Raw genomic sequence first — 72,089 nt, forward strand, 5'->3', positions numbered from 1 at the left:
TAAATAACCTTCATTAAATATGATATTTCTTGCAATGTATCTCAATTAGATTTATACATATATATATATATATATATATATATATATATATATATATATATATATATATTGTATCTATAATGACATATTTTTTTGTATATTATTTATATAACATTTTTGGTAGTGTCTTATTTGATTGCTCAACTTCTTCCATAAGCCATATCAACAATGGTGGAGTTACTCCCATTGATGATGAGCTCATGTGATTTTGTTGTTTCTTTATCAATCTTTTCTAGTTGATTTTAGGTAGAATCATTGCATCCAAAGAAAATATTAGAAACAATGCCAAATTCATAAACCTAGAATGATAGCGAAACTATTAGAATTAACCTAGTGACCAATCTTTTATTATATCATGACTTTGACATATATAGATATCTTAAAGGCATTTAAGTTATTGTATATGTTAATTATTGTTTATATTTAAAGCATAATAACATTGTTGGAATAACTATCAATTAAAAGATATATAAGGTGTGATTTTTTTTAACAAAGGACATTTATTCTTAAATCATTTATAGTCAAATATTATTGCTAACTAGGATGATAATAATATATTGAGACACCATATTATTTGGTGCTTGGTGATCAAAAGGAGACAAGTTAATCCTTCAACCAACAAGAGGACCTTCCAAGAACGGCATAAAGCATGCTTCAAAGGTAAAACTTTAAACCTTTAGTGTGATTCTTGGTAATGTATGATCTATGGAAAGGGGTTATTCCGCTCATGGGATCATTTTTAAGAAAAATAGTTTTAAAATCTACCCTATGAAACCCCAACAACAACAACAACATTGTCAAAGGAATTCAGAAAGTCATTTTAAAGTTTGAAATGCTTGGAGAATGAAGAAAGATTCTACTGAGGTGATGATATGTGATAGTGAAAAATATTATAGGTGCAACAACCTAACAAGTCACTGCATTTAATACAACTCAGCTATAATGTAGCGAAAAACATAAATGTCATCTAACTTTGGATTGACATGAAAGTAATACCTAGATATTCATGGAATAAATATATGTATAAGGTGCAAAAAAAAAAGTAATGCATGCCTATCAACTGAAAACATAAATGTCTCTTATGGAGTTGTAGTAATCCATGTACATATACATATAAAAATATAAATATCAGTACTAAAAACAAAAATCCTAAGCGTCAATCAAGTGTCTCTATGCAAGACTATATTAGAACAACACCAAAAAAATTCATCTCCAATATGGACATCCAACTATGTTTACCCTCCCACCTAATTCTAACATGCTCTCATACCAAGTATGATCATCACAGTCCAACACATGAAAAAATAAGGGTAAACTTGTAACATAAAACAATATAACATAGAATATATAGATAACTTCATCAACTGAAAACAAAGTGAAACATCTTAAAAATTTCTCAACATGTATCAACATTTTCACAACTTTAATCATCTTAATTACGCTTATTGACCCTTGTAAGGTAATTTTTAAAACTATTTACATAAATAGGTTCTTTTAAAACTATTTACTATTTTTATAAGTGTCGCTATGGGCTATAGTAAAATCAGTGACACGTAATTCTTTTGAGTCATGCAATTTGAATTGCTACAAGTGATAGTGACAAAATATAGTCTTTATCATCTTTAGCGATTTAAGGACGACTATTTTTTTTAATGGGATTGCTACAATCCATATAACAACCGTTTTTTAATGGGGTCATTATAGCTCATGGCACCTCCTATTTTAATTTTTTTAATGGAATCACTATAGTTCATGATGACCATTTTTAAAAATTTTTTAATAGGGTCACTACAACCCATGATGACTCCTTTTTATTTTTTTAATAGGGTCACTGCAACCCATGGAAATACTTATTTTAATTTTTTAATGGGGTTGTTACAACTCATGGCGACCCCTTTTTAAAAAAAAATTTATGTTGCATGGGTTTCTTTTTTAATTTTTTTTTTTTAATATTTAGGTTGTGGAGAAAAGACATACATTAGAAGGGGTTTGAATATTATGTATCAAAAATTCACACTTTTGAGCAACTAAGAGAATAAAAACTTAACAGACGAAGTGTTGGAGAAGAATTGGATGAAACATTAGAATTTTATACTAGTTCGTCTCAAACATTGAGACTATGTCTAGTTCTCAATCCAACTAGATTGAGTTCCACTATCTTTTAGACAAAATACAAGTATTCTTTCAACAAGTGACTTTTGGCTCAATTTTAAGTAGTCTTTGACTTATCTCTTCAAGCAACTATCCAAATTTTTTTGAACAACAAGCCTCTCCAGGCTTAATAACAAGTATTCTTTCAAACAAGCCTCTTTAGACTCAACAAGTATTCTTTCAAACAAGTCTCTTTAGGCTAAACCCTTTCAACAAATGTTACAAAAGATTATGAGGTTGTTTCATCTCTTCTAGACGTGTTGCAGCAAAAAATGAAAGTACAAATTAATTTATAAAGAATTCACAAAGAGTGTTTCTTTGTATGTGAGTGTATGTCACTTCTTTGTTTGAATGCATGATCCTTATTATACAGTAGCTTCAGAAAAGATGACTGTTGCAGTAATTTTTAGTTGAACTCATGAGTTGCTTCATCCGTCTTCACTGTTTATCTTAGAGGAAAGAAATTATCGTTACTTCATTTAACATGAGCATTAAATGTTTTTTAGTAAAACCTGTATCTCTTATCTGATCTAGGTACTTATCATTATTTTTTCTAAAATGGATAAAGCATAAACAATGTCAATGTAGAGTAGTTATGTCAACATAGAGCAGTTCTTGCAAAGCCTTTTTTATTTTTTTCCATGATATCTGAGATTTTTTTTTTTGATTCTGACGAACAATGACTTTTCTTTCCTTAACAGATTTTGATAATTCTAAGACATCTTTTTTGTTCAATTTGTTAAGGAATAACACATTTAATGAAATTTATTATCAATCTCAATTAAACAGTTTACAATAAGACAGATTATATGTTTTGTCTGATTCTCTTCATCTTACAAATGATATAAACTTTATACTTCGTCTGATATGAAATATTTTGTAGATAATGTATTTCCTTTTTTATAATGAAATCTTTCCTTTGTTATCATTAAAACATGAGGGATCCAAAATCGTCTTTTGACTTAACATAGGTCTAGGGTCCTTCCTGACCCTTGTTATATTTATATTCCCAACCATCACATATTGCTCACATTTGAAAGTTTATCAAAAGATTTGGAGCACAAGCATTCAAATCGGTGAGTAAAACATTATTTTACTTGAAATACAAACAATAAAATTTATTTTTTTAAGTCATACGAAGACAAAAACAACTTCCAGCAAGGTTTTGAATGAGACAAATATAATATTTATTGTTACTACTAACAAGTGTGTTAGTGTTTCAGATATAAATATAGGTAAACTGCTGAATAAAGAATATACATCCATACCAAAATCAAGGAGATGTGAGGCAAGCATTGGATAAAGGCTGAGTAAAAATAGGAACTACATCAGACGAAGACACCCACAAACCTAGACACAAAGGAAATAAAGGACAAGAGCACGAGCAACCAAGATGAAGGGCAAAAGCTAACAAGACGACAGATGAGGAGATCAAACGAAATCAAGCCCAGCACAAGAAGTAAAATAATGAAGCCTCAGATGATACAAGACCATGGACGATGGGCAAAACTAAGTTAAAGCACCATAGACAGAGTCAAGTACCTACAACAGCCAATCAGATGGAGACTCAAATACACAGATGAAGATCACGAAAGCTGGATTGCATCTGAAGACACAACGAAACAAATTACCTAACATCCACACTCTCAGAAGAACATATAAAGTCATTAAAATATAAGAAGGAAGATAAGACAAATGGACGAGCGTTTATCCACAAATCAAAACAGCGCGTGTCAGAGCAAGTACACCTATCAGCCAGGAAAAGACAACACCTCTGCAGCAACAGTACCAAGAAAGTACAAAAGATCTCGAGAAGTGCAAATTCAACAAGCAAACATTAAATGCTAAGTCAGAAGCATTAAATGTCACAATTCATGAAGATTATACAAACCAGATGAAAGAATCAGATGATAAGCAATCAAGCATAAAGACGAAGTCTGCTCACAGACGGAAGAGAACTATCATCAAAATGAGACACTGAAATATCAGACGAAGCTTATGAGGAATAATCAAGGCAAGACATGAACCAGACAAGTTGAGACAGATGAAGCAAGTGATGTAGGAAACCTAACATCAAGATATGGATAGTTGGAATACGAATATGTACCAAATGATCACAAAATCTCCATACAAAGTTGTGACAAGTGCAACCACTCTAAAAGCGCAAATCAGACGAGGCATATGTCTAAGATCAAAAGAAAGTAAACCATGCATTAAATGAAGGGCAGCATAGACTGAGAGACACTCCAGATGGAAATAATGTTTGTCTACCCACATTGTTAATTAGACCAAAGAAAAGTTCAAGCATTAAACTCAGACGTTGAGGCAAAAGTCAAGATTGAAATGCACAGGACCAACAGACAAAGATAAAGGCTCCCACACAAGCAAATAAAGAATCACGTCTCAAGAAATAAACCAAGATATCGTCTACACCAAAGCTTTCAATGTAAAACGCGTATGTAGGGAAAAAGGAGAAGAGAAGCACGCAAAAGCAGAGCATGCATGTGTCAGGAAAAGTACATGACTTTTTCAGAAAAGGACAACGGTTGTATCGCTGCACAGCTAGAAAAAGACAAATAATTTCTAGGTCTCAGATAAAGTCAAACACTGCAGCAATAGGACAGAGAAGAATACTCGCAATGTCTAAAAATAGGAAGCAAAATTTAATGCAAGACCAAATGCATTAAATGAAAGGATCAAACTAGTCATGAACGACTATATTAGCTTCAACGAACATATGCAACGGGTAAATTTTACAAGCCTATAAATATAAAAAAAAACATCAAATCGAAAGAGGTAAGGCAAGAAGAAACGAAAGAATGATTATATGCCTTTCCTTGGGCTCGTGGATTGAAAGAAAAAGACTGATATCAAGCCCATGAGACAGAGACCAGATATGAGCATATATAGTCATATGTACAATGTAATATTGTAATTTTATCTCTGTAGACTAAGGTGTTTGAAATGTCAATGATGGGCTAAACCTTAGTGAGTATTGTAAACCTTTGTATCCTCTCCATAAGAGTAACCCAAACACTCAAACACAAGTCTCTGTAAAAATAAGGTAGCAAACCTTAGTGAGTGTAAGAAATATCCCAATCCTCTCTATGAGAGTAACCCAAAACACTTGAACCTGACTATACATCTATCAGTTGTAAAGCCTGAAGAGACTAGGAAAAGAATACTTGTAAAGCCAGAAGGGGCTTGTCAAAGAATACTCACTGCTAGCCAGAAGTGGCTAATAAGAAAATACTAGCATTGGTGAGTGAAGCTGACGGGCCAGAAGTGGTCGAGAATACTTGGATAACCAGAAGTGGTTTAAGAATACTAACGTTGGGGAGTCAAGCCGACGGGCCAAAAGTGATCGAGAATACTTGGAGAACCAGAAGTGGTTTAAGAATACTAGTGTTGGTGAGTGAAGCTGACGGGTCAGGAGTGGTTGAGAATACTCAGGGCCAGGAGTGGTCGAGAATACTCAGGTCCAAGAGTGAACGATAATACTCAATGTACTTCATTTTATATCTAGTGGAACCCTTCAATTTGAAGGAGACTGGACGTAGCTCAGTTGAGTGAACCAATATAAAATTATTGCATTCCTTTACTTACTTAGACGCAAATCTTCCTTATTGATGAAACTTTTGTGAAAGACTTCGTCCAACGTTTATATATCTTTAAAACAACTTTTAGACGAAGACGCTAACTTTGCTTGACAGACTTATTACACTGAAATTTTTATCTGCCACTTATCCTTAAACGAAACCATTTTGAAAAAGAAAATGTAAGAACTTCAATTAATATCTTTACAGAATATTTTCCCTAGTGAACGATAAATCCTTCAGACGCATTGATAGTAAGTTAAGCAAACTCTGGTTAACCGTCTGATATTCAAAAGTGCAGTGGACGAAGAGCACTACTGTTGCGAAAATGTTTTCGTTTTTAAAATACCTTTGTTCACACACACATATTCAACTCCCCCGCCTTCTATGTGTTTTTCTGCTAACATCATATTTGTAATATAATTTTTTTTGGAGATATTATGGATCAAATTCTAGCTTATATTTACACGGGAGGAATATCGAAGGTTCTAAAGGTGTTACATTTGATGGGCTAAAGAAAGGAATATGTATTAAAAACATGGTTTAACTTTGGATGTTTAAAGAAAAAGATTCACAAAAAATTTTCTCTTCAACCAGATCAAGTAGTATCATCTATAACTTACATATTTTTAGTTCCACGCCATCAAGGCAACATATATTCTTCGTTGGAATTGAGAAATAATGATGATATACAATGCATGATAGAAGCATTCCATAGTCCAAATGCTATGTCAATAATGGAATTATATGTTGAAATAGGGATGAAAGATTTTACAAAGTTTGTCAATTCATCCAACAATTCGGCAATAATTTCAACAGTCACCATTGATATCAAGAGATAAAGATGAAGATGACAAGGATGATAAAGACTATCATGATTCATTCACTAGTACATAATACACTTTTTCGTCGACCATTTTGGGGGTTTTTACGTCAGAAAAACTTCCGACGTTGAAGCGGTAGACATAAATTTATGTCAGGGCGCGAAAACTGACGTAAATTTACGTCGGACATGCCAAGGTCCGACGTAAAAAAGTTATAAAAAATTTTAAAAAAAAATTTTGAGTGCAAGCAGAACGAGCCGTTCTGCAAGGAGAACGCGCCGTTCTGCAAGGAGAACGCGCCGTTCTGCTTGGAGAACGGCCCGTTCTACTGCAGATCCACCCAGCGCAAAGCATTTTCTACCTGTGAAGAAACAAGAGGGTGCAAACCCAGCTCCACGCCAACATGCTATTGAAGAAAAGAACAAGTAGTAGTGAAGATGGAAAGTAGACAGGGAAAATGAAATGAAAAATATATATAAAAGGGAACTTGCAAACATACCGTTCTCACAAACATAAGCATTTGACTCGCCGTCGTCGTCGTGGTGGAAGCCAAAGCCGCGCCGCAAGCAAAAGGAGGAGTGGAGCTCCAAAAGGCACAGATCTGCAAAATTTTTCAAAGGCTTCAAGCCCTGTTTCAGCGGAGAGAACCAACGTACCAGCTTTCAAGCTCTCTACCAGCTTAGCACGTTCAAAGAAGCCCTGTTTCAGCAATGAAACTTCCATGGCGTAAATGGATGTTTCACGAATCTGTCTAGAGAGCAAAGAAGGTGTCTATCTCTACATGTCCACAATGAGATCTGCAGAAAAGCAAAGAAGGAGCTTTCTTGGAAAGCCTCTTGGCCTACATTTTAATATAGGAACTTTTTTACGTCGGGTATAATAAAGTCCGACGTAAAATGTAAAATTTACGTCGGATATTAGGTAGTTCCGACGTAGATTCTACATTTTACGTTGGACCTTATTAAGTCCGACGTAAAAAAGTTCAAAAATATTACAAAAATGCCACCGCAATTTTTTTACGTCGGTTTTTGTTTAGACCGACGAGAAAATAGTGACGTAAAAGACTATTTTTCTACTAGTGATTGTCATATCAAAGCTCCGATGAATCAAATGAAGATGAAATAGATGATTGTGTATTGTTTGATATGATGTGGAGTCAAATGCTTTTGTTCGTAATCCAATGGTTGAACCAATTTGTATGTATCTATTTACGAAAGGTAACATTCAAAAATAAATTTTGTGATTAATGTATGATGAATGTTGAAAAAATATACTTAAAATATATTTTATTAAAATATTAATATTCATTATTATAGAAATAAATGGAAGTCAATTTTGGGGTAATTTACCTCACTATTATATAAAGAAGCTTGAAAACTTAGAAAGAGTAGACATAATTGTTGTAAAAAGGTATATTCATTATTTCTATAAAAAAAATTATACTTAATTGATTGTATCATGTCTTAGTAGTAAGACGAAATAACATTATTATTTTTCATCTTTAACTTTGTGTTATTACTTTGAACTTGAAGAGGCTTGATTATAAAAAAAAATATTTGATTGTTGAAATTTGGAGAGGCTTTATGTTGAAAGAATACTTAGGTAGTTGTTTGAAAAGACAAGTCAAAGAATACTTAAAGTGAGCCAAAAGTGCCTTGTGAAAGAATACTTGTATCTTTGTAAAAGATAGTATAGAACTTAATCAAGTTGATCAAGATCTAAACATAATCTTAATGGTTGAGACAAATCAGTATAAAAATATTGTATGTCCTTCTTACTTAAATCTTTGTTTACACTCTTAAAGTCTTGATATTACTTCACTTTTTCGAAAAAGTTTTGAGTTTTTGATTAATACTATTCAACTCCGCTTCTAATGTATGTCTTTTCTCCACATTTCTAATTTCATAACTTTTCCCCCTTCCCTCTCAACCCACATGCACAACCAGTCCTTTCCCACCCTAAAATTTCTGCTCACCTAGGCCCCCATACCCACATTCACAAATACCCCCTTCCCCCTCCATTCTAAAACTTTCGCTCACCCCTCACAATTTTATTTCATTTACATGGGTCCCCCATTTTCACTCATGATTCTCCTCCCTAATGCCAATAACAATTGCACACCCTAAATAGCATCCACACCCCAACACTAGTGCAAAAATGACTTTTGACAATATGATTTTACATCGGATGTTCTACAATTGATATAGAAAAGTAGGCATTGAAATAATGTCCAACTTTTTTACATCAATTGTTGTTTACCTGATGTAGAATAGGACATTCTACATTAGTTCTTGATTGTTAATTTTAAATATATTAGATTATTTATCTAACATGTGAATATCATTCTTTTAAATCATAAATCATCAAAAATTTATAAAATATATTTTAATTTTTAAACAAATTTTCAATATAATTATATTTAGAATGATAATTATTTTTTTTTTCAAAGTCGGGGGGAGGGGAGCTTGAATCCATCACTGAATCCAAATGATATAAACACTGAGAAGAAAAGGAAAAATATTAACAACATTTAACATCAATGTTTCATGTTTTGAACCATGGATGAGGGTTTAAAAACTTAAGGTTGTGAAGTTTTCTAACTTTAATTACATCATGTGTTAATAGTAATGCTAATGCAAATTTGAGGCAATCAAGTAGACTCGCCACACCATGAAATGTTGGATGACATTTTGTTTCTTCTTCTTTATGTATTTAGAATAGTGTGGAGTTTTGCATGTCAAGCATAGCAAGTAATATTGATGCAAATTTGAGACAAGTAGACTTGGTCATGCGATGGAATGTTTTGAAGACATCAACTTCAACAAAATATAGCCTATTAGATAAAAAAAAAATAATTAAAAAAAAAACACCAACAAAATATAGCAATTAAAAAGATGAAATTTTGCATAGTATTTCTTTTTCTTTTTTGGAATGTCAATTACAAATTTTCAAACATTAATTTAGGTGAGTACTTTTGAGATATAATAAGTTTCCAAATGAATTTTAATTATCTTCTCTCAATTAAAATATTTTTTAGGGTGAAAAAAAAAACTCAATTAAAATATCATTTTAATTGCATTGAATCCGTAAAAGTTGTGAAGCAAGCAGTTTCTTTTTTCTCCCAATTTGAAGCAAATAGTTGTTTTACTACATCCAAGAGTCTCGGTTAATATATCTTTTCACCTTTTCTATTATAAATGGACGATAAAAACGGACAATGCAACGAACACATTTCGTTATTTTATTTTATTTTTTAACTTTAGACCTTTACGTGGAAAAACAAAAAGATAATCAACCAAAGAAGTCTGGAAAAGAATGAAATTTATCCATAAATGCAGACAATGATAAAAACAAATTATTAGATTTTATTCTTGTCACTTTTTACATGCTTTTATTTCCTAATTAAAAAGTATGTAAATGAATATTAAAAGTTAGGCCACTATTTCATAGGAAACTATATAGGTTGAGAAAAAAAGAGTGCTGTGGAAGCTAGGACAATCAGCTTCAAAGATGAGGATATGTTATACGCTTCTATGTTCAACTTTAAAGGTAATATTTGGCATAATTTTTTGTTTTCTTTCTCTTTCTAAAAGTGACATCTCATTTTCTTAACTCTTGCAATAGCTCTATTTTTTCCGCTTTTTGAATTAAAAATTATTTTTTAAGGTTTTTTTGACATTGTGTTCCACCTAACTTATTTTTTATTTAAAAAAAACTAGATAAATACTACCTTAAACCTAGTTGCGGATCAGTAATAATATGATTATAAAAACATTCTCATAATTAAGACATAAAAGTAGAATCGTAACCACCTATTCAGCCTATTAAGAAAAAGCACTGTCTTACTATCCCATATTTTTTATTTGTGTTTATTATCAAAAAATACCTTTTCGATTGATAAACATCACCCCCTAATTTTAAATGGCAATTATAATTTCTCATTTTAAATGTGATGACGTAATAAAAAAAGGGAAAACTTTAGTAGGAGGCTTGTCACGCGTTCCTTGAAGTGGGTTTTGATCAAAATCCAAAACCAAAAAGCCATGAAAATGGTAGAGTGATGGGTATATTAGTGAGATCGTGCATGCAAAGTGGAAAATGAAATTAGTTTCAGATGCAAATTTGGCAAACTAATCATGTTTGAATCCGTTCCTATCGAGTTATTGTCTTCCTGATTCCCACTCGCTGTAGTGGCAATGTGTCTCTTTCTGCATTATGCTGATTCATCTTTGTAACACTACGTAACCTTTATAACGTGGCAACCCTTGTTTACCCTTGACCTGGTTTTCACAATCTCTCTCGCACATGGTTTACTGTTTTTCATGATAATGTTTAGTACACAAAGATCCATCACGGTCCCAAGCATCGCAAATATGAAAGTGTTGCTTAACATTACGCAATAGCTGCCTTTTTGCAATTTCAACATCGTGGCCCTTTTTTCTTAAATACATTTTTGCAAGAATAATGGCATCAGCAAAACAAAAGATGAAAGAGTGTTATTCGGGAATCTTAACCAGGAATAATGAATCACGTAACCATGCCCCCATTATCAACAATGATTTTAGTATATCTTTGTGGAAATCGACATCGAGACCTGTCTCTTTCCTGAGATGACCTGCATAAAAAAAACTTGCACTCCCACAAAGGTAAACATAATATAATATTTTCAGTCTTATTTCCAAGATATGTGATTGAGACTCACCACCGAAAGACAAGAATCTTGATCACAAGTGAGGCTAAGCAACTGTTAAAGACATTTCATTGCAAAAAAGAAATGCCGGTCGAAGTTTGAGATGAAAATGTACACAATTTTTGTTCTTCTGATAACAAATATCTGTACTTCAACTGTGTGTTGAACAGCCACCTTAATACTCGACAGCTTTGCAACACAAGTGATTCAATTCAACTAAATGGAAATTTCCTCTAAACAAAAAATGAGAAGGAAATATTGGGGATCCTATACTAGTAACCTATTGTATATATCATCTTTAATCACTATCTATGCCAGCTGCTGTAACTTAAAATAGCAACAGATGCACCTAAAATCTAGTTGGCAGTTTTCCTAGTATATTCACAATGGTTTCCTATCAACTCAAGTAGTTGGGCAGCTTTCCGCTTAGCCCTTTCTGAACCATTTTCTGCCAGGTCCAAGAGAGGATTAATCACCCCAAGTGAACTGACAATTGACAATAGTAGAGGATCTCCGTTACAGAGGAGCACCAACACTGAAGTTGCATTTTCTTTGTTCCTAGGAGGTCCATTACTAATTAATTCCACCAAAGTGGACACAACATTCATAGATCCAATTGCTGCTTTTCCATCAGGATGGCTAACTACTACAGCCATTATTGCCAATGCCTCGTCCCTCATCTCCCCAGCAGGTTCTGTTAGCATTTCTATCAACTTAGGCACAATACCAGCCCTAATTGCCCGTCCTTTGTTCCCTTGAGATAAACATAGATTGAATAGCGCTTTTGCTGCATCCACCTTCCCCCTTTGACTTCCCTCACAGAATAGAGTAACTAATGCCTGGATTGCTCCAGATGCACCAATTGCCGCTCTGTTCTCATCCACCCCAGAGAGGCTGAAAAAGGTGGCTGCTGCATTTTCCCGAGCTTCCATACTACCATTTTCTAGCACGTAGAGGATGCCTGGCACAGCCGAAGAAGCCATGATGCGCTCTTTATTATCTGCAAAGATAGACAAGTTCAGAAGAGCAGTAACTGCATGCTCTTGGGTGCCAGCATCAGCTGCATAGAGGAGAGCAACAAGGTGGGGAATGGCACCAGCTTCAGCAATCAGAATTCGATTTTGACCATTTTGCTTGGCAAGAAGTCGGAGCTCCCCTGCAGTAAAACAAGATCAACATATAACATAGGAAATACATCCATGCAGTAAAACAAGGATAAAGGAAGTCTATCAACATATAACATCATTAGGAAATACAAGGGTGGGGATTTGAGAGATCCTGAAATAAGCATTGTTCTCAAATTAAAACAATGTTAAAAGGCAGAGGAAAATTCCTATAAAAACAAATTTAAGATCCCTTCATTTCTAGGATTGATCTGCATAGACAAAAGGGTTTTGGGTTTGACTGCTAAACCTCATTGGCATATAGACCTTAAAAAGGAAGAACATCCTCTCACCCTACATTTTTATCCGGCACCCCTCCCCCATCCCTTCTCCCCCCACATCATAATTAATCTAACATAGATTCTGTCTATGCATTTTAAACCTACCATAGAGTTCACTAGGCCACCAATTGTAGGTGCCATCATACTAGGAACTATGGTGATTAGCTTAGCAAGTTGGAGAATGGTACATTCTATCATCAAATGACGATTATCAACAAAAGAAGATAAATTCTCTTTAAACAAAATAATCCTCCCCACGCACAAATAATTGTTCTTTGAAGAGCTAAAACCACAGGAAACTATAGAGAAAATGAGGAGGCACAAATATACAAACATGCCAATGGAAGAGAAAAATACAAGAACAAAGATGGAAAAGTTTTATTAACTAAGCAGGATATCAAGGGAAAGTAGAAAAGTTATTTCTATAGTTTATTAAACAAGGAACATACAAGAATGGATTTTGGGTAGTTTTAGCACCAGAAAGGGTTATTGAAATTAAACCTTTCATCACACAAAATTAGAGAACTTCAGGTAAATGAAGCAGTAAAGAAGATGAGAACAGAAGTATAGTCAGACAATATAACAATTGACACAATCAAAGCATGGAAATGCTTTAAGGAAGATGTGTAAAAATTGAAAGTTATTCAATGGAATAGTGGGGCCTGAGAAAATGTAAAATGATACCACTATCAAAGAGAACTTTGGTACCAAAGACAGATAATTACAAAATTTTGCAAACTACCGAGAAGCCAAACTTGTGTTGTGACCCACATTATGAAACAATGGAAAAAGTAAACGACGGTAGATTAACATGTATACCAGCATATCAAGGAATCAATACGGTTTCATGATCATAAAGTTCCTAACCGCTGATAAAACTCAACAGAAAATTGTACCAGACAGCTATAGGACCAGTGGTGCAGTAGTGAATTTTGGGTAATGGAGTGCCAACTAGTGCAAAATAATTAGTGTATTGAAGATAAGAATACCGAAGTAATAAGTGGAAATACAAAAAAGAAAAGATCAGGAACAAATTTATCCAATAGAAAGTTGGACTAATACCTACTGTGAAGAAGAAAATGGAAACTTGCCTAAGGCGGTGCGAGAGATACAGATCAATGGAGGCTCCAATGAGATGGAAAAGAGCAGATGAAATGGATGATGGTCCAACGTGTAAGGGTAAAGGAAGACACAAGAAGACATTACGAGAAACCACTGAAAAATATCTTCCTGTAACCTATGTGATTTTACTAAAAACTTGGTTTTGTATTATAACCCATTACTTCTTTATCCTTCATTTACTTTTACCATTTTAGTAGCTCTTTTGAAACATGTGGATTATTTTCACTACCATACTTTAAAGCAACAGATGGTTCTAAATTGCAGCTGCGGTTGCAAGCATTGAAGCTACTGCAATGCGGATTACAATCGTTATGGCATGAAATTATTAAATATTTGCACAAAATAAAATTAAAAAATTAAAAAAAAAAACTATAATTATTGGTATATCTTTTGTTTATAAGGTTATATACATTTTAAAAATTTTGTATCATTTTAGTGAATAATTTAGAATAGATTTATAGTAAAAATAAAGGTCCAAAGACCAAAGAACAAATTTAAAAAGCAAGAAAAACCCAAAAATAACTGGTCACATAAATTTAGAATAGATTGTCTTATTAACATAAGTAAGAAATATAAAGGTATATAAATCTAAACAAATCTCAAATAGATATGAAAAAAGAAAATGGCCAAACATAGAGGAACATAATGACCTGCAAGTTTGATTGTCTATCAATTATCTAAAATGCAATTCCACCCTTTAGAGATATATTGTCAATGGAAAGAAAAATATGATAAAAACTCAATTAATATTGCAAAATTAAAGAGCATCAAGTTTTTTTTTCACAAATAAAGAATTATATTTAATAGAAGTATAACTCACTTGATACCACATGTTAGAGTGGTGAGGAAGATCATAACCTTCACTTTGGCTATCACCTTGAGTAGCTCCTTGTCAAAAGACATCGAAACACATAATCAAAAAAATTCACCACTTTGTTTTTGATAATAAGGATCATGATTGGTGGTATGAAGAAACTTAATCACTTGTATATTGATTGTATGCATTGAAATAATGACATTGATAAACTAGTGGTGAATAGTATCCCAAACTACTTTAAGAAGAATCATTAATATTTAAGTCACTAAAACTTTGTGCAATATGAGGGGAAGAATTTTCATGTGACACATCTTGATTCTTTTTCCCTCTCCCAATCTATGAACCGCCTCTTCTATTACTTGGAAAGAACTATCAGAAGGAGACATATCTAGTATAAGAATAGTGAAATCAATTACTAGATTTCTGTCATGCCTATTATATGGCATCTCTTAATATCGATCATTTGTCTTTGTTCATCCTCATCAACATTTTCTTCAACTTTCGTCTCATTACCAACATCACCACTATTATTAGTTGGTGGGCTTAAGCCACCTCCATCATCACCGCTATGCTCATCTTCCACATCTTTATCAATTTATGGTAAACATTTTGAATTTTGTACCCCATCTAGAAATGGAGTTTTTCTTTCTTCGATTCATGAAGAATATTGATCATCTTCTCGAAATATGTAGTCAAGATTAATTGGATCGAAACTTAATTCAATTTCTTCTAGATTTTTTGTTATTTGATACCTTATTTTCAACTTCATATTATAATGTGTGAAAACAAGTTTATGTAACTTCCTATTTAGTTTATTCCTTGTCTTTGTATGGATGTAGCTAAATCTGTTTCTATTTCTCACAATATGTGGCTGAAGTTGTTTGACTCAAAACTTTAATAGTCATGCGTTGAAATTTAGAAAAGCATGAACCAATCATCAAACACCAGTCAGCTTTTAAATGTACAAGCAAAATAAAAATTTATTAGTTTTAAAAAAAAGTACATTTATTTATTGAGAAAGGAAGAAACAATATTTACTTGGGTTCATTTTAGACCAAGTTCTTTGAGATTGAGGTGTAACAAATGCATCACTCATCTTTAAACAACATCAACTATATAACATTATATAAGATGTCAATATGTAGATATATAATAAAAATAATAATAATTTATAAGATCAAAATAAAGTTCTTTATTATTAACTGAGTTTAAGGCTTTAATTTGATTGAATCCATATTTCTCTCCAATTTCATAATTACCTTTTTGATCCCTTTAAATGTCTTGATATACATAAGATTTGTTGTCTCTAGATATATATCTAGAGAAAATGAACAATCAAAAGGAACCATAAGTAGTGAAATTAATATTGTTGATATACATCAAGAGACAATGGATTTTATGTATATTAAGAGACATTTGAATGGACCCAAAAGGTCACACTATGAAATTGGAGAGAAATATGGATGATCAAATTAAAGCCTTGAACATTCACAAAAATTAAAAAAAAAAAATTAAAGCCTTGAACTCAATTAGTAATAAATAACTATATTTTGATCTCAAAATGATTATTATAGGCTTAAATATGTTTTTAGTCTCTCAAATTTAAAACAAATTTGTTTTTGGTCCCTCAAATTTAAAACCGTTATTTTTAGTCCCTGTAATTTTCAAAACTCTTATTTTAGTCCCTTATGTTACCAATAACATATTTGAAAGTGACTAATTAAGACAGTTATGCAATATCAACTAGATTTAATGTGATATTTTCACTAATAGGGATACCAATAAGTAGATTTTATGCAATAATATTTGATAAATTTCTTAACAAAATTTGAATATAAGGATTAAAATAAATTTTTTTGAAATTACAAGGACTAAAAACAACAATTTTAAAATTGAGGGGCCAAAAACAAATTTACCCTAAATTTGAGGGACTAAAAATATATTTAAGCCATTATTATATATCTACATATTGACATCTTACATAATGCTATATAGTTGGTGTTGTTTAAAGATGTGGATCAAACATTTGCTACACCTCAAGCTCAAAGATCTTGGTTCAAAATAAATTCAAGAAAATGTTATTTCTTCCTTTCTCAATAAATAAATGTATATTATTTTTAATTACTTTATATAAAAAATAAAATATTTATCTTTCTTGTTCGTTTAAAAAGTTGAATAGTAGTCGATGTTTTGTTCATGCTCACAAACTTTCTATTAAAGTTAAGTCAAACGACTTCAACCACAAATTGTTAGAGAAACTGGAACACATTTAGTTACATTCATACAAAGACAAGGAACAGACTCAAGTATAAAAAGTTACAAAATTTTATCTACATATTAAAATATAAAGTTGAAAAATGAGGTATCAAATAAGAATTAGTCAAGAAGAAATTGAAGCACGTTTCAACCTAGTTAATCTTGACTACATATTTCAAGAAGATAATCAATTATCTACATGGACAGAAGAAAGAGAAATTCATTTCTAGATGGAGTACAAAATTCATAATGATTGCCTCGAATTGATACAAACAATAAAGATGTAGGAGGTGGAGATAGTGGTAATGATGATGAGGATAATGAGAATGAACAAAGACAGAATAATCTATACCAAGAGATGTCATATAACAAGCATGACACAAATATCTAGTAATTAATTTTACTACTTTCATGCCACAAAAATGGTTCCTTTTGATCACTCATTTCTCGATAATAGAAGAGGCAGTTCACAAGTTGGAAAAGGGAAAAAGAAACAAAATGTATAACTTTGAAGATTCTTCTTCATATTACACAAAGTTTTAGTGATTTCAATATTGATATTACTTCTCAAAGTAGTTAGGGTACTATCCACCAATAGTTTATCAGTATCATTATTTCAATGCATATAATCAATATACAAGTGACCAGGCTCTACCGTACCACCAATCATATATAAATTATCATGATCCTTATTAAGCCTTTAGACAAGAAGTTACACAAGGTGATAGCCAATGTGAAAGTCAAGGTTATGATCTTCCTTGCTACTCTACCATGCAATAACACTAACAAGTATCATGTGAGTTATTCTTCTATTACATAATTCTTTATTTGTGAAAAAAAAAATTGATGCTCTTATAGTTTTATGATTTTGAGTTTAAACATATTCTTTTTTGAAGTGACAATATATCTCAAAAGGGTGGCATTGCTTTTCACATAATTGATGGGCAATCAATCTTGTAGGCAGTTATGCTCCTCCATATCAAACCATTTCCTTTTTTAGAGTGCAGTAAGCCATATTTTAATATACTAAGCTTCCAGTCCTCAGGGTATTTTATGAAATTTAATATTTCCTTTATAGCTTCAATGGTAGTAGAGTCAGTCCAAAAAGAATTATGACTTATTCAACTTTTCCTATTTAATGCAGAATAAATTATAGGTCAGTTTTAAGACGTAATTCTTTTCTCAAGGAAGGAATAAGAGCATGAGGCAATCCTATTGATTGTTTGTTTCAATCAAACTCTTAGCCTACATGCAAATCCTATGATTCTAGCTTTGATTTCATGGATTATTTTTATCTTATCTCCTACTTCATGTTTTCATCAAGTTTATCTTTTACAAACATCAAAGATCAAATTTCATTAGATATGCATTATCCAAAAATTGTCCCCTCAAACTTTAGTTGACTTAACCCTGCAAATTTGACCTAAATGAGTCTTTGACCAAAGTAGAGTTCTTGAAACTATTTACCAAAGTCAATGCTGGAAAATGCAGGTCACTGCTGCATTTTTTATGCCATGTGTTTTTTTAACATAAAAAAAGACATGTCTTCCACATGTACATCATGTGAAAGACAGTCACAGGCTGACAAGGCGTCAACTGAAGATGCAACGGCTTGCTGCATTTTCCACATGGCGTACACGAGGAAGACAGGTGTTGCCCACGTGTACAAGACATAGCACAATGCAGTGTCTTCCTTATTATTTATAACCTTGAACAGCAAAGAGCTGCATTTTCATACAAGGCAGTAATGAACAAAAATAAATGAGTATGCGGAAATGTGTATGCAGTCGGAAGGGAGTTGAGAATGGAATGTGACAAATGTATCATCAAGCTTTCTTCCACACGTTGCCAAAATGAAAAGTGATTAAATTAAGCACCTCCAATATCATGATCATTTATCATACGGATTGTTCAACGTGGCAACTTTTTGAGTGAGGTTCTAACATCAAGCATGGTCTTTGTGCCAAGCAAGCAGCTTTTGCAGGACCCGACCCATAATATTTTGTTTTCATTTTTTGTTCATTACTTCCTTGTAACAGAAAACATGGCTCCTTGCTGCATTCAGGTTGAAAAAAGTAAAATAAATATGGAAAATGCAGCTATTTGCTGCATCAATTTTAAAAAATTAATAATAAATAAGGAAGACACAGCAGTGTGTCGCATCTTGTACACATGGGCATGAAAAATGCAGTGTTGACCTGTGTTTTCCAACATTGACTGCTCCAAAGTAGGAATAAGTTTGAAAAAAAGTCCCACTTTGGTAAATAGTTTAAAAAAGAAAACCCACTTTGGTCAAAGAGCTGACATAAACCCACCAATCCCAAAATTACTAATTTCATATGTTCAGTTCATGGCACCCAAACAGCTAGCAACCCTACCCCTTAAACCACAATAATCAATATATTGTTTGCAAATCCCTCCTGTCTTTAAGTTTTTAATAACTACACATGATAACCCTTCCATATACCTATTTTTACCACTAATCAACCAAACAAAATTTGATGTGAATCAATAAAAATTATGAACTGCCTTCCACAATATTGGAAGTACATTCACCTTTTCATGAGAGAGAGAGAGAGAGAGAGAGAGAGGGAGGGAGGTAGGGAGATAGAGAGAAGCAGTGAAAAAATCTGTTTAATAAGCTCACCTGCTGCACATCGTCGATCCTCAGTATCACTGGAAGAAAGTCTGCTCACTAAGATATCGAGATCTACTAATTCAGAAGAGCCATCTGATGTTGTCATACTAAGCCATAAATTTCCTAACCTTTTAGGTGGTTCCACTCCATTTTCCTCACACCAACCTGATATCAAGCCATATAAAGCATGGTTGGGTATGAGGATGGGGCTGGAAAGAATCTGTTGAGTCTTGGGACATGTTCCATGCCCTGCTTCAAGCCATTTCTTTATGCAAGATCGGTCATATGTCTGCAAGAAGAGTCAAGAGAACAGAATTAAGTTTCTAAACTTGGGTGAATTGTAAATAATCTTACATTCTTACTAGTCCATAATCTCTAAACTTTTGGAATTTAAAAGAGTATTGTTATCAACTAGTTTGTAATAAATAACAATCAACGAATAAAGCCAAGAGCTAAACAAATTTTCTATAACAGTATGAAAGCTGCTTTTCAACAACAATTATAAAATACAAAATAATAGCAGATAATCATCAAATATAGATTTCTTTCTTTCTTTTTTTGCAGTTCATTTTAGTCACAGCTCTCAGAGTACATTATTCCTTGATCTAAATAAAGTGCTCGAATTTTCCCATCAATATTTTTCCAAGAGCTATGATCTCCATTCCACTGCCCTTCTAGCAGTTTTGTACAAAGCACTGTTCTTGGTTACTTAAAGCTGTTTTAAAATCTTACATTGCAAACACATAGGGATCACATTATTAAATAATGATATAAAATGAGCAGAACCAGAGTACTCCTAGGTTACCCTTTTGGGAAACTCAAACTAGCAACTAAAAACCATACGATAAACATATGTGAATATGTCATCAAAGGAGCAACTTTGGTTTCTACATTTACACACCAATAAACTAAATATATCAGTTGGTCATAAGTGCTGCTAAACTTTTATCATAAATAAAGACAACTAAAAAAGAAACTGCTGTTAAGTACAAACCTGCCCTGTGCAAATGATAACAGGATCTTTCATTAGCTCTAGAGAGATTGGGCAGCGAAACTCATCGGGTATAACCAGTGATTGTGAACATAGTTTCACATAAGACTCATTAGTATGACAAAAGAAATCCTCATTTAGTGACACAGTATTGTTTCCACATTCCATCACCAAGAAATCTTGGATTTTTTTCAGCACTATTAATGACATATCCCGTATGCTTTTCTGAGAATGACCACCCCTGTCTACAACCATCTTTTGTAGAGCGAGTGACTCTTGCTTGATGTCATCCACATTGAGAAATTGTAGATTTTCACAGATTAACTGAAGCTCAGCAGTTTCAGCATTTACATCATAGCTCTGGTTGTAAACAGACAACAGGTGCTCATAAAGCTGAAGACCCGGTGGATCAAACTGCTCTTTGGCTCTTCTAAACTGAATGGTCACAAGAGCAACCTGAAGATGACAACAGAAGCAAAAAAAAATAAGACCTTAAAATTAAAACAGAATGAAATGACGTAGCAAGAATCAACAGACAAATGAGAAATTAATGAACTCACTACAAGTGAAGACCAAGGCACCAAACAAAACAACATTTCCTTCAGTATATTTGGAAGATCTATTACAGAGCTTATTTAGACTTATCATATAAACACTTAAGCAAGTATATAATTAAGTTAATAAAAGTGGCTCATGACTTTTGTGTGAGATCTCTTCAACTTAGGCCTTATTTGAATAAACTTCTTCATATACACTTATACGAGAAGAAAAGAAAAAAGAAAAATGAAATGAGCTGCTCCCATAAAGCTTATGCATCACATAAGTTAAAAACAGCTTTTGGAAAAGTTAAAATGAAAATACTTCAACAAATTAACTTATACAGAAACTAGTTTTACCCTGCGGAAGAAACTTATTTCATTTTACCATTATATTTTTTTCTCCCATAAATATTCATGGATAAATTAATTTAAAGAGGACCTTATTCAAATAAGTTTGGCTTATCAAATAAGCTACAAGTTCAAATTGAGTAAGCACTTAGTAAGCAAACAAAATCAGTAATCAAGCACAAGTTATTGAAAAGATAATAGCTTATATTTTAAAACCTCTCCCTAAGCTGACACAAGTATGCAAAATAAGTAAAAGTTGACCAAAAGGCTCATTAAACTATTTACCCAAACATGACCTTACATTCTTATCAATCAGCAATTGTTCATAGTATAGTATAAGAAAAAACGAAATGACAACCTTATTTCTAAATATATACTAAAATGCATCATTCTCATTGGTGTATAGAAGTATCAAATTCTCGATACTAAAAAAACAAAAAAAAAAAAAAAAAAAAAAAACAAGTCCTTCACAAATCACAAGCATTCACCTGCTCCTTAATTTCTTCAGAAACATCAAGCTCGTCAATTGAGATCCTGCTTATAGCATGCTCAAAACGCACAGCAACATCAGTGAACTTGTACTTAAGCTGTTCCCTATCCAGCACCTGCAATCGCAAGCATAATCAAACACGAAACGAAACTCAGATGCACAATAAACGACATCACAAAAACATAAACGAGTAATGTAAAATTGCAAGCAAAATCCCAAACAAAACACAAAAAACTCAAATTAGTAAACGACATTACCAAAACACAAAGAGCAATGTGCAATTGCATGCAACATCCACATAACAAAACACGAAACGAAACTCAAATGTACAGTAAACGACATTACAAAAACATAGAGCATGTCTGGATCCAAGAAAAAGTGTTTTTCAGAACTCCTCCACCGAAAATAATAATTATTTTACTCTCAAAAACATTTCTAAATCTGTATTCAAACATGAATGCGCAATTGCAAGCAACGTCAACATTACGAAACTGGAAACGAAACTCAAATTTACAATAAACGACATTACAAAAACAAAAACGAGCAACGTCCAATTGCAAGCAACATCCACATAACCAAACCCGAAACTCAACTCAACTCAACTCAAATTCACAATAAACGACATCGCAAAACCACAAACGAGCAATGCCGTTTGCACAAAGCGCGTGGTTTCAAGGAACGCACCATGAAAACCTGGCTTCCGCAAGCGGCGAATTGGAGCAGTTCCCTGGCCCTGAAGAGAGCATCTTCGAGAGACGCGAGAGCGTGAGAGGAAACCGCGCGGGCCAACACGACGTCGTCTTGCAGCTCGTGGAAGAGCGGGGCAAGGAACCTTATTCGGCGAGCGAGGTCGCAGCATTGGGCCTTGACGACGGGCCTGAAGGCGGAGAGGTTGGTGATTTGGGCCGCGGTTCGGGTGAGGCTCCGGAGCACCCGAGAAGGCTCCGCTTCAGCCATGGACGAAGAAAGATTGAAGCGAGAAGAAGGAGGCTTTGGTTGTGGGCCACTGGGCCTGGGCCCCACGGTCACGTGGGTGGTGGTGGCGGTGGTGGTTAAATGGAACGGTGGTCATGTGAAATAACTCCAAATGCGGCAGAACCAAGATATTTGGCTTTGACGAGCGAGATTGTCATGACTGTGAGGATTCGGTGCAGTGAGGGAGTTAACGCGTTGGTGCAGTTAATCAATCGGAATCGTTGGATGATGATTCAAGACTCGCTCATGTTTTATGTCATGTTGAATTAACTTTGTTTTTGTCGGGAGTTATAAAACTGGCTATATTTTTATTTTTTTTAAATTTAGAATAAATTTATTTTAACTTTATCAAATTAAAAATATTATCTTTAATCTTTAAAAAATTTAAAAAATTATTTTTATTATTTAAGTCATCAGTAACATATCTAAATAATTAAATTTAATGTAATATTTTCCCTAATAAAAATATTAATAAGTAATATATAATAATATTTAATAAATTTTTAAATAAAATTTAAATAAAAAAAATTAAATTACAAAAACTTAGAAGATTAATTTTAAATTTTAAATTTTAAAAATTAGAAACATTTTTAAGCATATAAAATTTTACAAAGTTTTGTCTTTTGCGGATTTTTGTTCTGATTTATAAAATGTTACAAATTTTAATTCAACTATTTAAAATGTCACGATCTAATATTTAATATTCAACGGGACTGGTTTTTAGATATTTTATCGATAAGAATCATAGAGATTCTTTTTATGACTTTTTGTATCTTTTGCTTTATCATTTTTTTAATTTTTAATTAAATTTAATATTCTAAAAAAATTGTATTATCATATAAATAATTCATTATAAATTTAAATTTAATTTATATATTTAAAAATATTTTTTATTATAATTTTTAATTATAAGATAATTTAAATATTCAAAAGAATTTATTTTTTATAAATTATAGCTATATAAAATAAATGTTTATCCTACAAGCTAAAAAAAAAATTTATTGTTGTTTTTGTTATGAGAGAGAAAGAGACACTTGTGTCTAAAAAAAATAATGGAGTGGACAGTAATCAAAAAGCATGAGAAAGTTTAACTAGTGAAATTTGAATTTATAATGAAATAGAGAATAGAGAAAAGTGGGGGGAAAACTAGTAAAAAATAATATAAAAGGATAGTGGAAGAGAAATGATGATAAGAAGGTAATTATTATATGGTGATAAATTGGTTTCATATATGATTTTAATAGGAAAGAGGACACTGAGTTGGGTAGCTAGATTCTCTACAATCTCGTTTGTTTGATTTATATTGTATTATAGGGGACCTTGAAAGCTCCATTGATTGCTTGTGTTTAAGGTGAATTTTATCCATGTATCTTCTATGTCTTTGTTTTGATATTAATTGTGATTTCAGAAGCTTGATTGATTGGTGTGAGTGTTGAACCCAATTCCTATAAAGAGTTACAGCACAATGAGAATCCCAACTTTATAGAGCAAAAGTGAAGGTTGATTAAAATAATTAGAGATTGAGTAATTAGTGTGTTGATTGAGTAATTAATGGTAATGAATAGTGGTATTGGACTTCAATTCGTTATTTGACCAATTAGAGTGGATTAAAAGTCATAAATGACAAAGTATGCAATTTTTTGTAGTTTATGCAAATGGCACAAGACTGCCATCATTGGACACATGATCCCTAACAACAAAGGACGATAGTGGTACCAATGAGACCATACTGGACTCTAGAGAGAAATGGTTGCTCTTCATGGCTCAAACATTGGGCATGTGACACCTTAAGTCTGAACCAATATGTTATCAATATTTAAACTCATTTGAATTTTGTAAACATGATTATTACATTTACTTGAATAAATCATATAAAAATGAGAAAATGTAAGTGTGGAGGAAAGAAAGATATTAAAAGGAGAGTTAAATAGTGTTTATTAAAGACTCGACATTTTTTAAAACAGTGAAATAGTCACATAAGTTTAAAGAAGTCTAAATGAAGTAAAGCAAAAAGTACAATATATTTTTATAGTAGTTTATCTCAACTATTTAGATTACGTCTAATTTTTTATCAACTTAATTAAGTTTTACTATCTTTTATAAAATAAAAGTATTATTTCATAAGTCACTTTTTGACTCAATTTAAGTGTTATTTGATTTTTATCTTCAAACAAATTATTCAAGTATTCTTTAAACAACATAGTCCCTCCAAGCTTAAACAATAAGTAATATTCTTTAAACAATAAAATCTTTACAAGCTTTAAGTTAAAACACATAATTTAAGTTAGGTAATAACAAATAATTTATCTTATACACAATATGTGACAAACTTTTAAGTGCAAAGTTTTACAGAGAAAGAATGAATAAAATGAGTCAAATTGAATATATGTTCTTTATAAGGTTCAAGTTCAGTTAAATAGGTGAACTTTGAAGATAACTGTTGTAAATCCTTGAGTAATACTTGTCAGCTAGCTTTGTTTTTGTGAGACCCCAAACCCTTCCCCCTCCCTCTCTCATTTTTTTTCCTTTTCTTTCTCCTCCTCTCTCTTTTTCCCCATTTTCCTTCTCCCAAACTTCTTTTATTTCTTGTTGATTCTCAAGGTTGTTGAGCAATTGGTGTGCTAGGGAGCTTTGGAAGCCCGTAGTCAGATTTCCATTCCATCTTCTTCTTCTTCTTCTTCAATCTCGGAGTAGCTCGGAGCTCATCGTTCACTCTGTTTCAAGGTAAGGGAAGCTAGAACTCAAATTTGTTGTGCATTTTGGGTTGCATGTAGTCGGATCATCAACTAGGATGTCATTTGGAGGCTGAATAATTGAGTTGGGTGGGTTGCATGTTGTTGGGGTTGTGGTGTTCTTGAATGAGTTGGGTAAAAATGGGAGATCACGAATGTTGATGCATGCATGTCCAAATTTTTGTGGTTTCTGAGTTTCTTGAACAAATGTGGTGCTAATCATGGGTGTAGATCATGTTTAGGGAGAAGATTGGTGAAGAAATGGAGAGGATCGAAGGTGAAATCTATGGAATTTTAGAGAATTTTGAGACTCACAGTTATACCCGTGGATTCACAACTATAACCGTGGAGGAAAAATGAACTTGTAGAAATCCACAACCATAGCTGTGGATTCACAGCTATAGCCATGGGAGGAAAAAACGTGATGGCAAAAACTTGTAGCCATGGCTGTGGTTTTGCAGCCATGGCTGTGGGGGAAAAATGGAGTGGTAGAGACTTGCAGCCATGGCTATGAGGAAAAATTGGAGTGGCAAAAACTAGCAGCCATGGCCGTGGATTCACAGCCATGGCCATGAAAAGAAAACTGAGCTGGCACAAATCTAGAGCTAAAGCGCTAAATTGAGCGTTGAAGCGGTGATTGTAGATGACCGAATTTGGTCTTGAGGTCTTCATGGAAGTTGTAGCCTTGGATGTCAGCTTTCCAATGGCGCTGGAATAACCCAAAAAGAAGGTCTAGAGCTTCATTTATGACCTTTTTAGTGATCAAAGGTCAAGCTGTCAGCATTTAGGAGAATGGTTGCGGTTTTTACAATTTTTAACAAGGTAGATGATGGAATTAGGATAGGGTGTCTTCATGAGAGTTGTAAGAAATCTTCTTATATTTCATGAGTTAAGGATGAGAATGATTGGAGTAGTAGAACTCCCTATGGGTTGTTTTAGGCAAAGGTTGTCAATGTAGAAATGTGTGATTTTTTGATAAATTGCATGTGATACATGTTGTATGATGGGTGAAATTGATCGTGAATAGAATGCTTGTTTCTATTGCATGTTGTGTGTAATAGGAAATGATAATAAGCATTGGAATGCTATCCTTGTGTACTTGAAATTGGTGATGAGCATTGATATGCTTTATATGACTAATATGCTATGTTGAATTTATTGCAGAGCATTAATATGTTAATTATTTTATGAATTGTTAAGCATTGGTATGTTGTTCTTGGTTGATATATTAAGCATTGACATGATAATTATTGTATGAATTGTTAAGCATTGGTATGTTGTTCTTGGTTGATATATTAAGCATTGACATGCTAATTATTGTATGAATTGTTAAGCATTGGTATGCTGTTATTGGTTGAGATGTTAAGCATTGGTATGTTGTTATTAGTTGAGATGTTAAGCATTGGTATGCTTTACATGATTGATGTTATTGATCTCCATATGCATTAACTGGATGTAATGTATATAGTAGATGTTTGATGAGGTGTGGATGCTAAGAATACAATGTGGCATTATATAGTATGATGGCTGACTCAGGATTTGAGGAGGGAAAACTATTTTGAAAACTGAAGATCCCGCATACAGTATCTTGGAGTGGTTCTCAAGTAGGCCACTATTTGGAAAACTCTCATTGAGTAGGTGTATCTCTTGGAGTAGGTTTTGAGGTAAGTTTCCTCCAAATCCTTAGTTAGTGGTTGAGTAAGGTAGGAGATTGAGGGCTACAATCCTTAACCAAGTACCTAGAAAGGTTGTGTGATTCCTTGCGGATAATCGGTGGGTGAACTCCACAAGTGACTTGGTAATGCATGTTAAGGTCGTGGTAAGCTTGTACCCAGTTGTGTTATACTTGACGGTGGAACCGGACTTTCCTAGTGTAAGTGATGAGACCTGAGAAACCAGAGGAGGGATTGATATCTCATTTTGTTGTGATTGAGTTGGCGCTTCGGGCGTGAAAATGATTGGGTTGGTTCGGTAGGGTGGAAATTACTTAGATTGCTCATGTTGTTAGGAGATCTCCTAGTTGTATATGCGTGACGACACATTAGTTGATGTTGCATGTTTTGTTGTATTCAAGTTGCATATAATGTTATATGAATGAGCTGATAGTTGAATTATTATGTTAAAAACTACGTGATTGTGCTATGATGATGAGTTATTGATCACTAGGACTAGAGGAGAAGTTTTCGAAGTTGTTCATCCCATTGTATGGATTGAGATAGTTGTAGTACTCTAAGAGCCCAATTTATTGAAAAACCCTCCTTGGATGATGTGTTGTTCTCCTTTAGGACTTAGTCAATCCCATGTGTGGTTAAGGTTGAGGCACACGTGTATGAAGCGACTACGATATAAGGTTTAGGACGAGCTATACCGATTACAGGTAGCCAATTTGAGTAAAGTACAATGTGTTGAAAATGTTGTTGCTATTTTGATGAGTTGTTTAGTAGTTTGCGTTGAGGTGTTCATATTGTGTTGATTAGTGTTGATGTGTTGAATTAATTTTGAAATGATGTTCAGATGTGTAGTATGTGTGTTGTTTGTCCTCTATGTTGGACGTGAAGATGATTATATAGTTGATTGTGTTACATATTTAATTATTATGATTTGTTTATTGTCTAGCTTACCCTTGCATGTTTCCATGTAATTTGGACTGCGATGATCATAGGATGTATGGGAGCAAGATAGGGATAGGTTGGGAGATAGCTGCTAGAGGCCATAAGAGGTGTCTGGAATGGATGTTTTCTTTTGTAGGCTACCTTATAGTAGCATATTTTGTTGTATATAGCTGGGTGTTGTTGGTTGCTTGCTTGGCAACTTGTGTTGTAAATTTATTTATTATACTATTTTAGTATATATTCCAGAAGTGTGTAGTATTGTTTCGTAGTATGACGACCATAGCGAGTCGTTACAGTTTTGCTTTCTTGTAGAGCTAAGTGTCTATTAGTACAATAAATTTTTGCATTAAATGTATTTAATCAAATGGTCATTTCTTATCCGATTAAGAAGACTATTTATCACCTTTTTATACAAAATACAAAAGAAAAAGAATTATTGTGTGTATTAGTCAAGAATGACTTAGCTAACTACACATACATTAAAATATATGTTTGTCCTTTTTCTATAAAAAAGTAAATACTCATTACTTTATACGTTACAAGTCCCAAAGAAGTTTTTAAGAATAACATGAAAGCAAATGATAGAAATATCAAACATATTAAATTGATATTTAAAGCATTCATTTTAAATAGAGGAAGTGTTTAGTCTAAATTATTATCAAGCATTTCATCATTCAAATTGTCTTTTATTGTGATTTATACTATCATCTTAAACAAGTAATTTTTTATATCTTTTAAAAGATGTCTAAATTTGTTATCATCAAAACATAACATTTGAGGGGTCATAACATTTGAGGGGTCTTTCCATTTTTAATAAACCATTATACTCCTAACAAAATAAGTTTCTTGTATTTTGTGAATAATTCTTAAATTATCTTTCTTTATTTTTTAATTTTTAAAAATTAAGAGACATAAAATATCTCTTTTTCCTACTAGTTTAAATAATATAAATACATTTTTTCAATATATTTTCACACTTTCTAATTTGAAAAACCTAAATCAAATAAAATGATTTAAAAATTACATTTACGAAGCCATGGATTTCGTGGGTCCAAAAGTTTGGTTGATCACTTCCACACCGTGGAACATACTCTATCTCTTACGGTCAAAGAAAAATGGAATGGTATAAAGCTGACCAATTCCGAAATGTTCAACATGCTGTCTTCTAGTCAAAGAAACATGGAATGATTCATACTAAGCTTGAATAGAAAGAAGTTGTCAACTATAACCAGATGGAAAAGATTTTTTTTTTTATTTTTACATACATGTTAGAGCAAAAAGAGATAATGTAAACGGTCATAAAAAAAAGAAGCTTTTATTCATATATCACACTAAAGAGATATATGGAGACTCTAAATTATTATTCATATATATATATATATATATATATATATATATATATATATATATATATACTAAAGAAATATATGGACACTCTAAATTATTATTTATAATATATGAGACTATATATGATCTTATTTGCATAAATTTTCCCCTAAGTAATTAGGGATAAAAAAAAATTGTCTATCTTAACCTTTTTTTTAACAGCATTTTTATCTTAAGTGAAAAATAATTTGTGCACTTTATCTTTTGAAAAATTTAGATAAATTAATTTTTATAAAAATTAAATACATAAATTAATTCTAATTTATGAAAAATATCAATTTATTTTATTTTTATATAAATATTTATTTAAAAGTTTATCCAAACATCATTACCTTAATCTATTCAACTATATATATATATATGTATGATAAAGAAAATATTATAAGATATAATGTTATTTTAATCTCTTTTTTTTCTTTTATTTAACAGAAAACATAAACATATCTTAATTATCATATCTTGATCACTTGAAAGTTATCTAAATATGAAAGATGAACTAAGAACAAATGTTAGAACCAAATTTAACCTTTTGATGAAAACCATCATCTATATAAAATAAAATCTATCATGTTAATCACTAGAAACAATAAGCGGAAGCATACCTGAATTCATGATGATAAGAGAGCGGTGCGGTTTGGCCTTCCAGATCAACACGTACTCTCTTGAGAGAATCCTCTAATTATCTCTCTGTCTCTCTCTGATAATGAGATGTCAGAAAAGAAAAGAACGTAGTGTGATCTGGGGACCTAACCTATCTGTAGACAGTCATAAGGTCTTTTGGTATTTCTATTTTAACCCATCACAAAATAGAATTACCCTTTAATTACCACACATTAAAGGTCCCATAACCTTTCAGATACATAACTGCCAAAATAATTTATACGTCATTAGATCACTTTAATTTGGTATTATGTGTCTTTAATATATAATTATTCACATATAAGACCAACGTTGGATTAAGGATCCAACAATCTCCCACTTGTACTATATGTGTAACCTTATAATTATATAATTATAAAATGCATCTTTTACCAATTCGGTTCATCAATCATACCAACATAGGATCAAAGCAGTCTTTGTTACATTTAATTTGTCGTAACTAAACCCATCAATGGTCACATATATTGATACAAATGAATAACATGCATCATGATATGGATGTGTAGTATGGAATTTTCATGTAATGTGATCTTAACATGCCTAATTCCAATAGGTCCTCCTTAAACCTTAGTGAGATCAAACCATGACAAAATCAAAGTTTCAATATACCAAAACTTTATTTCTGCAGAAAATATACTTGAACCATACATATATTGAAAAATATGTCTATGTCATAGAAGCATTCATAAAATTACAAACTCCCACTAAAACTGAACATCACTTAAAGACATAACACCCATATGAGCAATGTGCTCAAGAAACATTTTGGGTGGTAATCCTTTAGTAAGCGGATCCGCAACCATGGAGTTTGTGCCAATATGTTCTATAGACAATTGTTTACTTTGAACTCTTTCTTTAACAACTAGGAACTTGATGTCTATGTGTTTAGACTTTGTTGAGCTTTTGTTGTTGTTGGAAAATAAAACTGCTGATTTATTATCACAAAATAACTTAAGTGGTCTTTCTATACCATCTACTATACGCAAGCCTGTGACAAAGTTTCGCAACCAAATTCCATGATTAGATGCCTCATAACACGCTATGAATTCAGCTGCCATAGTAGAAGAGGCTATAAGAGATTATTTATCACTCTTCCATGAAATAGCACCTCCAGCTAGCATGTATATATAGCCTGATGTAGATTTCATACTGTCTTGGCATCCAACAAAATCGGAGTCAGTATACCCAATGATCTCAAGCTGATCCAACCTCCGATATATGAGCATATAATCTTTTGTTCTCTTTAAGTACCGCATGACTCGCTTAACTGCTTTCCAATGATCCAATCCAGGATTACTCAAATATCTGCCTAACATCCCTGTAACGTACACAATATCTGGACGCGTACAGACTTGAGCGTACATAAGACTTCCTAATGCTAATGCATAAGGAATCTTTTGCATCTCCTTTTCTTCAAAGTCATTCTTAGGGCACTGAGCGAGACTAAACTTGTCTCCCTTAGCCACAGGGGTATTACCTGGTTTGCAATCTTGCATGCCATATCTCTTGAGAACCTTTTCGATATAACCTTTTTGAGACAACCCAAAAGTACCTCGAGAACGATCTCGATGTATCTGTATGCCCAATACAAAAGATGCATTACCAAGATCTTTCATCTCAAAGTTCTTAGATAGAAATTTCTTGGTTTCATGCAATAAATTTATATCGTTGCTGGCAAGCAAAATATAATCAACATACAAAACCAGAAAAATATACTTGCTCCCACAAAACTTATGGTATATACAATCATCAACTAAATTCACTTCAAAACCACACGAGGTGATCACATGATGAAACTTGAAATACCATTGTCGAGATGCTTGCTTGAGCCCATATATGGATTTCTTAAGTTTGCAAACCAAATTCTTTGAATCTTTCAGAATAAAGTTTTCTGGTTGCATCATATAAATTGTCTCATCAATGTTACCATTTAGAAACATTGTCTTTACATCCATCTGATGTAACTCAAGATCGAAATGCGCCACTAATGCCATTATAGTCCTAAAAGAGTCTTTAGAAGAAACTGGAGAAAAAGTTTCTTTATAGTCAATACCTTCTTTCTGAGTAAATCCCTTTGCGACAAGACGAGCCTTGAACCTCTCCACATCACCTTTCGAATCCCTCTTGGTCTTAAATATCCATTTGCAACCAATGGGTTTCGCACCTTCTGGTAATGGAACAAGATCCCAAACGTCATTGTCCCTCATGGACTTAATCTCTTCATTCATGGCATCAATCCACTTTTGAGAATTAGAACTTTCCATGGCTTGATGAAAGTTAATTGGATCATCTTCCATCAATCCAATTCCAACCTCATGTTCTTGGAGAAACACAATATAGTCATCTAGTATTGCACTTCTTCTTTCTCTAGTGGATTTCCTTAATGGCATAGGTTCTTGAGGAGGAAGAGTTTGTTCTTCTGGAACAACTTCTTGCATAGGAGATTTGACATTGTCTTGATTTGTTGTGTCTTGAACAAAGTCAAGAAGAGGATCCTGAACAATGTCAATAACACCTGTGGGAATATCAACATATTCCTCTTCAAATATAAAGTCCTTAATTATATCTCCCCTTGCAAAATCTACATCCTCAAAGAACTGAGCATTTCCTGATTCAAAAATCGACTTAGTTGTGGGATCATAAAATTTATACCCCCTCGATCTTTCAGAGTATCCAACAAAATAACAACTTATAGTTCTTGAGTCCAGTTTCTTTTCATTTGGCCTATAAGGCCTTGCTTCAGCTGGACAACCCCAAACATGTAAGTGTTTTAAACTAGGCTTTTTGCCTGTCCAAAGTTCATAAGGGGTTTTTCCAGTTGCTTTTGTTGGAACTCTATTAAGGATATATGCTGCAGTTTTAAGGGCTTCTCCCCAGAGTGACTTTGGTAAAGTAGAATGACTAATCATACTCCTTACCATATCTTTAAGCGTTCTATTTCGTCTTTCAGCAACACCATTCATAGTGGGCGAACCCGGCATAGTGTACTGTGGGACGATACCACATTCCTCTAGGAATTTAGCAAATGGTCCTGGACGTTGCTCACCTGAACCGTCATATCTACCATAGTATTCACCACCATTGTCAGATCTGACGCTTTTAATTCTTTTGTTGAGTTGGTTCTCAACTTCAGCCTTATAATTTTTGAACACGTCCAATGACTTTGCCTTTTCATGAATGAGATAAATGTAGCCATATCTTGAAAAATCGTCTATGAACGTTATAAAGTATTGCTGACCATTCCATGCTACCGTAGGAAATGGTCCACAAATATATGTATGTATAAGTTCTAAGACATCCAAAGTCCTATTGGCCTCAAATCTCCTTTTGTTGATTTGTTTCCCCTTTATACAATTGATACAAATATCAAAATCTGTAAAATCTAAAGGGTTTAGAATTTCGTTTGACACAAGTTTTTCTATTCTCCGTTTAGAGATGTGACCTAATCGTCTGTGCCATAATGCAGCTGAATTCTCATTGGTTAATTTTCTCTTTATGCCTCGAGTACTTAATTGTAAAGATTCATTAAATGAAGCAATCGTATCAATGAAATAAAGATTATCATAACCTGATAAAAAAACAAAACCAACCAATTTTGAATCATGAAAAAAAAACTAAATTTTCCACTCCCAAATGAACAAGAATAACCAAATTTGTCAAAAACAGAAATAGAAATTAAATTTTGTCTAAAAGACGGTACAATAAATGTTTCATCAAGATCCAAATAAAAACCAGTTCTTAACAATAATCTAAATTTTCCTATTGCTTCAACTTGAACCGTCTTGCCATCACCCACATAGATGTATCTTTCACCATCATTTGGTTTTCGGCAACTCAAGCAACCCTGCATAGACACACTGATATGAGTTGTTGCACCAGAATCTATCCACCATGTGTGTCTAGGTACAGAAGTTAAATTAACCTCAGAACAAACCAAGTTGAGAAGCATACCTTTCTTAGCACGCCATGCGTGATAATTAGTGCAATGCTTCTTCACATGCCCTACAACTCCACAAAAGAAACAACCATTGCCTTCAGACTCATTTGATTTCTTTTGTTGTTTCCTTTGAGGTGCTGTAACTGCAACTTCCTTATCCTTTTTCCTTTTCAATCCCTTGCCCTTATACTTTGAGGTAGAGGCAATATGAGCACTTTCTGTCTTATCTTGCTTCAATCTTTCTTCTTCCTGAACACAATGTGAGATGAGCTCATTTAGAGACCAAGTCTCTTTCTGACAATTATAGCTCACCTTAAACTGACCAAATTGTGTTGGAAGAGAAATCAGAACTAAATGCACCAAACAAGTCCTCAGAGAGTTCTAACTTAAGTGCTTTTAGTTTTGAAGCAATATGAGACATCTCAATGATGTACTCCCTAATGTTACCTTTACCCATATACTTCTTTGAAATTAGGTTTGCCAAGAGTGTACCTATCTCAGACTTTTCATTCTTAACAAACCTCTTTTCAATTTCTGCAAGGAACTCCTTAGCTGTATTTATATTTTCAGATATTGTGCCTCGGAATGCTTCTGGAATGGCTTTCTTCATGATCATTAGACTCGTGCGATTTGACTTCTCCCACATTTCCATTTCCCTTTTATTTTCAGAGGTACTTGTATCCGTAAGAGGTGGGGGTGAATCTATCCTTAACGCAAGGTCAAGATCCATTACTCCAAGAACTATTAAGACATCGTCTTTCCAGGACTTGAAGTTTGAGCCATTTAATACAGGAATAGAGTTGACATTAGCAGTAATATTGGTAGGATCATTCATAACTGAATTGAGAACAACAAACAAAATACACTCATATAAGTCTCAAAAAATAAAAATTAAATTCAAATACAAATAAATTCCATTTCAAGATACTGGTAATACATTAATATTTTATCTTTGGATAAAATTTTAACTATTCAATGATACCTTGATGCGATAATAAAATGCTAATAATAAGAACATGTCAAATAATAAACCTTCCTTTGGGCTGATTTAATATTTACACGTAAAAAAGAAACCAAAGAATTATTACGCATTTATCACCACAAGTACACATGTAATTATGTAAAATATTAACCTTCTTTTGGGCCGACTAATACACACATAAGTTACAGGATCACAACCTTTTATATTTTAAAATAAATTAATTTTCACAAGAGAGGTCACTTTGGTGACATGTTGTTTCAATTAATTAATCTTAAAAAATATATATAAACCTTTATTTTTACTATTTTAGTATTTGAATTTAATTAATCTTAAAAATAGTTATTCCTTTTCATTTATATATACACACAAATCAACGTATCATTACAAAAAAAAAAATAATTACCGTGTGTATATATAAAATTCATAACTCAAACCGAAATTAATATATATATATATATATATATTAAACTTTTGACATAATATGTAATTAATATATCAGTTTAAAATCAAATGAATTCATAATTTAAAAACGAATTAAATTCATAATTAAAACCAAAATTAATTACAATATGTCGTATATCAATTTAAAAGCGAATTAAATACGTAACTGAAATCGAAATCAATTATAATATGAAACATATCAATTAAAAATGAATTAAATACATAATTGAAATCGAAATCAATTATCATTAAAAAAAATCTCAAAAAATAAACAACCTTACTTGTGCAATTTCTGGGAAACTTCCCAGAAGGTCACCCATCCCTGTACTACTCCAGGTCAAGCACGCTTAACTGTGAAGTTCTGATGAGTAAGCTACCGAAATGTATATGTATGTTGTCAGTATAACTTGTACAAATTAATTCATTTAAGTCATCCTCAAATATACAATCTCATATTTGTACTATAATAATAATATATAATAATTTTATATTACAAATAATAATAATAATAATAATAATAATAATAATATATTTAGTTATTCTTTATTTATATGTACTTACTTTTATAATTAACATCTACTTATTTTGATTTAAAATTATAATTTAAATTATTTAAATTTTTTAATTTATAATGACAATATAATTTATAAAATTATAAATATTTATTTATTACATACTTATAAATTAAATTCTAATATTTTAAATAAATTATTAATTAATTTAACATATTTATTTACCTTAAATCAAACATATAAAATTAAAAAAAATGTATTTATCCTTGTTTTATTTTTTAATTATCAACTATTAATAAAATACTAACTTAAAATCTTATCTAATTATATATAATATTCTCATATCAAATTTAAAACCAGATATTAGTTATACAAAAATATTAAGATCATATAGTAAATTGTCAATAAGATTTTAGTTAAATAATTTAAAATAATTAATGTTTCAATTATATTGTTAATTAGAAAATAATTTATTCCAAAACTAATTAATTTTTTTATATTAATTATTAGTAAAATTTAATAATTTTTAAATTAACAATTAATTGGATCGATGAAATTCAACACACACGATGAGTTATTGAGTGAAATAAATTTACCAAGAGTTATTTTGTAAGTTATCTTAAATCAAATATATAAAATTCAAAAAATGTATTTATCCTTGTTTTATTTTTTAATTATCAACCATTAATAAAATACTAACTTAAAATCTTATCTAATTATATCATAATATTTTCATATCAAATTTAAAACCAGTTCTTACATTTTCGACAAATATAAATTTTTCTGAAATATTCCATCAATAATATAGCTTTTCCTACAAAAATTTTCTCATCGAAAATATAAATTTTCCGACAGATTTAATTTTGTTTTTATAAGAAATCATCTTCGATTAATATAACATTTTGTATATATGATATAACAGTAAAAGATTTTCAATTTAACGGTTAAATTTACAAAATTCACATTTAATATAAAGTTATTGAGTGGTGTAACACTTAGTAAAATTTACACTGATGTAATTATAAACCCCCTCATATATATATATATATATATATATATATATATATATATATATATATATATATATATATATATATATATATATTGAATGTGACTTTTACTAAGTATTACACCGCTCAATAACTTTATATTAAATGTGAATTTGGTAAATCCAACTGTTAGATTGAAAGTTCATATCTCTCATTGATTATATATACAAAACTTTATATTAACCCAAGATGATTTGATACTTCATTTTTATAAAACAAAATTGATGTAATATATTCATTTCAAAATACACTAAAATATAAACAATTTGATTACCTTCCAGTTGTTGTTCAATTTTAACAAAATTTGATATACACTTATAAAGTGATATGAATTTTCAATTTAACGGTTGGATTTACAAAATACACATTTAATATAAAGTTATTGAGCAGCATAATACTTAATAAAAGATACATTGGTATAATTATAACCCCATATATTATATATATATATATATATATATATATATATATATATATATATTTATACAGGGACGAATGTACGTTTGGAATAGTGGGCACTTGCCCCACTACTATTTGACATATACATAATTTTTTATCTAAAAAAATAATATATTTTAAAAAATAAAAATTATATTCTAATAAAATAAAAATATAGATTCAGAAAAAATGTTTATTTATCTTATATCTGTTAAATTTTTGAAAGAAATTAATTCTCATGTAATAAAAAAAATTTCTTAATAATGAATTAATTTTTTAAAAAGTTTAATTATAATATATATATGTATATATATATATATGTCTTAATATTCACATATATAATGTAATATATTAAAATAAAAAGTTTTTTGATAAAATAAAATTTTTACCATGCATGTTTATCTTTTGTGTTTTTTATTTATTGTATACGTTGATTGAAAAAATCAAAATAGTAAAATTGTATATATTGATTAAAAAAATCAAAATAAGAAAAATCAGAAGATTTATGTTCCATTTAGAATTGTTATTATAAGATATATTTTAAAATAAATTATCATCTAAAAATATATATTAGATATTAAAAACATATTTATATCATAAATAAATTAAACTGAATTTTTATAAAATTTAACATATTTATTTTTATATTTTTAATAGTGTTAAAAAGATGGATATTTAAAATAAAATTTATAAAATTTAACATTGTAAATTATTCAATAATATGTGACGTGATAACTCAAAAATTAAGTTATAAAATGATAATTATACTTATTTATATACTCTAACACATCTTACATACAAGATAAATTCATAAGTTTGTTGAAAGATAAATTTATATCCTAGTCACGATTTTGAAATTATATAAAGAAAAAAAAATCGTGTACCTCATGTTAAAGAAAGTATATATAAAATTGTTAATAAAACATAAGTTCATTAAGATAATATACATAATACTTCAAAAAAAAACTTTTAAATTCTAATATAAAAAAATGCTGAAAATTTTGCGACGGTTTATGACTAACTGTCGCAATGTTAAACTTGCGACGGTTTATGATAAACCGTCGCAATGTTAAACAAATTTTGCGACAGTTTATGATAAACCGTCGCAATGTTAAACAAATTTTGCGACGGTTTACGATAAACCGTCGCAATGTTGAACAATTTTGCGACGGTTTTGAAAAACTGTCGTATGAAGGGTCGCAATATCAAAGCGACGACGGTTTCTAGATAACCGTCGCAATTTGTCTGTCGCAATTTATCATTTTTCTTGTAGTGAATATTCCAAGAATATGCCAGAATCATAAGCTAATTACAAGATAAAAATATTCGAGCAATTGAATTTAATTTAATTAATTATTATGTATATGAAACACATGCTATCAAGATACTGAAAAAAGAAACCGTGATACCGCAAGACAAAACACATGTTCCAAATTACAGAAAAGAATTTCAAAAAACTAAATCATCCAATAATTAAAAAATCCTTTTCTCCTTACTATAATATTCAGAAGATACATATATTGGATTTTCTTTCAATTGTAAATGCATGGTGAATTTATATAATACTATAATGAAGAAACATGTCCAAAATATTCCTAATGATAAAACATGATAAATGGCTCTGATACCAATTGTTAGAACCAAATTTAACCTTTTGATGAAAACCATCATCTATATAAAATAAAATCTATCATGTTAATCACTAGAAACAATAAGCGGAAGCATACCTGAATTCATGATGATAAGAGAGCAGTGCGGTTTGGCCTTCCAGATCAACACGTAGTCTCTTGAGAGAACCCTTTAATTATCTCTCTGTCTCTCTCTGATAATGGGATGTCATCAGAAAATAGAATTACCCTTTAGTTACCACACATTAAAGGTCCCATAACCTTTCAGATACATAACTGCCAAAATAATTTATACGTCATTAGATCACTTTAATTTGACATTATGTGTCTTTAATATATAATTATTCACATATAAGACCAACGTTGGATTAAGGATCCAACAACAAATGGATAGAATTGTATATAATAAGAAAATTTTCATTCACTTTTGTCGCACATTATTCCATGATTGTATAATACTTGATTTATTAGTTGAACAAATAAGACAAAATATTCGTAGATGAACTTGAAGAGGCTTGATTCAAATAATACTTGTAAAAGGTGACTTGGTGGAAAATTAAAGATTAGACATACTTTCGAATTTAGATAATTTAGTTTATAAATCTCGTGTTTTTATTTCTTCTTTCAACTTCTTGCTCTCTTTTTTGTTGTGTTTGTGTTTGTGAAAATAATTTCTTTAAGATAAAATACTTTTTCAAATCCTAAATACAAAAAATCAGTTGTTTCCTTTAATAAGACATAACATTAATAAATAACCCTCACAATTAACACATGAAACTAAATCAAATATATCATAACAATTAAGTTCAACAACACATAATAATATTTATTACCAACTTCAATTAGAATAATAAAATATAATCAATGATGATATAACCATATTACTTTTAAAATAAGAAGTAAAAAAATCAAACAAACCAATTCAAACTAGTTATGTCTAGTTTGTCTGATTTTGAATTAGTTTAACCATTTTATATTGAGTTTTTGCAAGGTCAATTTTTAGGGTTAAATATTTGGTCTAGTGACTAGTTCCTAATCAAATCAATTCAAGTTTGACAACAAAACCATAAGTACTATTATCTATATTATAGTCATTATCTTTATTGCCTTCACGTTAAGGGTAACAAAATAAATCAACTCAACCTTTCAACTTAAGTAAGGTAGGTTGACTTGCAAACATAAATGGGTTTAGAAACATAACTCATCTTGTTTAGAAATAAGATAGTGAACTGACTTGCCTAAAGATAAAAAAAAAATGGGTTAATGAGTCAATATAGTACAACACGCCCCCAAAAATTAAAGAAAAGAAAAAGAAATATCATTTTAATTTAACTCAACACTCATTTTCTTTAAATACATTTACATATAACCCTCTTTCTTAATTATATAAAATCAATTTTATTTGTACACACCTTAATTGGTGGATCAGGCAAGTCAACTTGCCTTATATTGCGTTCAACCCATATGGTTCTATAAGTTTAGGTGTGTGTGTTAGGGATGCATATCACTTGTCCTATGAGTTTGTGTCTCGTTTCCTATCCCAAGAATAAAATATTAACACATCATTTAAAAATTTACATGCATATTTTTACATTTTCTATATTATCCTTAATAATATTGTTCATAAAATTATTAACTCCACTCCACCACTAGTGCAAAAATAGGCTTTTACGTCACCTAATTTACGTCGAAAACACGAAAATCCTACGTTATAAAAATGTGATAGCAGTATCGTAAATATAAAGAGACTAATTTACGTCAGACAGATGGGGGTCCGACGTAAATTAGCCAATCTACGTTGGAGACACCTATGAGCCGACGTAGATTGGCTAATTTACGTCGGACCCCCCTTGTCCGACGTAAATTAGCCTCTATATTTCCATGAAAGCAGGCCCAAGTCTTCATTTGTAGGACATTCTTTGTATCTGATGGGGGAATCCGCTCCCGGCTCGCGAGGCGTCCCTCTCTGCACATTCTACACCAACATTGCAGATCTGCGCCTTTTGGAGCTCCACTCCACCTTTTGCTTGCGGCGCGACTTTGGCTTCCACGACGACGACGGTACATTTCCTTTTACCATGTACACTTAATTGCAAGTTCCCTTATTTTTCTTTTCCTTTTCCCTGTCTAACATGTACACTAATTCCTTGGATTGCTTTCGGCAAGTAACTTTCTCTCTGAAAGATGGTCTTCCAGGCACTTTCCTCATGAAAAAGCGAAAGAACAACAGTCTCATTTCGTGCTTAGGAGGGCAAAGCCCCTAGGGCAATCACTCTTGAAGAAGGTGCTCCGGGGAAGGGGGTGCATTGACCTTGGCGTGGAGCTGGCTCTGCACGTTTCTGCTTTCTGCTGCATCTGGAACGGGCCATTCTGCTTGTAGATCTGCTTGCAGAACGGGCCATTCTACAAGCAGCACTGGCCGTTCTGCAAGCAGCACGGGCCGTTCTGCTTGCACTCGTTATTTTTTTTATAAATTTTTTTACTAATTTTTACGTCAGACCTAGTAATTTTGACGTAAATTTATGTCGGTTTTTGAATGCCGACATAAATTTACGTCTCCCGCATTAACGTCGGAGCCTTTTCCGACATAAAAGACTCAAAATATGCGACGTAAAAGACCCATTTTGTACTAGTGCACTTTCTTGACAAATGTTGATTATCACTGTCATTGATGATTGTCTTCCTCCCTATCAATTTCCTCATTAATAGTGTCACATTGAGGAGGCCACACACAAGATTTATCGTGCTAGGGTTGTAAATAGTGGTGCACCATACCAAGCAATGAATTAAACACCATTGAGAGAGCCAAAAATATGAATAAAGATCAAATAATGATTTTTTTTAGATGATAGGTGAATTTCAGGCACTATAAAATTGTGTAGTGAACTGTGATGGTGATTATTGATTACTTTTCATTTTGGTTAAAAAGAAAAGAAGAGAAGAGAAGAAACCATAAACTATGAAAAAAAAGGGAGTGCAAGATTTTGCTTTTCGGATGTTCTTCAATTCATGTGTTTCACATATTTGCTTTGATGTGATTATTTTCATTGGTTCTTTCACTTTCAGTTCAAATAAATGGATCACTTTCCTTTCTTTTATTCTATATAAATAATAATAAAAATCATTTTTCTCGTGATGGGAGATTATTCTCATGTCAAGAAGCATGTTAACAATGTCTTGAGGCTTGGTGGTGAAACAAAATTAACAAGTTTGTCAAGGATATCATGGAGAATGTAAAAATATACCTATAAATTTTTAAATGACATGTCAATGTTTTACTTGTGAGACAAGAAACAAAACAAGCTCATAAGACAAGTGATCTACTTCCATGTGTTAGATGATTGGTTGGTGGGTTGAGTAGCCTAACTTTAACTATCATTCTCAATCTCCCAATACATTATCATTACTAGTACTACATAGTGTAACTATAGTCACTTTCATTTATATTTCAATCATTATAACTATATCATTATTAATTTGTTATCATCATTTCATCCTTGTTTTACTTCAATAGTTTTCATATACATCTTCGTATTGATATGATATTGTTCATTTTATATCCAAACTCACGAATTTACTTTTAACATTATCCAAAATACCTTATACTAATGAAGACATTCATTTACTTATAAATTCATGATTCTCTTCTTGTTTTAACTGTGGCCCAACAATACCTATCACCACTTTTATAAGAAATTTTTTTATCAATTACATGCAATTTATATTAACAACATATAAAAAAAGTTTATCTTCATATCCTTTATTAGCTATTATCCTATCTTATAATATCGTATTCATTGACAGATCTACACGAGGGTAGTGGGGGCACTTGCCCCCACTACCATTTGATACATACATATTTTTTTTTATCCAAAAAATAATATATTTTAAAAAATAAAAGTTATATTCTAATAAAATAAACATATATATTTAAATTATCATATATATAAAATATAAATTCAGAGGAGATATTCATTTATTTGATATCTGTTAAACTTTCTAAGGAAATTAATTATCATATGTGATAAAGAATACTCCTTAATAATAAATTTTTTTAAAAAAGTTTGATTATAATATATATATTAATGCTCACATATATAATGTAATATATTAAAAAAATTAATTTTTGATAAAATAAAATTTGCAGCTTGCATATTTAAACCTTTTGTGCTTTCTATTTATTGTATACGTTGATTAACAAAATCAAAATAGTAAGATTGTATATGTTGATTAAAAAAATCAAAATAAGAAATATTCAAATATCTATGTTCTATTTAGAACTTTTATTATAAAATATATTTTAAAATATATCATCATCTAAAAATTTATATTAAATATTAAAAAAATATTTATATCATAAATAGTTTAAACTTGATTTCTATAAAATTTAACATATTTATTTTTATGTGTTTATTAGTGTTAAATTATTATAAAATAGGTCTTTAGGGTTATAATTCTAACCAAACATTTAAAAAATATTTATAATAAATAAATAAGTCAAACTTAGGATATATATTTTTTTAAAAAAAGTTAAGTTTAAACTTACTAAATTATAATATAATCTACTTTGACCTAATTTATTTTTATCTTTAATTATAATCGTAGATATAAAAAGCTTGTAAAAAATAGTTATGATATATATTTATACTTTTAGACGTTATATATAAAATTTTTAATATTATAAATATATAAATAAATATTACCCGCATTATCTAAAGTTTTTGGATCCATGATTGATCGTCCATCTTTATTCTATTCATCAAATGAATTTTAATATGTTGATTATGTATTTGGATTATTTAATGTGACACCCTCTACCCCGTTATTAATATACAACAAATGTAACAATAAAATATTTCTTATCTTCTTTTTGGGTAAATGAAATCTTTCATAGTTGACAAATATTTCAAATATAACAAGGTAGAAGATTCACATTCGTAACTCATAAATCATAACTCCAGTGTAAAAATTATAAAAGAAAAGAAGTTAAGATTTTCAATACAATTTAGTGTAAAACAAGAAATCATATATATACAAATAATAATAAAGGAAATATAAATTAACTCCAGTAAAGGTGGCAGTGCCTCCTGGTTAGGAATTAATTTATACTCCCAAATCATATAATAAAAAATATAACAAAAATGTACATCTTGGTCTTTTATCAAGAACGTTCAAATTACAATTCTTAACATATATTTTCCTTGAATTATATATGTTATCTACGTTATTTCTTCGTTAGAAATTACAAAAGAAGAGAAACTAAAGTTATAAAAACAATAACATATTAAACTAAAATAACTATGCCCCGATGTCACATCCTATCAGAGCATGCCCAATTGAAGCCTTTAAGCCTCATCACCAACATCCTCATGATGTTGATCACCTGCAACATAATTTAAACATATACAAAAACAACAAGGGAGTGAGAAACATCTCACTCAGTTTCAGGTGCAGAAATAAAGGCTAGATAGCACTCACACACACAACAAATATAAGTCACTTATAAATAATACACATACATCATCAATATCACATATATATTCATTTATCATGCAATGATGTCATGATCTTGACTTATAAATGCATGCATGTGGCGCCATAAGGAAGTTTCACATATCATCACTGGTGATCCTAAGGCACACCTGGTTACATCACTGGTGACCCAAAGGTACACCTGGTTACATCACTGGTGACCCTAAGGTACACCTGGTTACAAGTTACATCACTGGTGACCCTAAGATACACCTTGTTAGCATGTTACATCACTGGTATGCGGCCTCAGCGGCACACCTGGAATAATATATGCATATGATGCATGTCATACCATCATAATCTCATTGACTCAATATTTAACTTTTTACATGATTTCATTTAGTACATCATGTCCTCATTTGTCATAGTCTCATAATCATAGTTTGTCTCAATAGTCAATTCTTAGGTCTCATGTCATTTGTCCATATTTCACATGGTCATGTCATCAATACTCCTCTTAAGGTCCGCATAGGTATTCACAGAGATCCAGAGAGCATTCTTATTCATATTAAAACTCATTTATTATTAACATTAATTTCATATTCATTTATTACTTTCAACAAAGAACAAGGTAGAGTAAATAGAAAATCAGACAGAACAACGGCACTTTCAACAAAAACAAAGTAGAATAAATAGAAAATCGGACAGAACAACGACACCTTCAACAAAAAGCAAAGTAGAGTAAATAGAAATTTAGACAGAACAACGGCACCTCCAACAAAAAAGCAAAGTAGAGTAAATAGAAATTAAACAGAATAACGACAAAGGATTGGGGGCCAATCCGACAAACAACTATCCAACAATTATCCCTACACCCCTGAGCGAGGTTCTCACTCCCCCCCTTACCTGGATAAGCGGAGCTGAACTTAGGCAGAGCCTCCTCCTCTGGATTCCCTCTTCCTTTCTCTCTCTCTTTCTTTCTCTTTCTTTCTTTCTCTCTCTCTCTCTCTTCTCTTTCTCTCTCTAAAATTTCACTTTCTTCCTCTGTATAAAAAATTTCACCCCCCTGCCCCTATTTATAGGCAATCTGACGCACCCGGAACGGCCCGTACTGATTCCGGAACGGCCCGTTCCGGATCCTTCAAATCTGGGCAAAATTTGTAACTGGAACGGCCCGTTCCAAAATCGAAACGGCCCGTTCCCAAAAAACCAGAACGGCCCGTTCTGAAATCAGAACGGCCCGTTCTCAATCTCAGAAGAACGGCCCTTTCTCCTTCCGGAACGGCCCGTTCTCCATACCGGAACGGCCCGTTCCAAGGCCGTTCTGGGACTACAAAAACCTCACATTTTCAACATTTGGAACGGCCCGTTCCACTTTTGGAACGGCCCGTTCCAGAACCCAAAATACCCCTATAACTTTATTAAAATTACGAAAATGCCATTAAAATAATAATAAAAATTTGGGTGTTACAATTCTCCCCTCCTTTTAGAAATTTCGTCCCCGAAATTTACCTGAAAACAGAAATGGATGAGCTTCTCGCATCTTGCTTTCTAATTCCCATGTAGCACTTTCTTCAATATTTCCTCCCCAAACGACCTTAACCAAAGGGATTTCCTTTCCTCTTAGTTGTTTCACTCTCTTGTCATCAATCCTTAGAGGAACCGTTTCATAAGTAAGATTATCCTTCAACTGAATGTTGTCAGACTCAATGATATGGGAAGGATCATGGATATACTTTCTGAGTTGGGAAACATGAAAGACACTATGGAGATTTGAAAGAGATGGAGGCAAAGCAATTTGATAGGCCACTTCACCGATTCTTTTAAGAATTTGATAAGGACCAATGAAACGTGGAGTAAGCTTACGGGATTTCAGTGCTCTGCCTACTCCTGTCCAAGGAGTGACTTTAAGGAATACATGATCACCTTCTTTAAACTTAAGGTCTTTTCTCCTCTTGTCATTATAACTCTTTTGCCTACTCTGGGTTGCTCTCATCTTCTCTTGGATCATCTTAACCTGTTCAGTAGTTTGTTGAACTATCTCAGGTCCTAACATGACATTCTCTCCAGGTTCTACCCAACATAAAGGTGTTCTACATCTCCTACCATACAGAGCCTCATATGGTGCCATCCCAATACTAGAATGGTAGCTATTATTGTAGGTAAATTCTATCAAAGGTAGGAAACTATCCCAACTACCCCCACGTTCTAAGATGCAAGCCCTCAACAAGTCTTCCAAAGATTGTATGGTTCTCTCAGTTTGGCCATCTGTTTGGGGATGGTAAGCTGAACTCAATCTAAGCTTAGTGCCTAAAGCCTTATGCAAACTCTCCCAAAATCTAGAGGTGAACCTAGGATCTCTATCAGACACAATACTAGTAGGAACTCCATGCAACCTCACGATCTCACTGATGTACAACTTGGTTAACCTCTCCAAAGAGTACCTAATATTAATGGGAATAAAATGGGCAGACTTAGTCAATCTATCCACAATGACCCATATAGCATCCAAGTTCTTCACAGTCTTAGGTAACCCAACTACAAAATCCATAGAGATGCTATCCCACTTCCACACAGGCACATCTAAAGGTTGCATCAAACCTGAAGGTTTTTGGTGTTCTACCTTAGCTTTCTGACATACTAAGCAAGCATACACAAATTCCTCCACTTCCCTCTTCATCTTAGGCCATCAAAACATCTTCTTAAGGTCTTGGTACATCTTAGTGGCTCCTGGATGGATACTAAGGATACTCTTATGACCTTCTTCCAGGATTGCTCTCTTAAGTTCTAGCACACTAGGAATGCACAACCTATCCTTAAATCTTAAAACTCCATCCACTCCAATTCTAAACTCACTTTTCACAGCTTGATTCAACTTCTCTACCCGACTCAATAAGAAAGGATCCATCTTCTGACCTTCTCTAATCTCATCTATCAAGCTATTAGTCACTCTTAAAGCTCCCAACTTAATACTCTTAGAGGTCAACTCACACCCTAAGCTCATATCCCTAAACTCCTCAATCATTTGCATTTCCCTAATCATCAAGGAAGACATTCTCAAAGATTTTCTACTCAAAGCATCAGCTACAACATTAGCCTTGCCAGGGTGATAATTTAATTGAAAGTCATAATCCTTAAGAAACTCTAACCATCTCCTCTGCCTCATATTCAATTCCTTTTGGTCAAACAAGTACTTAAGGCTTTTATGGTCACTAAAAACCTCAAATCTAGACCCAAACAAGTAATGTCTCCACAACTTGAGCACAAAAACTATTGCAGCTAACTCAAGGTCATGGGTAGGATAGTTTTGCTCATGAATTTTAAGTTGTCTTGAAGCATAGGCTACTACCTTACCCTCCTGCATAAGCACTCCTCCTAAACCCAATTTAGAAGCATCACAAAATACCTCAAAAGTCTTACTAGGATCAGGTAATACTAACACAGGAGCACTAGTTAATCTCCTCTTAAGTTCTTGAAAACTTTCCTCACACTTAGAATCCCACACAAAAGGTTGGTCTTTCTTCGTCAGCTTAGTCAAAGGAAGAGCTAGCCTAGAGAAATTCTCTATGAACCTTCTGTAATAACCAGCTAGTCCTAGGAAACTCCTAATCTCAAATACTGATTTAGGTGTTCTCCACTCTAACACAGCTTCTACCTTAGCAGGATCTACAGCTATTCCACCCTTGGATATCACATGTCCTAGAAAGTTCACACTATCCAACCAAAATTCACATTTTGACAATTTAGCATACAACTGTTTCTCCTTAAGGGTTTGAAGAACGATCCTAAGGTGCTCAACATGCTCTTCCCTAGTCTTGGAATACACTAGGATATCATCTATGAAGACCACTACAAATCTATCCAAGTAAGGGTGAAAGATCCTATTCATGTAGTCCATAAAAACACCAGGTGCATTAGTCACACCAAAAGGCATAACTAAATACTCATAGTGCCCATAGCGGGTTCTAAAGGCAGTCTTAGGAACATCCTCAGCTCTCACTCTAATCTGATGGTATCCTGACCTTAAATCTATCTTACTGAACACACAAGCTCCAACTAGTTGATCCATAAGGTCATCTATCCTAGGCAAAGGATACTTATTCTTAATGGTCACTTTATTCAGTTGCCTATAGTCTACGCACAACCTCATGCTCCCATCTTTCTTCTTAACCAACAAAACAGGCGCTCCCCAAGGCGAGACACTAGGCCTAATGAATTGTTTTCCTTGTAATTCCTCTATTTGTTTCTTAAGCTCAACTAACTCTGTAGGGGACATCCTATAGGGTGCTATAGATATAGGTGGGGTACCTGGTACTAAGTCTATGCTAAACTCAATCTCTCTCTCAGGTGGTAAACTAGACATATCCTTAGGAAATACTTCTGGAAATTCTCTCACTAAGGGAATCTCATCTAGCTTACTATCAGTCTCAAGTGTTAAAGAAGCTAAGATCATGTACACTTTTTCATTGTCTTTTAAACAAGTTTTAATGTCAGCAGAACTAAGAAATTCCGTACTCTTACATTCACCAAAGGAAATAGATTTCTCAAAGCAGTTTAAAAGGACATGGTGAGAAGATAACCAATCCATACCAAGAATTACATCTAATTGACTAAGAGGCAAACAAATTAAGTCAACTAGAAACTGCTTATCAGAAACTGTCAAAGGACATTTCAAACACACTAGGGATGTAGTCACAGGACCATTAGTAGGGGTTTCAACAACTAGATCAAAATCTAACAAAGACACAGGCAAATTCAATTTTTGGACACAAGAGACAGAAATAAAGGAATGAGTTGCACCAGAATCAAATAGTACAACAAAAGGAGTCTCAGCTATGAAACAAGTACCTTGTATCAAATTTTCTGACCGAGAAGCTTCAGCACCACTAAGAGCAAATACTCTCCCCACAGTCTTTGGACGCTCAGTTTGCGAACCCGATCCCATAACACGTGTTCTTTGTGATTCAGGACATTGGGTACTGATGTGACCTTTACCATTGCAGTTGAAGCAGGTAACTTCCCTGTCACGACACTCAGACTGATTATGACCAACAAGTCCACACTTCCAGCATCTTACTGAAGGAGTGGACACAGACCCTCCAACACTTCCAGTAGCACTAACAGTGGATCCTCTAGTAAGCAACTTACTTTTATTAGCAGCAGCTTTACTCCCTTGAAATCTATTAGAAGCGAAGTAAGGCTTACTCCTTCCCGAAGTACTAGAACTCACAGCACGGATAGGACCTCCAACTCCTTTATAAAAAGCAGCACGAGCACGGTTGTCATGATCATAAATGCTGCACTTATTGACCAGAGTGGGAAAGTGATATATCTCCTGATAGTTAATTGCAGTTTTCACTTCAGGACGCAGACCATTTACAAATTTTATGCATTTAGCTCTTTCACCACCCTCACCATGGTAGTGTGTGCAATAACGAACCAAAGCATCAAATTTGGCAGCATACACAGCCACTGTGTCGTTCCCTTGATTCAGCTCAAGGAATTCCATTTCTTTCCGACTTCTCACATCATCCGGGAAATACTTCTCAAGAAAGACCTTCTTGAAGTTGTCCCAATTCAAGTGCACCCCTCCATCAATCATCCTCCGAAGTGCTCCTTCCCACCAAAAATGAGCATCAGTAGTCAACATGAATGTGGCCAACTTCACCTTCTGAGCGATGGGACAATCCATAACATTGAAAATTTTTTCTATTTCTGTTAGCCAATTCATAGCAGCATCTGGGTCATATCCTCCTTTAAAGGTAGGTGGGTGATTTCGTTGAAATTGCTCCAACCAGTTAGGAGCGACCTCAGTCCTATTGTTATTATTCATAGCTTGTGCTAATGCTTGAAGAGCATCGGCAATCGCACGATCATTTCTACCAGCCATAGTCTAAGAAAATAATACAATCAATAAACATAATCAATCATCATACTATCATACCAACAAGTTTTACAATCAATTCAGTCCATCATTCATGTACCAAATAAACATAGTAAACCAAATAAGCATAGTAAACTCATAACTCACGGTCGATTAGATCGACCTGCTCTGATACCACTAAATGTGACACCCTCTACCCCGTTATTAATATACAACAAATGTAACAATAAAATATTTCTTATCTTCTTTTTGGGTAAATGAAATCTTTCATAGTTGACAAATATTTCAAATATAACAAGGTAGAAGATTCACATTCGTAACTCATAAATCATAACTCCAGTGTAAAAATTATAAAAGAAAAGAAGTTAAGATTTTCAATACAATTTAGTGTAAAACAAGAAATCATATATATACAAATAATAATAAAGGAAATATAAATTAACTCCAGTAAAGGTGGCAGTGCCTCCTGGTTAGGAATTAATTTATACTCCCAAATCATATAATAAAAAATATAACAAAAATGTACATCTTGGTCTTTTATCAAGAACGTTCAAATTACAATTCTTAACATATATTTTCCTTGAATTATATATGTTATCTACGTTATTTCTTCGTTAGAAATTACAAAAGAAGAGAAACTAAAGTTATAAAAACAATAACATATTAAACTAAAATAACTATGCCCCGATGTCACATCCTATCAGAGCATGCCCAATTGAAGCCTTTAAGCCTCATCACCAACATCCTCATGATGCTGATCACCTGCAACATAATTTAAACATATACAAAAACAACAAGGGAGTGAGAAACATCTCACTAGTTTCAGGTGCAGAAATAAAGGCTAGATAGCACTCACACACACAACAAATATAAGTCACTTATAAATAATACACATACATCATCAATATCACATATATATTCATTTATCATGCAATGATGTCATGATCTTGACTTATAAATGCATGCATGTGGCGCCATAAGGAAGTTTCACATATCATCACTGGTGACCCTAAGGCACACCTGGTTACATCACTGGTGACCCAAAGGTACACCTGGTTACATCACTGGTGACCCTAAGGTACACCTGGTTACAAGTTACATCACTGGTGACCCTAAGATACACCTTGTTAGCATGTTACATCACTGGTATGCGGCCTCAGCGGCACACCTGGAATAATATATGCATATGATGCATGTCATACCATCATAATCTCATTGACTCAATATTTAACTTTTTACATGATTTCATTTAGTACATCATGTCCTCATTTGTCATAGTCTCATAATCATAGTTTGTCTCAATAGTCAATTCTTAGGTCTCATGTCATTTGTCCATATTTCACATGGTCATGTCATCAATACTCCTCTTAAGGTCCGCATAGGTATTCACAGAGATCCAGAGAGCATTCTTATTCATATTAAAACTCATTTATTATTAACATTAATTTCATATTCATTTATTACTTTCAACAAAGAACAAGGTAGAGTAAATAGAAAATCAGACAGAACAACGGCACTTTCAACAAAAACAAAGTAGAATAAATAGAAAATCGGACAGAACAACGACACCTTCAACAAAAAGCAAAGTAGAGTAAATAGAAATTTAGACAGAACAACGGCACCTCCAACAAAAAAGCAAAGTAGAGTAAATAGAAATTAAACAGAATAACGACAAAGGATTGGGGGCCAATCCGACAAACAACTATCCAACAATTATCCCTACACCCCTGAGCGAGGTTCTCACTCCCCCCCTTACCTGGATAAGCGGAGCTGAACTTAGGCAGAGCCTCCTCCTCTGGATTCCCTCTTCCTTTCTCTCTCTCTTTCTTTCTCTTTCTTTCTTTCTCTCTCTCTCTCTCTCTTCTCTTTCTCTCTCTAAAATTTCACTTTCTTCCTCTGTATAAAAAATTTCACCCCCCTGCCCCTATTTATAGGCAATCTGACGCACCCGGAACGGCCCGTACTGATTCCGGAACGGCCCGTTCCGGATCCTTCAAATCTGGGCAAAATTTGTAACTGGAACGGCCCGTTCCAAAATCGAAACGGCCCGTTCCCAAAAAACCAGAACGGCCCGTTCTGAAATCAGAACGGCCCGTTCTCAATCTCAGAAGAACGGCCCGTTCTCCTTCCGGAACGGCCCGTTCTCCTTCCGGAACGGCCCGTTCTCCATACCGGAACGGCCCGTTCCAAGGCCGTTCTGGGACTACAAAAACCTCACATTTTCAACATTTGGAACGGCCCGTTCCACTTTTGGAACGGCCCGTTCCAGAACCCAAAATACCCCTATAACTTTATTAAAATTACGAAAATGCCATTAAAATAATAATAAAAATTTGGGTGTTACATTTAATACATTATGTACACACACACACACACACACACACACACACACATATATATATATATATATATATATATATATAAATGGTTAAAAATCTATTTTGGTCCCTTATAATAATTATTTGTTTCAATTTAGTCCCACTTTTATTTTTGGTTTCAATTTGGTCCCAAATAAATTAATTGGTTTCAATTTGGTCCATAATAAATTAATTGGTTTCAATTTGGGACTTCCGTCCAAATTATTTAAACGGAGTTAACTGTTAGCCACGTGGATGCCACGTAGATGCATAGGTGGATGCCACGTGGATGCCAATTTTTTTGAAAACACCTGAAACTAGAACGACCCGTTCTGAAACCAGAACGGACCGTTCTGGATGCACGCTTTGTGTGTTAATTTTGCATCTGCAAAATTAACACACCAAGAGTACAGCAGAACGGTTCATTCTGAAACCAGAATGGCCTGTTCTGATTTCAGAACAGGCAGTTCTGGATTCAGAACGACCCGTTCTGGATTCAGAACGACCCGTTCTGGATTCAGAACGACCCGTTCCAAAACTGAAAATAGAATATTCTTTATTAATTTTATTAAAAATATAATAATTTTGAAAAATATTTTTTTATGATAAAAAATTTAAAATTACCAATTTTTATAAAATATAATTGTCTTATAAATAGAGTAATAACTTTTTTTTCCTCTTTCTGTCTGAAGAAATATTTAAGTGTCGCTTTATAATTTTTTGTAACTTATTTAAAATTAGAGGAATAAAATGATAAAAATTAATTGGATAAACATAATAAAATTATTAATTTAATTTCTTTTAGTGTCCTCTAAATTTTTACATTCATTTAAAACAAAAATATTTTATATATTAATTTGAATTAATTTAACGAAATATCATATATTTTATAATTTTTTAAATTTTTTTATAAATTTGATCTATACATAAAAAACTTTTTAATTTAACAATTAAATTCTTAAAATTTTGATATAGAACATTAATTATTAAATAGAATAAATCTATCAAAACTTACTCTTGAAGTAAGTAAATTTTTTCTTCATTAAAAATGAAGATAATTTTACCACAAAATAAAAAACAATTAAAGAATAAAATAAAATAAAAAATATTAATATATTTATTATATTAGATATAAAAACATAATTAAAATATAATTAATAATATATATAAAAAAAGAATGAAAAATTTTTTAGTGGGGGCAAGTGCCCCCACTATGATTAACTTAGATCTGTCCCTGCATATGGTTGTGTGGTAAAATCTCTTCCTTTACTTCAGGTTCTACCTCTTCAAGAATAGGTTCACTAGTGCAAAAAAGGGTATTTACGTCACCCAATTTACGTCGCAAACCATAAACACCGACGTTGTAAAAACGCGGTGGCAGTTTCGTAAATAAGTGGAGACTAATTTACGTCGGACCCCCCGTAGTCCGACATAAATTAGGTAATTTACGTCGGGCCCCTCTAGTCCGACGTAAATTTACGTCGGTCCCCCGTTAGTACGACGTAAATTTACGTCAGACCCCCCAAGGCCGACGTAAATTTACGTCTGAGAAGCATAATCCGACGTAAAAATTCCACTATATTCCCCATCTTATCATTTTCCATTCCCGCCCTCACAGTTTATACGAAATCCCTCTCATTTTCTTTGAATTTTTGAGTCTCCCACATCGTTTATTGCTACATTCAACGTATCCAAGTCTCTAAGTGTCTGCACGTTTGTCGTTTGAGGTTAGTTTGTTGTCCACGTAATTTTTTTGTTTTTTTTTGCTATTTGTTCCTCTGGAACGGCCCGTTCTGCATGGAGAACGGCCCGTTCTCCTTGCAGAACGGGCCGTTCTGCTTAAATTGTTGGCTTTGTAAATTGTTGATCTGGAACGGCCCGTTCTGATTTCAGTACGGGCTGTTCCAGATGCATTAAATATTGACTTTTTTAGGATTGACCTTTAGTTTACCATCGTATTAGTAGAAATATTTATGGATTTTATCCAAAATTATTATCGATTTTTTTATTAGTTATTATGTTGCTATATTGTTATTATGTTTTTTACTTTATTTGTCTATTCAGTTAATTCATTGTTTTAATAATGAGAGTTTAATTTTTTCAGGATTATGGAGGATTCTGGGTCTGGCAGTGGAAGGAGGGAAGGTAGATCCGTCACCCGATTGTCTGGGTTGACAGCTGGGCGCATTGCCAAGGAGAGGACACCAGTTGAGGTGGATCCTCATTCTGGCAAGGAATCAGGCCCAAATGCTGCCAAGTTTAAGAGCTATTTGGGAGTCCTAGCTCGACGACATGTTTCTATTATCATTCCATCATGGGATGACGTTCAGGAGGTTGACAAGAACCTCATGTGGCAGGATATTCAGGTATATACTTTCACATCCCTTGAATATTATATAACTTAAATACATTATTTATTAATTGTTGTTATTTTCATAGCAAAATTTTGACATTCCCAATACTGAGGTCATGAGGAGGAAGATGTTATCTGCCCTGGCCACCAGGTGGAGAGATTTCAAGACTTTCTTGACACGGGAGTATGTATTTGGAGAGCGACAAAATGAGACTCCCTGTCTAAAGTACCAGATCACTGATGAGGAGTGGATGCAATTTCGTGTCACTCGATTGGACCCTTCGTGGCAGGTTAGTTATTGATAACTCTTACATTGACACAAATACTTAAGGTATATTTTAATTAATCTCATTTTCTTTTTTGTATTATTGCAGGCTAAAAGAATAGCTGCCCAAGAACGACAGGCCAAGAATGATGCACCCCATCTATTGTCAAGAGGGGGATATGAAAGAAAAAAAAAAGGAAATGAAGAAGGCTAGGGCAGAGGCAGCAGGGGTTGAGTCTGCTGACTGTGTGGAGTCACCTCCCCGCCATGAGATGTAGATAGCAGCCCGGACAAAATCAGATGGGTAAATGACATCTGAGTCTGCAAGGGTCGTTGCGGATAAAATAGTAAGTAAAATTATACAAACTAAGACTCTTCATTTCAACTCATTTAATTCATAAGTGTAGTTTAAGGTATACTTATTGTTAATATGTTGTAGGAGGGTTTAGTTGAGCAGAACACCCAGGGCGCATTTGTTTCCGATGGTCGGAATGATATCCTCACAACGGCCATAGGAAGGCCAGAGCACGGAGGCCGTGTGCGTGGTGTTGGTGGTTCTTGGAGCCACCGAGATTTCTTTGGTGCCCGATCATTGAGGAGCACTGTTGACTCTTGCAGTCAAGAGGTTATGCAGAGAATGGAGCAGAGATTGGAGAGTCAGTTTGAAGAGAGATTGAAGAATATTCAAAAAGAGTTTGAACAGAAGTTTAAACTTTTGGCTCGTTCTCAGCAACTGACTGCAGTTGCTCATGATGGTGTTCGAGTCAGCACTAAAGGGAGTTGTGCTCCAAATCCCTCATCGGATCAGACTCACACTGATGTACCAAACCAGTGTGAGTTATATGTTGAGGATGACCCCCCACGGTTAGTGGCTATTGGCCGAGTATTTGAGGGTGGCTTAACCATCCATGGTGTCCCTCTACAGCCAGACTGGACATGGGTTGTGGTTGACCAAGTTCAAGATGTTGCTGCTCTAGTGCCTTTGCCCAATACAGAGGTTCAACTAGTGGGGCAGGCAACCGGCACATTCTTAGCTTGGCCAAAACGTTTGGTCATGCCGCTTTCAGCACGGGCAAAGGTAATTATATTATTGCTCTTTTATATTCTTATAATTCTATTATTGTTTAACTAATTTTCATTATTTCTTTAGGATTTTATCAATCGTGGTAAGGAGGTCATCAGAGAACCTCATGTTGATGATGCTCATATCGCAGAAGCTGAGGGTGATGCCATATCTAAGCTTCTAATCATATTACCACGATTAAAGAAGAAGCCAATTCAATTGCAGTGGGACATTAGAGTTTTTGGAGTTGATAGCTCTGATGTTCCACTATACATATCTCTACCTGGTGCATTAGAGATTGTTGGGGGAAACTCCATGTTAAATATATCTATCATACAGCTGTGGGCCATGTAAGTCATATTTTCTTTTATGAGTCTAAATTTACAATAATTACATTTAACTTATAATAATTATTTGTGTTAGGTACATGGACAAATTGAGTGTGGAGCAAGCACAAGCAGAAGTATATGGATTTATTGAGCCTCAATCAATCCAAAAATCAGGAAACACTCAGGTCCAGATCCAGCAATATATGCAAACATGGATGAGTGACTCAAGAAGAGATATATACATGGCTCCATACGTTGACGGGTTAGTTTTTTAATTGGTTTTTTAATCATGGTAATTTTATAACTAATTTGTTTGTCATACAATGTAGGTCCCATTGGCAGTTAATGGTAATCATTCCTAAGGAATACACCGTGGTGTGGTTTTGTTCACTACATCGAAAACCAAGCCACGAAATTAAATGCCAATTACAAGGGTAACTAAATTTTTTCATTATGTTTTAAAACTGTAATTATATATATTGGCTAACATTTGTTTTTATTTCAATTAATTAGAATCGTGTCTGGAGCTAATATTTTAAGTGGAAGAGCCAGATCATCAAAGTCATTGCATTTCATATACCCTAAGGTTAGCAAATTAATTCATACAGTCAATAATATTTAAATTTATTGACTTTGGAAATAATAGTTATTTGTTTCTCATTTTAGTGTAATAAGCAACAAGACTCGTTTGAATGTGGCTATTACATCATGTATTGGATGAGAGCCATAGTTTCTGCGGGTATTATTGATTCTTGGGCACAGGTAATTCATATCAAAATTTATTTAACTATATTTACCTTTAGGATAATTAACATTGCATATTAATGACACTTAAATTAATGTTTCAGGTCTTTCAAGATCCATCTCCATTGCCCGAAGATGAGTTGCTCAAGATAAGAGAACAATGGGCAACTTTTTTTTATAAGTTTAGTTAGTTAGATATTATGTTTATAGTTTGATAGTTAGTTAGTTTAGTTAGTTAGATAACATTGACAAACATATGTTTTATAGCTTTTTTAGGATAATAGGATTTACATTGTCATAATTTATGTTTTCTAAGATTTATATATTATTTTCTTTTTGTCATTCAATTTTGAAATATAATTTGAATTTCTATTCTGGACTGCCTGGTTTAGATTTGGTATTTTGGACTATATTTATATGCAGGTGTTGGGTATATAAAAAATTTATAAACGTTTTAAAAAAAAAACTCCCACAATTTACGTCGGACATGGCCTTGTCTGACGTAAATTTACGTCGGGCCTTTCAATGGCTAACGTAAATTTACGTCGGATGAGGGCATGCCCGACGTAAATTTGTGGCATGTTTTTTGTCCCTTTTTACGTCGGTCTGGCAGAATCTCTGACGTAAATTTACATCATCTTTCAGAGGCGACGTAAATTTACGTCTCCCGTATTAACGTCGGAAAAGATTCCGACGTAAAAGGCTCAAAATAGGCGACGTAAAAGACCCTTTGTGTACTAGTGGTTGTTGTTGTTGGAGTACATCGTTAATGACTTCAAGGAAAAATACCATGTCATTTCATCCTTTATTGGTAGTAAGTGGTTCACTCCAGTTTGAAATGAAATAAAATCTACTACCATTGTCTTTAGTGATACATTGCACTGTCTTTAATAATACACTGTATAGCCTAACTGTTTAGCAATTGAAATTATCAATTTCCATTGACAATATTACCAAATTCAGTGTTTGAAATGCTTTGTAGCTTGGGTCTTTTTCCTTCCATGATTCACAACCGTGAACTATAATTATTGATCGTTTATGTGTAGCAGTCTGGAACCAGAACGGCCCGTTCTGAAACTAGAACGGACCTTTCTGGTTTCACTTTTAGTGTGTTAATTTTGCACCTGGAACGGCCCGTTCCGGATGCAAAATTAACACACCAAAAGTGCAACCAGAACGGGCCGTTCTGGTTTCAGAACGGGTCGTTCTGGTTCCAGGTGTTTTCAAAAAAATTGGCATCCACGTGACATTCACCTATGCATCTACGTGACATCCACGTGGCCAACAGTTAACTCCGTTTAAATAATTTGGACGGAAGTCCCAAATTGAAACCAATTAATTTATTAGGGACCAAATTCAAACCAATTAATTTATTTGGGACGAAATTGAAACCAAAAATAAAAGTGAGACTAAATTAAAATAAACAATTATTATAAAGGACCAAAGTAGGTTTTTAGTCTATAAAAATCAAGAACATTTCCCTGCTTTCTTAATCCTTTGCCGTGAGCATCATATCTAAGATTTTATTATTTTTTCTTTTTCTTTAGTTTTGTTTACTTCGGATGATAGAATGTTCCTTTGTGATCGATACCGAGATAATATCGAATCATTAAGAATTGTTGAATCTTATTGGAGAATGGAGATTATGATCAAAATGGCTGTTGCAGAAGGATATTACCAAATTAACTTTAACAACCTAACATATTTAATTACGAAAGGGACATGCAACATGAACTCATCGAGCGAATTCAATGGGATACGATCAATTATGTTCTTTTTTTTTCGAATATAAAACAAAACACAAGAAAGAATAGGAATCTATTGGAAGCAAAGTTTAGCTAATTATTTAATTAAGTGGTCACGTGATGAGGTTTCTGTTGGTGTAGGTAGACAAAACAATAACAACAGGTGACCAGTGCACGTTAGGGTACAAGTTACGTAAATGAATCTATAATTAAAAAAAGCACAAAGTCTTAACATATAGTTGGAGGGAATATATTTATAAGTTATTTATGTTTTGTTCTTTGGCTTTTGCATAATCTTATAAATATATAAAACACAATTGATATGAACACTTGACCTATCTCCTTCATAAGGTTGAATGGTCTATAACAAATTATTCTTCGTGTAATTTTCCCTTTTGTTTATAGTTGCATGGTAAATCTAAATTTATTTTTGTGTGTGTGATTTTTGTTTTTTGTTTTTTTTTAATTTTAAATTTCTAATATTTAATTTCTTGCATTAATTCTTTTAGGTAGGCCAACCACGGTATGGATGTCTTTTTTGGTCTTGCTAAAAGTAATTAAAAATAAGTTAGAGTATGGTGGTATGGATCTGCATATTCTGCAGTATCATAGCAGTTATCTATTGACCAAATAAGTTTTTTTTTTTTTTTTTTTTTGACTAAGACCAAATAAGTTATAGTTGCACCAGTTTGATCTATTCCTATACATTTCATTCTTACATATCAATGTGAAATTTATCTATTTTAAATTAATTACTCATTACTTTTTTTATAAATATTTTTTTGGTACATAAATTATTCATTAATTGTGTTTGTAATATATAATTATATGCTTAATTATTTCATTATATAATTTTTAATTCTTTATTTTAATTTTATTTGAATTTATAATCAATTATACATGTAATATGTGAAATACATAGAACTTGTTTATTTTTCTTCTCATTTTTTTTTCGTTTTAAAAATTATTTTACGTTATTCAACAATGAATTTCTCATATAAAATATCTATTATGTTTTGACAGTTATTTTCAAAAAAAAATATTTTAAAAATAAAAAATATAAATAATAAGAGATATTTTCTCATTATCTTCTATTTTTTCAAGTATTCTTCTCATTAGTAGAAGGATTGTATTCTAAGTTAGTTATTTTGCCATTCTACATTGGTTCTAAAATCGACTTAGATAAGGTGACGTAGATGAATGAACATATCTACGTCGGTTACGTAAAAATCGACTTAAATATATTTATACATCTAAGTCGGTTTTCAAACCGACTTAGATGTACACATACGTCTAAGTCGGTTTTCACAAAATCGTTTTAGATGTATGTGTACATCCAAGTCAATTTTTATGTAAAACCATTGTAGATTGTGTTTTTTATAACCAGGTTAATTTTTAAAATAAAACTGATTCAATTATAAATAACCTGTAAAAATTGATTCAATTATCCAATATAAAAGAAACCAAGAGAGGTCAATATGGGATCCTTATCATTATATGAATGACTCAATTACATCATTATCATTATAATATATATATATATATATATATATATATATATATCATATACTAAAGAAGCAATATACTTGGAAACCAAGAGAGGCCAATCTAGTATCTATAAAGAACAGTTTTATTAAATAAAATTTGTGATTCTCAAAATAATTTCATGCAGACTTCATCACTAATTTGGCAATCTGCCTGTATGTGTCAGTTGGTTACACATATGTATTGTTGCTAGTCTTTCTCAAAATAATTTAGTCATGGACGACTGTGATGCTCAACTAGTATTTGTCATTTTATTGGGCATGTATGTGATAATCTGAATATAAAATTTTGTATTAGGTGTTAATTACTTTGGCCTTAAATTATTTTATATTATTCTTCCATATTAGAGATATTCGCACAAAAAATGTTGTTATATCCCATCAATCGGAGTATTTTGACTACCCTGATCAAAGTATGTTTTTGCTGTGATTTAACTAGAGTTCCATTTGCTTATTTACTGAATGAAGTTATATGAATGTTCTTGTGCAATTAGGTTGATGCAAACATTTTATTTTCTTGGTTGAGTATAGTTGGGTCATATTCAATATTTTACATTCCTTCTTTGATGATAAAGTGCCAAGTTGAGGTTAAACTATCATAAGTTAGACAACCAAAGAGAAAGTTTCAGTGGAGTCAAACTTGGGCTGTTGGTGAAAGCCTTTTGTTGCTAGTCAAGCCTTGTATTTGTTGATGCTGCCATCTGGGTTTTTTTATCCTAGATTCAGTTGCATCCTGCTGCTTGCTTAGTTTCAACAATTCGGTTCAGCAACTTCACACATGGTGCAAACATTGCAATAAGAGGATCAACAATTAGACCCTTGAAGTAGCTAAATATTTCAATCTAAATTTAAAGGAACTTGTGGTTCAACTTTGGAAAAGACCAACCTCATGCTGCAATCACATGTTGTGCAACTTCTTTCAGCAATCCGATTCCAAAATTTGTTTCATCATGACCACCTTAGCTGGGTTAATGGACTTGGCAGCCAATGTTATTCCTAATCAAACCACCACCTGTAGTTTATGAAGGGAAAATATGAGAATAAATGAACTCAAGCCGTGACTGATGAATATTAGGACTTACGTGACTGATGAAACTTCCTTTGCTTTTCAATGAGAAGGTTGAGAGATTAGGGGAAAAAATGAACGCAACATCAGTGAGAACATTCAGAGCATGACATTTAGAGCACAACCTAGGAGGTGACACGTCACGAGGGTTGTCGCTAAGGGCTGCCGGTGGGAGAGTGAACGGCGCACGGATGAACTGAGAGGGAACACGAGTAGAGCTGTGGGTGGAAGATGAACCAAGAGAGAGAACAGAGCAAGGTTGTGGGTGGGAAGGGAAGGGCGCGAATGGTGAGAGAGAACCCGCGCGGCTGGATAAATTTGGGGTTCTTATCTAAGTCAGTTTTACAGAAAAAACGTCATAGATCACAAGGGATATTTAGTTCTACTACAGTTATAATGTGAACCATCGTAGACTACGTTTGTTTTATTTACAAAATTTCCACCACGTCTTATTCTACATTGTTTACTTAGATTGAGCGACTTAGATGGATCAATTTGTAGTAGTGTCTTAAGTACTTTGTAAGCCTAGGCAGTGATTGATTATAAATGGATTTGGGTTTGAATTTTTGAAATCGATAAAAGTTGAACTCTTTCATTTACAATCCATAATCAACTGATTATTATATTGAAAAAGTTAAACAAAGATTCTTGAACTTATTGAGTTCAATGGATGAGACGTTCTTTGATTTGTTATAGAAGCCCCACCAATAAAGGGGGAAAGATAGAGTAGAACAAAGTAATAGAGGGAGAGGAGCAAAGCAAAGTAAAGAAGTAGAGAGGGGGTAGGAGAGGGAGAGGTGACACAGAGTAACAAAGGGGGAGGAGGAAGGGTAGAGCAAAACAACGGATGGGCGATGATCCTCCATAGAAGCTCCTCTGCAAAAACACGTGGATGCTCCTCCTTAAATGTGAAAGACCTTCTATCTAATACTGGACTTGATTGGGTGAGGTGAAGTTAAGCATTAGTAGTGGCAAAGCAATAAGAGGGGAGTGGCAAAGCAGGGAGGGGGAGAAAGAAATAAAGGAGGAGGTTGATATGAGAATTGAAAGACAAAATCAAAGACAGGGAGATGAGGATATGCAATCTAGGAGAATGAAATAAAAGGAAGAATGGGGAGTGGAGCAGTTGTAACGACCTAACAGGTCCTAACACTGTACATCTCAATAACTATAGCAACAAAAGTTATAAATCTAATCAACTAGCATTAGCATGCAAGCAATACCTAAATATACATGCGACAACATATATGTGTGTGTTTGTATGTGTGTGAGAGAGAGAGAAGGGAATCCATTTACTTCAAGAGTAAGTCTACCTATACTTATTCCACTTAATAACTCATTCTATATCAAATTTTAACTATCCAACTGTTAAATTAAGTTATTAATATATAAATCAAGTCTACAAAGTTTTAAAATTTTCATAACTATTTGATATTATGTTTATATATATATATATATATATATATATATATATATATGAGGGGGATCCACTTATTCCAAGAATAAGTCTACCTAGACTTATTTCACTCAATAACTCATGTTCTATATCAAATTTTAACTATCCAACTATTAAATTCAAAATTCTTAATATATAAATTAAGTTGGCAAAGTTTTTAAAATATTTGAAAATTATTTGATACTCTCTTTCATTAATTCAAATTGACGAATAATCATAAAAACATTTTATAGGTTGATTTGAGTTAATGAAACAAAGTATCAAATAATTTTCAAATTTTTTAAAACTTTGCAGACTTTTTCTATACATTAAGAGCTTTTGATTTAACAGTTGGATTGAAATTTGATGTAAAACATTAGTTATTGAGTGAAGTAAGGTTAGGTATACTTACACTTGTAAATGAACCCCTATCTCTCTCTCATATATACACTACAAGAAAAATCAAGATTATCTACGAAAAAATCCGTAAATAAACATAAAAATCCGTAGATAAATGTCAATTATCTACGGATTATCTACGAAAAAAATCCGTAGATAAAATGGTCGTAGATAACGTTATCTACGGAATTATATTATATTTAATTAATATTTATTTATAAATATACTTACTTGTATAATTAACAATCTACTTATTTCTATTTAAAATTAATATTATGATACAATTTAAATTAATTATTATAAATTTAAAAGTTTAAATAATAATTATATATTTTAAAATGATAATGGCTGAAATAACACTAGTGTAACTTTTACTAAGTATTACACCGCTCAATAATGTTATATTAAATGTGAATTTTGTAAATTCAACCGTTAGATTTAAAGTTCATATCACTTTATATGTTTATATCAAATTTTGTTAAAATTGAACAACAACTTGAAGGTAATCAAAGTGCTCATATTTTAGTATATTTTGAAATGTATATATTACGTCAATTTTATTTTATAAGAATGAAGTACCAAATCATCTTAAATTACTATAAAATTTTGTATATATGAGCTAAGAGTAGAAAACTTTTAATCTAACGATTGAATTTATAAAATTCACATTTAATAAAAGTTACATTGATATTACTATAACCCTTCTCTTTTAAAATATTATTTTTATAAATTAAATTTTAATATTTTAAATAAATTATTAATTAAATTAATATATTTATTCATCTTCAATCTAAGATATAAAATTCAAAAAATGTATTTATTCTTGTTTTATTTTCTAATTATCAATCATTAATAAAATACTAATTTAAAATCTTATCTAATTATATTCTAATATTTTCATATCAAATTTAAAACCATATATTAGTATGTTATTTTTTCTATCATCAATTAATTTATAAAAATAAAAAATTTAAGATGACAATTTTTAATAATATTTATATTAAAATATTATAATGAATTAAATAAAATTTTAAAATATATTTTAATCATAAATAATTTTAAAATATATTTTAATCAAAAATATATTTTTTGGTCAATACGATAACTAAAAGTATTATGATAAATAATTAAATTAAAAAAATTAAATCTTATAATGATTATTTTTTTAATGATGCTAAATTAAATAGTCTAATTATTTTACAATAAATTAAAATGAAAAGATAATAAAATATGTTAATTGATGTTTCAAATATGTAACCTAAGAAATTTATTTACGGGTGAAGTTATCTACGGAAATTTCCGTAGATAACTTATCTACGGAATAATCCGTAGATAACTTACCTACGGATATTTCCGTAGATAACTTATCAACAGAAAAATCCATAGATAAATTATCTATGGAATATTCCATAGATAACTTATCTACAGAAATTTCCATAGATAACTTATCTAATGACAATTTTTAATAATATTTATTTTAAAATATTATAATGAATTAACTAAAATTTTAAAATATATTTTAATCAAAACTGATTTTAAAATATATTTTAATCTAAAATATATTTTTTGGTCAATATAGTGACTAAAAGTATTATAATAAATAATTAAATTAAAAAATTAAATATTATAATGATTATTTTTTTAATGATGCTAAATTAAATATTCTAATTATTTTAGAATAAATTAAAATGAAAAGATAATAAAATATGTTAATTGATGTTTCAAATAAAATGTATTACCTACGAAATTTATCTACGGGTAAAGTTATCTACGGAAATTTCCGTAGATAAGTTATCTACGGAAATTTCCGTAGATAACTTATCTACGAAAATTTCTGTAGATAACTTATCTACGAAAATTTTCGTAAATAACTTATCTAATAACAATTTTAAAAATATTTATTTTAAAATATTATAATGAATTAACTAAATTTTAAAATATATTTTAATCAAAAATATATTTTTTGGTCGATACGGTGACTAAAAGTATTATAATAAATAATTAAATTTAAAAACAAATAATCTTATAATGATTATTTTTTTAATGATGCTAAATTAAATATTTTAATTATTTTATAATAAATTAAAATGAAACGATAATAAAATATGTTAATTGATATTTCAAATAAAATGTTTTACCTACGAAATTTATTTATGGGTGAAGTTATCTACGAAAATTTTCGTAGATAAATTATCTACGAAAAAATCCGTAGATAAGTTATCTACAGAAATTTTCGTAGATAACTAAATATTATCTACGGAAATAATTCTGTAGGTAATATTCCGTAGATAATATTCCATAGATAACTAAACATTACTCTACGGAAAAAATTCCGTAGATAATATTCCGTAAATAATAATCATTTTTCTTGTAGTGATATATATATATATATATATATATATATATATATATATATATATATATATATATATAAGAAACATAATCAACTGAAATAAGAAATGTTCCTCAATGGAACTACAATGCAAATCCTATACATATATACAAATTGTAACACCCCAGTTTTCAAAAAGGTTATTATTATTATTATTATTATTATTATATGGTATTTGGTCATAATTATTTTAATAATTATAGAGGAATATTATTTTGTACGTTTTAAATAATTATTGTTTTGGACAATTTTTTTGTACGTATTAAATAAGTATTTTTATTAACATTTTTAAATAAATATTTATATGTTTTAAGAGAAGGTTGATTTTATATGATATTTTGTTATCGATATTATATTATTATATTTTAGGGTCAGAAATATATTATTATTATAGAGGAAAAATATTTTATAATATGCATGTATTTATTTTATTTAATTATTTTGAGGAAAAAAGAGAAGTGAGTTAGAAGAGAAGGAAAATGGGTTGGGTTGACCCAACCCAATGGATTAATTTTAAGAAAGGAGTCAGGTAGCGTTAACTATATCTACCTCATTTGCGTTTTGAAGGGTTAGGAAAAAAAAAAAAACAAAGAGCTCTAAGGAAAAGTACTCAGGAACAATCTTAGATCACACCAAGACCATTCATCTTCTGCTCATTCAGGTAAGGGGGAGTGAGAAACCTTACTCTAGGTGTGAGAATGTATGTTGGGTAGTGGGATTGACCTCCAATCATGTCTTTGTTGTATGCTCATGAATGAGGGATTTTCTCCAATTGTATCTGTTTCATCTATTGTTCCTCTTGTGTGTAATTAATTGTATAAATTGCTTAAATGAATGATTAATTTCAGTTTTAAAATTGTAATTGTATGATTTGAGATTTTTGTGGGTTGCTACGGGAACCCTATGAGAAAACGGATAAAATATGAACGTTTTCTGGTTTGCCTTCTGATTGCTTTGTTGTGTTCCTTGTTGGATGTGATGCATGAGTATGTGGTTAATTTTGAAAATGAATATGTTTTTATATGAATTAGAGTGTTCTGTGAGTTCCTACGGGAAACCCTATGAGAAAACGGACAAAATATGAATGTTTTGTGTTTTATCCCCTGAGTTTTCTATTGTGTTCTTTGATGTTTGCGGAGTGTAAATATGTGTTTCATTTCGCAAATAGATGAGTTTTGATATGAATTAAAGTGCTCTGTGAAAATTGTGAATATGATGTGATAATATGATAATGTGATGTGATATGGTGATGTGACATGATGATGTGATATGATAATAAGACATGGTAATGTGATATAATGATATGTTATGGTGATAAGACATGCTGATGAGACATGATAATATGATATGAGAATGAGATATGAAAATGTTATATGAGAAAGCCATGGAGTCTTGATTGACGTGCATCATGTGCATAAATGTTTTTAAGGGTACGATATGGAATACACCGCCAGAGAAGGCCAAAATATGAATGTTTTGTGTTTTATCCCCTGAGTTTTCTGTTGTGTTCTTTGATGTTTGCGGAGTGTAAATATGTGTTTCATTTCGCAAATAGATGAGTTTTGATATGAATTAAAGTGCTCTGTGAAAATTGTGAATATGATGTGATAATATGATAATGTGATGTGATATGGTGATGTGACATGATGATGTGATATGATAATAAGACATGGTAATGTGATATAATGATATGTTATGGTGATAAGACATGCTGATGAGACATGATAATATGATATGAGAATGAGATATGAAAATGTTATATGAGAAAGCCATGGAGTCTTGATTGACGTGCATCATGTGCATAAATGTTTTTAAGGGTACGATATGGAATACACCGCCAGAGAAGGCCAAAATATGAATGTTTTGTGTTTTATCCCCTGAGTTTTCTGTTGTGTTCTTTGATGTTTGCGGAGTGTAAATATGTGTTTCATTTCGCAAATAGATGAGTTTTGATATGAATTAAAGTGCTCTGTGAAAATTGTGAATATGATGTGATAATATGATAATGTGATGTGATATGGTGATGTGACATGATGATGTGATATGATAATAAGACATGGTAATGTGATATAATGATATGTTATGGTGATAAGACATGATGATGAGACATGATAATATGATATGGGAATGAGATATGAAAATGTTATATGAGAAAGCCATGGAGTCTTGATTGACGTGTATCATGTGCATAAATGTTTTTAAGGGTACGATATGGAATACACCGCCAGAGAAGGCCCCCTAGTGTAAAGGCTTTGGGGATTAGTCCTTGGGGATAACTCAATTTGTAAGTCCCAGTCTCGCCTATTGTGTGCATGGGATGTATCTTGCGCGGCTTAGCTATCCCGACGAGACTCTGGTAGTATGTCCTTCTAGTGAGAGTGTGCAGAGGGTGTGACCCAATATGTACTCCTAGACTACTCTTCGTGTATTGCTAGCGACAATATGCCATGTGATATGTTACTGGCGCCACATGCATGATAAAATGTAATCCGTGTCCATACATGTGCATTTTAATGTTATATGAAAAATTGATGTCTTGGATGAGTGAGATGTGATGATTTTATTAATTTATCTATGTTATACCTGTTTTGTTTGTGTTTGACTATCCGACGTATATTTCTACACTGTGAGCTAGAGTGAGATGTTTCTCACTCCCTTTTCTTATGTTGTTTTTCCTTGACTGTCTTACAGGTAATTATCAGCATGAGACTGAGGATGTTGGTGATAAAGCTTAGGCTTCTATGTTAGGATTTGCTCTGATAGGACATGTGACATCGGGGCATAGATAGAATTAGATTATAATGTTTTTTATTAGATTATTTAAGAAGACTTTATATTATTTCTATGTAATTTTCGCTGATTAAGCGACTGTTTAAGTTATGGATGTGATACCCTCTATTTAAACATGTTCGGTATTTCAATTATGGATGTGACAAAATTTTTGTTATTTGTGTTATGGTATGTGGGGTAGAGGGTGTCACACAGATATCTATAAACAAAATCTAAACTGAAGACATGATCCTAGTCACCAGTCAAACAACAACGAAAGAACAGCTACACCTGGGTAGCCCCAACACAATCCCACCATTTTCCAACATGGCTCACAAAATGTACTCCTCCTCTAGCCTATTTTTACCTTACTCCCATAACAAGTATGATTATTGTAGTTCAATCACATGGAAACATGAAAAGGTAAACTTATAGAAATAACATAACATGTATAAAGATAAGGTACAACTATACTATCAGCACACCAACACCTAAACTTAGCATATGAATACTACCATTCATTAACACAACATGTAGTCAACTTAATAGTCTACAACAAACTATTTCACAACACAACAACTTTAGAAATTATAGCATGTCAACACAATGAGTCATTACACATTTTGTAACACCCCGGAATTTCTACTATTACAATATCAATTATTATCTATTTTTATATATTTATGAAGATTATTTTTATAGTTATTTTAGTTAATTAAAGGGGTTTTTATAGAATATTATAAAGCGTTGTAACAATTTAAATTATTTGTGAAAATTTTTATAAAATTCTATTTTTTTTACGCCGGAACGGGCTGTTCCAAAAGTGGAATAGGCCGTTCCAAACGAAGTAAATAAGTTGTTTTTGAGGTAGTAGAACGGGCCGTTCCAAAGTAGTTAAAAGGGCTCATTTGGGTTTTTCCAGAACGGGCCGTTCCCAAAGGGAAACGGGCCATTCCAAGATTCGAAAATTGCCTAAAAACCTTAGTTGGAAATGGGTCGTTCCAACTATGGTCAATGTGTGTAAAAATGAACCCCAGAACAGGCCGTTCTGATTTTAGAACGGGCCGTTCTGCTTTTTGAAAATGGGCCATTCTGATTTTAGAACGGGCCGTTCCAGTTGAGAATTTTGCGTATATTCGAAGGCTCCGGAACGGGCCGTTCCGAATTTAGTACGAGTCATTCTGGGTACGTCAGAATGCTTATAAATAGGGGCAAGGGGGTGAAAAAAAATTATACTGAAAGAGAAGGTGAAAATCTTAGAGAGAGAAAGAGAGAGAAAGAGAGAGAAAAAGAGAAAAAAAGAAAGAGAGAAAGAGAGAGAAAGAAAAAGAAAGAGAGAGAAAGAAAGAGAGGGAATCCAAAGGAGGAGGCCCTGCCCAAGTTTCAACTCCTGCTTATCCAGGTAAGGGGGGGAGTGAGAAACCTCACTCGGGGGTGTGGGGATAATTGTTAGATAGTTTGATTGTCGGATTGACCCCCAATCCCTTGCCTGTTGTTCTGTTTTATTTTCTGTTTGCTCTACTTTGTTCCTTGTTGGAAGTAATAAATGATTATGTAATTAATGTTGAAAATAAATAAGTTTTAATATGAATAAGAATGCTCTTTGTGAATTCCTATGCAGACCTTATGAGGAATAATTATGACATGACCATGTGAAATATGCACAAATGATATGAGACATAAGAATGGACTATTGAGACAAGCTATGATTATGAGACTATGAAAAATAATGACATGATGTACTAAATGAAATTCTGTAATAAGTCAAATATTGAGTCCATGAAATAATGAATGTATGACATGCATCATATGCATATATTACTCCAGGTGTGCCGCTGAGGCCGCATACCAATGATGCTAACAAGGTGTACCTTAGGGTCATCGACAGTTGTAACATGCTAACAAAGTGTACCTTAGGGTCACCAGTGATGTAACCAGGTGTGCCTTAGGGTCACCAGTGATAATGAATTGTGAAACTTCCTTATGGCGCCACATGCATGCATTTATGAGTCAAGTCCATGACATCATAGCATGATAAATGAGTATATTTGTGATATTGATTATTTATGTGTATTATTTACATGTGACTTATATTTGTTGTGCGTGTGTGCTATCTAACCTTTATTTCTTCACCTGAAACTGAGTGAGATGTTTCTCACTCCCTTGTTGTTTTTGTATATGTTTAAATTATGTTGCAGGTGATCATCATCATGAGGATGTTGGTGATGATGCTTAAGGGTTCAGTTGGGCATGCTCTGATAGGATGTGACATCGGACATAACTAGACTTAGTTTGGGATATTATTGTTTTAAAAGTCTTTTCTTTTCTTTTGTAATTTTGAACGTTCTTGATAAAAGACCAAAATGTACATCTTTGTCATATTATTTTTATTACATGATTTGAAAGTTATAAATCAATTCCTAACTAGGAGGCACTACCACCTTTGCTGGATCTACATGTATGACTCAACCTTATCCCTATATGGATCTACATAGGTCAATTTATATACATATGATTCAATCTGACCCTTATACAATATCCACTAAGGTCCTAGAAGACACTCAACATTCCACTCCAAGAGTCAATATCTTAAGAAGGATTTTCAACAATTGGGCTTGCTAAGCACCACAATACTATGTCCTCGCAATGAGATATTTATATTTAAAAGAACACCTCTCCTTTAGCTCAAGTCGATGAACACAACTCAACTCCATGCATTTAACATTCTCAACACAACCACCTCAACATTACACAACATACAACTCAACTTTTATTCAATTTACAACTTTAAACAACTTAAATATCCACATACATCATTCCTAATCAATGTATAAGGAATTGAAGTCATACAATAACATACAAAATGTGAGCATTTCCACTAATACACAAAATAATTAATACTTAGCCAAATAAACAACTCATTTTCATTAAGCATTTCATGCTTGACGTAATTCTTCCCTTGTTTGGTGTTATTA

General features: G+C 32.3%; 1 protein-coding gene and 1 long non-coding RNA gene across 2 annotated transcripts; both read right to left on the reverse strand.

Annotated features, from left to right (window-relative positions):
* Nucleotides 1–11,347: 11,347 nt before the first annotated feature.
* On the reverse strand, nucleotides 11,348–23,169 carry LOC109788804 (U-box domain-containing protein 13). Its single transcript, XM_020347630.3, has 5 exons — nucleotides 22,630–23,169; nucleotides 21,944–22,060; nucleotides 20,572–21,024; nucleotides 19,587–19,866; nucleotides 11,348–12,456 (listed from the first exon to the last, which is right to left on the reverse strand). The coding sequence occupies exons 1-5, from the start codon at nucleotides 22,900–22,902 to the stop codon at nucleotides 11,657–11,659; spliced, it is 1,923 nt and encodes a 640-aa protein (XP_020203219.2). The 5' UTR covers nucleotides 22,903–23,169; the 3' UTR covers nucleotides 11,348–11,656.
* A 37,953-nt stretch (nucleotides 23,170–61,122) lies between these two features.
* LOC114915122 (uncharacterized) lies at nucleotides 61,123–63,547 on the reverse strand. The gene is made up of 3 exons (XR_003803019.2): nucleotides 62,136–63,547; nucleotides 61,940–62,065; nucleotides 61,123–61,823 (listed from the first exon to the last, which is right to left on the reverse strand). It is a non-coding gene; the product is annotated as an uncharacterized LOC114915122 (long non-coding RNA).
* Nucleotides 63,548–72,089: the final 8,542 nt, after the last annotated feature.

Source organism: Cajanus cajan, chromosome 4 (genome assembly GCF_000230855.2).
Source record: "Cajanus cajan strain Asha chromosome 4, NIPB_CcT2T_4, whole genome shotgun sequence".
NCBI classification, from domain to species: domain Eukaryota; kingdom Viridiplantae; phylum Streptophyta; class Magnoliopsida; order Fabales; family Fabaceae; genus Cajanus; species Cajanus cajan.

Excerpts from the sequence above, each read along its gene's own strand:
- LOC109788804 (XM_020347630.3), bottom strand. The coding sequence starts at position 22,902 with ATGGCTGAAGCGGAGCCTTCTCGGGTGCTCCGGAGCCTCACCCGAACC. Across the intron at positions 19,867-20,571 it reads TTATCATTTGCACAGGGCAG|ACATATGACCGATCTTGCAT; the intron begins GTTTGTACTTAA and ends CTCTTCTTGCAG. Across the intron at positions 12,457-19,586 it reads GGATCGACGATGTGCAGCAG|GGGAGCTCCGACTTCTTGCC; the intron begins GTGAGCTTATTA and ends GTTTTACTGCAG.